Consider the following 72,089-nt stretch of genomic DNA (forward strand, 5'->3'; position numbering starts at 1 on the left):
CCGGGCGTCGCACCGGGAAATGTACCCGGCTTAAGACTTAACACCCAAAATTATCTGATTTTGGGGTGGAATCCGCGTAGCCAGCAATTGCTGGCTAAGCAAGTACACTGTCCAAAGGCCAGTGACCGCGGAAGTACCTTCCCCGGTCATACGCCCAAAAACGGTGTATATAAACACCGAGGTACAGACAACGAGCGGGGTTTGCTACACAGTATACAGCGACGAACGTATGTCGCTCACTCTTTTATATTTGTTACGGGTATCAAGGAATTACGTCAACTCAGTGTAACCAAAATATTATATATATATATATATATATATATATATATATATATATATATATATTGATATACAACACAGGGCTACAATCTCTCAAGAAACCTGACCCGAGGAGTAACGACAACGATCTCAAAAAAAAACCTGTGACCTTTTATCCATATAAGGGCCACAACAATAATTTTACTATAAAATTTTCTCTGTGTAGATTTACGAATATATAAATTTATTAAATGTTTGAAAACTTATAAACAATATTTATTTAATTCAAGAAAATTTGTGTGTGTGTGTGTGTGTGTGTGTGTGTGTGTGTGTGTGTGTGTGTACGTCAGTGCGTACGTACATTTTCATTAAAAGGAAGATCTTTTCAATAGGAAGGAAATCTTTAGTCCCCATACAATTTTTTTGTAAATTTATAAAAACGTTAACACCTTTTATATATTAAACATGCATGTATATTTTCTCGTATTAAATAGAATAATTTGTAAATATCGTATTTGATGAATATTGATAAGATTTTTTGGCGGTTTTCCCTTAGAATTGTGACCAATGTCGGTATTCTGTATGAGTTCCACCAAATAAAATATTTCATTTCAATTTAAATATATGTTTTATTCCAAAAATTAACCTTTTTTTTCGTTTTTAAGGGGATCCTAAAGCTGAGGCCGAACTCTGATGGAGTTGCAGTGCCGCCTGAACGGAATTAAAGAAATCGATAACTTACCGACATTTTTAATTCCGTTCTGTATTACCCTCCAACTCGAGCAATATGCATATAGAGCAGGTTTGTGTCCAAACTCAATCTCGATAAAGTGAGACAGAGAAACACAGAGAGAGAGAGAGAGAGAGAGAGAGAGAGAGAGAGAGAGAGAGAGAGTAAACTAAAAGGATAAACGTTCTCCGTCTCTATAGAGAAGTGAAAATATATTCTGTTCGCTATTTGAATCTGGACAAACCTGATATCGAGCATATACATATACATGTTGTGCTCTATTTATAAACAGTTGATCCGCGGAAATCATAATATGGATCCGCCAAAATTGTCAACTGTAAAAAAAAGTATTTTCTTCGGTGGAAATGTAACAACGAGCCATTACTGTGTCTTTTGATAACTCACAATAATTATTTATATGATATACACAATATACACAATATGTGTAGACATATATAAATATATTGTAAGACTGAGAATAAAAGTCACTAGTTCCTACTCACCCAGTATATGTAAGATGAGAATAAAGTTACTAGTCTATACTCACCCAGTATATGTAAGATGGCAGCGTAGAATAGGTGGCGCGCGATACCAAGCGGATGTAGATGGCGTCATAGATGGCGTTAGTCGTATCTTCCGGTCGCCAGCTCGCGGCTCCGAGGAAGACGCGGAACCGGAGCAAGTCAGTCGGAGTCTGAAACCTGAAAAGTAAACTCGCGTTAAACTTACCTCTTGTGCCTATCCAGTGATATTTGTTAAGGCGACCTCTTGTATAACTCAAGCAAATATACTTATCTTTGTTACTGAATAAATCCGTTGATGATTTCTCGAACCCGGCCTAGATCCTGAAAAAAAAATCCCGTCTCGAACTTCCTGGTGAAAACTGACAACGGTACTCGTACTCCCCGTAAGGGTAACATACTTACGCACATCAAACTTTACATAAATCTATACTGATTTATGTTTTTATGTGTATTGTGTCTTATAAGAATATTAGAATTCATTGTCCACCAGCAATGTTTCTCCTATACTGTGAAGAAGACCGTTCATATCTAATTGTTGAAGAACAAAATGCGATATTCGAAGATGGTGTTAAGAATGGTGATTCTATCCAAATTTTTCACTGCAATAAATTATATACAGGTTCTATTGTCTTACGTTCAGGTAAGTTTGTACAGATTTTTACTTGTTTTTCTTTGAACTATGTGATTGTTAGGTTAGGTTATGGAAATAAAAAATAATATATAAAATAAATTTTTATTTTATGTAAAAAAGCATAACCTAATCTAACTTAATTTTTGATAAACGTTTTATTTTTATTTCATTAAAGTACAACAAATTTTAAAAAAGAAAAGGATTCCTTCAACTTTTAGTTCACAATATTTAGCAAAGTACAAAAATCCAAACTGTAATAAATTATCCTATATGTATATATATATATATATATATATTTATCTGATTTTAGTATTTCGGTATCTATTATTATCACAAAGTTTCTTTTTAGAAGAATGTAACATTTAATATTACTTGTCCAATAAGCAAAATGTAGTAGCAGCCTGTAGGAAAAAAATATACAAAAATTACTGCACAAAAAATTGCACATTTTTGTGCATGAATTTCTGCATAACTTTTTTCTACGGGAGTATATATATATATATATATATATATATATATATATATATTCACAGTCAGCAGTATATTGACAGATAAACATTAAATCAGACAGAATGTGATAGATTTATTAATTAGGGAGCGTCCCGATTAACCACGTTGCAATTGACCACAACCATTTACAGCAATAAATGCTTGGAGTTTTTCTGTTGAACCGCCAATTAGAAAAGTTGTGGTTAATTGGGACGTAGTCAATTGGGGTGTTTCCGATTTATTATCATATTAAGCTCATGTTTTGTCAACAGATTCTACTTGAATAAATTATATTTTTTTTACAGAATTTCTTAATTTAAAGTAATAAATTACAATATGAAACAAATTATACTTTCATTCACTCTTAATTTATTATACAATTAGCAAATTTGGTTAAACTGCACATTAGTGTATACTAAAAGCTTTGTATACTATCCTAATCTGAAAATAAAATACAAATACATTGCAATACTCACTATTTATATATTTATAAGTGGCATTAATTTATAAAAAAATGTATTGAGAATTTTGGTTTATTCTGTTCATTTGACTTATATCATATTTTATATTATTTTTATTTTATTTATATTTATAATGTTAAACACGTATCTTTATATGATTTGTGTAGAATGGATTTAATACAGAGCAGTGAATACTAACAATAAGCAGTGCGACCAAATTCACTTTGTGTACACTAGAAATTAAGAAAAAGTCAAACATATAGTTTAATAGTATCAGACTTACAGTTTGATAGTAGATTTGTTGTAGAAATTGGGAAAGATTTAAAATACATTCTATTTAAAAATATTAAAATAACTTGAAATGACATTCTGTTCTATTTCTGCTATCAATTTGTTATTTTGTTAGTAAATTTGGTTGTATTTTTGTTACAAGCTACTGACAAAATTTGTAACAAACACTTAGCAAAATCTTTGACAGATATTTAACTCTCCAAGTTTAAATTTTGTAAAATATGTTTTTATTATAGATAATGAAAGTGAATTAATAATACGGAGAAAGGTGGAAATAAAAAAAGATAAGATTCCTAGAACTTCTAAAACAACTCGGGAAAAATCATCAATAGAAGAGAAACAACGGAGATGTCCTAATATTATGTATTCACCATCAGCAAAGACTAACAAGAAAATAAAATCAAAAAATACAAAGAAACAAAAGCAAGTAAATAATAATTTAAACAAACAATATTTTAAGATTGTAGTTTGAGAAAATTAATGAAAATCAAAAATTAAAGTTTTATTTTTTGTCTTTATAATTTATATCGTATAATTTATATTAAAAATTGTATGGTGTATGATTCTTCCAAGAAATGTCAAGTAAAATTTAATGTATAATACAGTTTCTACAGACTATTGGTTTAACATTTACTTACAGGAAAAAGACAAAATTACTGCACAGCATTTTAAAACACAACAGCTTATTAATACAATTGAGACAGACTCTTCATCCTCGACAGTGTTATTTGATGTTAATGACGACGATAAAACTAATAATAAAACTTTACGAAGTAAGATTATTAAATTTTATTTCTTTTTGTTTTACATCTAATTGCATAGCTTATGTATGTTTTTTTACTCTTAATTCTATTTTTCAGAAAGAAAATCAAGAAACTGAAGAAACATCAGTTATTAAAAAACTACGTAAGAAGCTACAGGAAGCTAAAGCAAAAAATAGTTATTTTTAAAAACTGTTACAAGATAATAAATCCTCATCATCAATCTTGTCGTCAGGTAAGACACCTGTTGAGTACTTATAAATCTATGAATTTATTATATTTATTGTTACGTCCGGGGGGGGGCCAAGGATCGCATCGTTTATTTCCTTTATTAATTTTTAGTATTTGCTCTACTCCGCCGAGCGGAAACGGGGAGAGAGAGCGCGAATAGAAGCAGCGGATTATGGAAGTGGAGTGTGCGTAAGAAAATTATAGCGGTTTTTATGAATGAGTTTCTTTTATTTTATTTTATTTTGATCCTATTAAGGTCAATTTGCTGGGGAGACGAGTCCCAGGGGCTAATGCCTCCAGGCGCACTACGATCGGTCTGGAGAAGTCGAATGGCTCCTCCGACTGCGACTATTCGGGGCTGCCGGCGCGCAGAATCAGTTCGCAGGCCCCTGATACGTCCGGGGCCTGCAAGTGACTCGAGCGACGACCCTGCCGCGGGTTCTCGGGAAGACGGCCCGCTGCCCTTCGTGCCCCCCTTCAATAATTCAACGAGCCGCCTCAACCGCGCCCGTCGTCCACCCCTGCGGGATCTTCCCATCTGTAGAGGAGAATGCCATATCTTAGTCCTCACGATTTTATTTTATATTGTATAATTGACGATTATATTGTATAATTTCGCGGAGTTTTAATTTATAATTCAGATTTTATCTTCGTAAGAATACGCTGGCGGGCAATCTGGCGCTTTGACCGATTGGTGCTTCGCGCGATGAATTCTAGCACTGAGGTCCTGAGGACGCTGGATCACCCGGAGGCGTGGATAGAAAGAGGATCGAGGGACATATACCTCACACCATGAATTCGGGTGGAGGCGCCTGGTTAGGTAGTGGCACCGTATTCGGCATCCGCTCCGGTGCTGTCGGTTTTGTCGGAGCGCAAACGCGCGCCGACTATCCCGCGCCCACGCTAGAGTCTTTTGACTTTCGCAGGGCCGGTTGACGGGGAAGGGCGTACACTTTCCAGCGCGCACCTTCCCGCACCGTTGGCTGTTCGTCCTCAAATGAATAGGAGGGCGACAGAGAGAGATAGTTGAACGAGGCAGACGATCCTCCCGCGTGCTGCGAGAAAACGCGAACGCGCTCACTCTGCGAGTGACGGGGGCCACTGAGTTCCTTACGGAACTACAGCTCAGCGCCAAGTTCACGACTCTCACTGTCTATGAGAGGAAGTTGTATTTCACAAATGATCGCACGAAAAAAGAAAAAAACTTGCTTGCTATAACTGTAGTGATTTTAATAAAATAAGAAAAAGAAGAGAGAACTCGCACCTTTACAATTCGTTGATTGCACTATTACTGTCGCACTCGCACGCACGCACAATCACGGAGATCGGGAATTGTTAACTATAAAATAATAAAACGAATTATTACTGTGAGGGAGAATTTGCCTTCTCTAATGTTACCGGTTACCATAAATGCTATAACTCGGTACGCTATTGGTTGAAAATATTCTAAGTTCACATTTGCGAGACGCGAAAATATTCTAAGTCTTTACTTGACGATGCGAAAATATTCTAAGTCTTCATTCGACAAACCGAAAATATTCTAAGTCTTTACTTGACGATGCGAAAATATTCTAAGTCTTCATTCGACAAACCGAAAATATTCTAAGTCTTTACGCGACAAACCGAAAACATTCTAAGTCCTTACACGACAATGCGAAAATATTCTAAGTCCTTACACGACGATGCGAAATATGTTAAACGACCTTTCGGCGCGAGACGAGGAGGCAAAATCTCTCCTTTCGCACAAAATTCGCGGCTTTTATACTCCCAACTAAATCATCTAATGCCTGTCACGTAATTCGGCAATTAATGAATTAGCGTGTCCGATTCTATGGTCACCAGATGAAATTCCGCTTCCCCATTTGTAATTTTGGGTCGCGGGGCGTGCGACTATCGCACGCTCCTTGTAATCGCTTGCATTCCTTATTCGGGTTTTTATGAGTGAAATTTAGAATAGCGAAATTCTGGAACACGGAGGCGCAGCGTGCTCCTCCGCGTGTTCAATTTCATTTAGCTCGTTATCGATTAATTAAGGGCGTTGGGCCTCTAATATCCTACTCCGAACGGTCCCACGCGAGCATGGCTGCGTCAACGCTAGCGGGAGCGTTTGCCCGTTTCTTTCTCAATGGATAATTAATTCGTCCTGTTAATTGGATGATTTACGCGCTTGCTATTAAGTCCCCGGTTTTGAGGCGCCTCAGGGGGCAGCCGCCTAGGGGGAGGATTACTCCCCTTTTTGTGTTTTTGCGGTATCTAGTGTGGTTCGCTAAGAACTATCGCTTTTAATTAGCGCGTGCGTGCCGGTAGGGTGGCCCGCACGCTAGCAGCGCATGATCGCTCGGGCCCGGTACCGTGAGCGCGTGAATTCGCCGGCGCACGCGTTGTCGTGGCAACGCATCGTTGCAAGGCGCGATCCTCGCCTGAATCGTGACGGCCGGCTCGAAATCTCGGCCGGACGTAACAGTATAAATATTCTTTCTGTAAGATGGAAATCGCTAACAGATAACGATGATAAAATAAACAAACAAGTGTCTAAAAAAGGAGGTATGTTTTCAGATTTTTTCAAATACATAGGATACTCATATAGATCCCAAGAACGAAATGCCATGCTGAGGTATCGCCCGCTTTCTAGCGCACGCAGCATCGACAGTTTATTTATCTCGTTCAGTAACACATGCGGCATTCGCCATTGAACTTTGAGTAATTCAATCTTCGGCTCCAATTCTGAACTTCCCATCAGACAATTGTTATCGTTACGCGCGCGTATTAAAATCAGCTCATGGCGAGCGTTGATCACCACGCGTCTGTAATCTTCACAAAATCCCAACAGCATGTTGAGCGGTACGCAAAAATTAAAGTATCCGTTCGGAGGATTCCACGGATCCCAGCCGGCGTTTCTCGCGATTACGCTTCTGGCAGCTGACATAGTTACATAGTTCTTGAGGGTGCTGGTTATTCCGATTCGGTTTCTGTTTCGATCAATCTCCACACAGTCGAGCTCGTATCGAATCTCATCGAACATGAACGCGATGCAATTATTTGCCAATGTCACATCAGATCCCGCAACTGGTTTCTTTATTATAAGTTTTCCTTCAATGTATAAAAAACTTTCGTACGGTAACGTGTAAAGATCCTGTTGTTGTATAGGAATTCTTATCTCATCGTTGTATTCAAACGTCGTGTTGGCGATTGGATTGTACGTGTGAGTCTCGATCTTGACGATGCGATCGTCAAAGATCGGCTCGTCCTCGATATTTAAAATATCCGTCATTGTCGCACAGCAAATCCCAGAGATTGTAGATATTCAACGTTCGACGCGGTGAGCCTCTTTTTCTTGGAACAGTCGGATGATCGAATATTATCGAATGTCGTCGCAAAAGTATCGGATGACTGCTGTAACGTTGGTGTTTTCGTCGTAAAGATGTTTATTTTTCTAGCGCGTTCCGACGCGTAGTACGAGCATCTCACGTTCGCGTTATCGTTGCAGCCGTCGTCGCACATGCAATCTGACGGTAATTTCTTCTCCTCGAAAATCGAGCAATCCGTTCTGGTCAACCACGCGTATCGTCAGATTCGTAACGCTCCGCACGATGATCGGCAGGTAAATGATCTGCGACGGCCTTTCCGAGATCTTATATCCAGGTGGCACGTTCGGTGAAAACTCGTGTATCGCGTGCACGCTTTTGTCGTTGCTGTACGCGCCCGCGGTCACGTTGCACTCTACGCGGATAATGTTTACATTCATTATGTTGATCGACACGTCTGACTCATGCCATATTTGCGGTTCTAGTATACGCTTCGATGTGAATCCCAGGAGCGAGCCGATGTTGTTTGGTTTGCCAAAATTTATTTTGTGTGCGCATCTGATCTCGCATCTCATCGTATTATAGTTTGCGCGGATCGTTATCGGATCTTTATCCCCGCCATTACTGCCTTCAGTCGTGACATCACGTCGCGGACGTATTTGCGAAATCTCACGTTTCAAAAACTCATTAATGGCATGCAACTCGTACGATCCCTCGGGAATCGTAATCTCCGCATTGTTTTTGCCAAAGTAAAATTTATTGTTGGAAGCATTCACGTTCGGTATCGTGTTATATGTTTCAAAGATCGCTAAACCGAGCTCGTAATTGTCGTCGCTCAAATCTATAGCCGGAGAGTAGCTTGCCGCGAGAATGCTGCTTTTGTCGCTCAGCGTAAATGTCAGCGACATGTTTGAACGAATACTCAGATTAAACAGCGCAACGTCGGTCTTTAAATCGAGTGTAAAAATAGCAGACAAAGTTGTCCGCAATTCCTTTGATCGTAAGTTTGATACGACGTTCGATTGTACTCTATCTTTGTCACATCGTCCCCAAAATATCGTACGAGTTCTCTGGATGGCCGCAGATTGCCGAAACTGTCGAAATACGCTACGTGATTTCTCCTCTTTACGTACGCTACCCAGTGAGTACCGGGACCCTCCGCATCGTCCAGATTTACAATACTGCTCTCGTTTTGACGCGCACCGCTCGTCGGTAGCGCGTTACGCATAAACACTCCTCTGAAATACGGGATACACAATCGTTTTGCCAATTGAAGTAGTTGCATGTTCGTCGTCACACCCGCGGGTATTCTTAACGCCTCTTTGACATATTTTTTCGTTTCGCTTTTACACCTTTTCCGTACTTGTACGGGGCGAGGTACAGCCCTCGTCCGCCTCTGTACGGGGCAAGATACACTCCGCGCCCTTCCATCGCGCGATTGTGACGTTGCAGCTCCTCGAGCTGACGTCGTGTAGCTTTGCTGTCGTTTACCTTTGTCCACCTTTGTCACACCGGCCGCGCCGCCGATCAATGATCCGAGCGCGCCCAATATCGGTAAAATTGGTAACATGCCACCTCGTCTGGCTGTCGGAAGTATACGTTTTTTTTTCGTTACCTTTTTTTTCTTCTTCATACCCATACCTATCTTTGTCTTGGCTTTCATGGCTGCCCAGACGGCAGCAGCGGCTGCTCTTTCTCCGAGAGCCGAGTCTTTCGCGATTACGCGTTTTCGTGCTTTCGCAGCGAGTATCTCGTCCGCCGCGTGTCTGTCGGCGAGCTCGTTGCTCCGAGAATACGCAATGTCGTGTTCGCGGCACGTTGCGTCCAGCGGATTTATACCTCTATCGCCTTTAGCTAATCGTTTTTCCAAGTGGGTTCCCGGTCCGCAAAATTGATAACCGGGGATATGTAGCTCGAAGGGAAGCGCGTTTATCACGCGATTCAAAAGATGACCGCAGCCGCTTTTTACCTTTGCGACAGCTGGCATTCGCTACAATTCTTGATCAACGGTGCGGGTCCGTCGATGTGCGTTTGCTGCCACGGCTGATTATAATGTTCGTTGCAGCGACGATATTGCTGAACTTCGAAATCAACCTTTATATGTTCCGGAAGCTTGTCCCACACGTGTTCGATATAATTGGCGCACTCGCGTAACAGAACGATCTTTGGTACGAATTGTAATTGTTCAGCGCTCAATTTTATAATATCAGAGGCATGTGACAGTATGAGATACATGTTTGCTACTGAGAGATGTGCGATTTTGCATGCATATAAATAGTTTGGCGAGGTTTTTGTTGCCTAGTAATTTTTTATTACTTGCTCTAAAAAACAGTGCGAGTACTATTATGAAAAATAGTTTTCAAGCCACGAGTGAATCGTCAAAGGGCGATAGTTTACTCGAGCATCGACGATAGGCTCAAGTGGCATCTCCACAGCGTGGGGATAAGTACCAAAATCATAAATAATGCCTTTGAAGTCGGACTGCACCATCAGTTTGAGTTTCAACTGTGAAGCATTCACTTGTAGACACTGGTTAGAAAATTAAAAATGTGGTCGTAAAATAAAACTGCACGGATTGTAAGTATTTTTATATCATTTTGATTTTTATATTATATATATAATTTTGTACTAATTTATATTAATATATTTTTTACAGTGTTTATCTAAACCGGAAACAAGGCTAAGGCTGCCCAACATGCCAGCGTTGGGCTTTATTCATATAAGAAGCCGGCAGGCGCTGCGCACAGCGCAGCGCTACCCCGATACATTTCCACGCCTCAACAGAAATGCCTACGTGCCCTTACCAGCGAACATCGTAAGTATCCCTTTTTCTACAAATACATTGTGTTTTTTTTTATAATTGATAATTTTATATTTATACATGCATTTTTCAGTGTTATTATATGTTATTATATATGTAATTTTTTTGAATCATTATTTGTTTCAGTGTTACCGTTGCGGAATCATAACCACACGCACGATCGTCCACGTCCGCGGTTACGTGGACGTGGCATACAATAAATTTAAAATACAAAGCAAGCGAGGCATGAATCAACTTTATAATAATTGGTTATGGCGCGAAAATGGAAAAGATGAGAACGAAGAGGAGGACGATTTGTTCGATCTGTTCGATTTGCGATATCTCTTTGGAGAAGAGAGAGTTGAAGAAATAGAGATGGAATGCGACTGGAAATACGACATGTTCGCGAAAAATTTAGTAAAATGGATTGATATGATTTACGATAGAAATTAAGAATTATATTTTTATAGATTAGCTTCATATTTTATATTTTATATTTTATATTTTATATTTTATATTTAACTACTTCTTTTATTTTGGATATATATCATTGTATAATTTTATTAATATTTTAAAATATATAAAATAGATATATCACATATATTTTTATTTATTCATCCCTCAATCATTTTATTTATCCTGCATGCTATCCTCTTTGGTCTCACTCGCGCGACCGTCGATATATTCCTTTTCTCACTGCATTCACACACACACACACACACACACACTTTCTCTAGCACGCGTCTTCTTTCTCTACACACTGCGTTTACACACACTCGCGCATGCACACACGCACGTACACACACCTTCTCTAGCACGCGATCGTCGATATGCTTTTTTCTCTATACGCTGTGTTCACACATACATGCACATACTCACGCCTTCTCTAGCACTCATACACGTCTAACCGTCTTCTCTATTACGTATACACATGCGCAAGCGCCTTCTCTAGCACGCACGCACAGGGGGCACGCATACGTTTCTTTCTCCGTACGCTGCGTTCCCACATACACACGTCCTTCTCTAGCAAGCGCCTTCTGTAGCATGCACAGGGGGCACGCATACGTTTCTTTCACATGTACAAAGGCGCATTCCCATAGAGCGTACGCTGCACTCACACCTATAAATAGGACGTTCGATTCAGATATATAATCAGATTCAGAAAACATGAGATTCGTGCGACAACCTTTGACGATTTGCGTAACGAATTACGACGATAAATTACAATCGATGGGAGACGGCGGGGTGAGGCGTAAGCATGGTGCGATGCTGCCGAATACTATACGCGCCATTATTTGTGGTCCGTCAAATTGCGGTAAAACCAACGTTCTGATAAATTTGTTGGAATGTCCGCACGGTGTACATTTCGAGAACGTGTACGTGTACTCGAAATCGGTACAACAGCCGAAATATCGGTATCTGGAGAATTTGTTGTCGTCGATGGACGAGATCGGTTACTTTACGTTCTCCAATAACAGTGACGTCATTCCACCGAGCGAGGCGCGTCCAAACTCAATTTTCGTCTTCGATGACGTTGCGTGCAATAAGCAGGACGTCGTGAGAGAATATTTTTCAATGGGTAGACACTCGAACGTCGACTGCTTTTATCTGTGTCAGTCGTACGCGAGAATACCTAAACATCTTATACGCGACAACACCAACCTGCTGATCCTGTTTAAGCAGGACAGTACCAACTTGAAACACGTGTACAACGATCACGTAAACACCGACATGTCGTATGATGATTTTAGTGAATTATGTCGCGATTGTTGGCAGCGTGATTATGGATTTTTGATGATAGACAAGGACAGTGCACTTGCTAACGGACGATACAGAAGAGGATTTAACGAGTTTGCAGTACCGCGGAACGGTTAGTCGATATTGATACCTTGTCGGGGTGAAACGTGCGATCAACACTCTCTGTTAACATGGCTGAAAACAAAGATATGCGTGAGCGTGAGAAAATCGCGAAGGAGATTGAAAAAACGAGCGAATCGATTCGAAAGAAACATCGTGCTCTAAAAACCGGCAGGATCGAAGAGGATATCGCGACTAAGAGACACTTTGAACCGTTGATCGAACCGTTGCAAAAGATTACACAGGCACACACAAAAAAAAGTGGTTGGTTCGGCGGACTAGACTAGTCAATCCTTATGTATTTCGACCCGCTGAATCCGAATCTGAAGTCAGAATTGCAAAGTTAGCTCGCATTTTCTAACCTCAAAAAAAAATTTTTTTTAAATGTTGGTCCGGCGGACCAGACTAGTCTATTCTTATGTATTTCGAACCGCTGAATCCGAATCCAATGTCAGAATTGCAAAGTTAGCTCGCATTTCCTAACCTCAAAAAAAAATTTATTTTTAAATGTTGGTCCGGCGAACCAGACTAGTCTATCCTTATGTATTTTGACCCGCTGAATCCAAATTCAAGGTCAGAATTGCTAAATTAGCTCATTTTTTCCTAACCTCAAAAAAACATCTTATAAAAACAGTTTAGGTCACAAATGTATAATCCGGAGCGTGCAGGCTTGCGTAACCACATTATCCGGGGAAAATTCCATACGTATGACAAGTTTGAGCTTCTGTGAATAAATTGCGTAGAAAATTCACTCCCTTTTTCTATTATATCTAACTCTTTTATTCTGGAAGGTTCTGTGCAATGGCTTTCTCTTACGTTTCTTCCCTTTCACAGAGACATCACGTTTGAGCGTCCAGCAGAAATCAGCCATCATATTCACATCCCATTTGCCTTGATATCGAAACTCCATCTCCTTGATGTCCTGATGAAATCTTTTTCCCTGTTCTTCACTATAATCACCTAGATTTTCTGGGAAGTAGTCGATATGAGAATCTAAGAAATGCAACTTAAGATTCATTAGGCAACCTAGTTTTTTATAGTTCTCCATCATTTCCGCCACCTTTTGTCCGTAATCTTGACTTTTGTGGTTTCCTAAAAAATTTTCTGTGACACCTTTGAAACTCAGCCATGCTGCTCTCTTATCTTCATTCATTTTGGTAACAAAATTGTCGTCTCTCAACATTTTACGTATTTGAGGTCCATCAAAAATTCCTTCTCGCAATTTTGCATCAGAGATGTTGGGAAATTTTTCTTGTAAATACTGGTAGCATTCACCATTTTTATTCAGAGCTTTCACCCATTGTTTCATGAGTCCTAATTTGATATGAAGAGGTGGAAGAAGAACTTTTGAAGGCTCAACTAACGGTTTATTTATGATATTTTTAGACCCAGGTTGCAGAGACGTTCTTGTCGGCCATTCTTTTCTAATGTAATGGTTTGTTCGATCTCTACTATCCCATTCACATAGAAAGCATGGATTTTTTGTGTAACCTGATTGTTGACCCAATAATATGGTGAGAATTTTTAGATCCCCACAAATTTGCCACCTATGTTCTGTATATTTAATTTTTTCAAGAACTGTTTTCAAGTTTGTGTACTCTTCTTTTATCACTACCGAGTGCGCTACAGGAATGGAGGCATATACCTTAGTATTGTGCAGCAACACTGCTTTCAAGCTTCTCTTAGAAGAATCGATAAATAGTCTCCACTCATCAGACTTGTAACATCCAGGTTTCAATTTGTTCATTAATCCGATAACATCGTGACAATAGACTAATGAATGTTCCTCATCTACAAAGAAATATTGCCGATATTCTCTTTCTCTGTCACGATAATAGGAGGTTTTCACATTTTTCGCCTCCTTAACATTGTGTTTCAACCAGGACGCCAAAAACTCTACTCCATCTTTGGGCAAACCCAAATCTCGAACAAGATCGTTCACCTTCTCTTGTGTTATTTTTGCTGGTTTTTTTGATATATTATACGGAACATAGTCATCACCATCAGTTGATTTACTTAAACTTTTAGTAAACAATGGGTGAAAGCTCTGAATAAAAATGGTGAATGCTACCAGTATTTACAAGAAAAACTTCCCAACATCTCTGACGCAAAATTGCGAGAAGGAATTTTTGATCGACCTCAAATACGTAAAATGTTGAGAGACGACAATTTTGTTACCAAAATGAATGAAGATGAGAGAGCAGCATGGCTGAGTTTCAAAGGTGTCACAGAAAATTTTTTAGGAAACCACAAAAGTCAAGATTACGGACAAAAGGTGGCGGAAATGATGGAGAAATATAAAAAACTAGGTTGCCTAATGAATCTTAAGTTGCATTTCTTAGATTCTCATATCGACTACTTCCCAGAAAATCTAGGTGATTATAGAGAAGAACAGGGAGAAAGATTTCATCAGGACATCAAGGAGATGGAGTTTCGATATCAAGGCAAATGGGATGTGAATATGATGGCTGATTTCTGCTGGACGCTCAAACGTGATGTCTCTGTGAAAGGGAAGAAACGTAAGAGAAAGCCATTGCACAGAACCTTCCAGAATAAAAGAGTTAGATATAATAGAAAAAGGGAGTGAATTTTCTACGCTATTTATTCACAGAAGCTCAAACTTGTCATACGTATGGAATTTTCCCCGGATAATGTGGTTACACAAGCCTGCACGCTCCGGATTATACATTTGTGACCTAAACTGCTTTTATAAGATGTTTTTTTGAGGTTAGGAAAAAATGAGCCAATTTAGCAATTCTGACCTTGAATTTGGATTCAGCGGGTCAAAATACATAAGGATAGACTAGTCTGGTTCGCCGGACCAACATTTAAAAATAAATTTTTTTTTGAGGTTAGGAAATGCGAGCTAACTTTGCAATTCTGACATTGGATTCGGATTCAGCGGGTCGAAATACATAAGAATAGACTAGTCTGGTCCGCCGGACCAACATTTAAAAAAAATTTTTTTTTGAGGTTAGAAAATGCGAGCTAACTTTGCAATTCTGACTTCAGATTCGGATTCAGCGGGTCGAAATACATAAGGATTGACTAGTCTAGTCCGCCGGACCAACCACTTTTTTTTTGTGTGCCTGTGTTATTGACAATTCTGGCGTACGCGCGATAAAAGAGGAGCCGATCGATAACGTTTCGTTCACCCGTAAACGTGAGAAGAAAGAGGTGGAAGAATATGCCAGTAAGAGAAAACGGTCGAACGTCTCGTTCGATATCTCTGCGACACCGCAAAAATCTAATCATTTACAAATTTCAAACGACGTACCAATGATAACCTCAACACCGCGTCCCACAACCGTACAACCGATAGAATCGCTTGAGAATGTTTTCGAAACGACGGATGACTCGCTTGCGACGATTGTTCGAAATCAGTTACAGACGTCGCAAGGACGAAAAGCGTTGCAAGCTCAATTTGGTCCACTGGGTCAAAAATATGTCGTGACTGTCCTGAGCGGTAACCGAGAGAGCGATGTAAACATAGACAATATATACGGTGTTCGTCTCGAGACTATTGGAATGATGCTCGGTAATAAACATTTCGATGTGGACAACGAGGATAATATAATTATCGACAATGTACGTTACGCTGGTACACCTGGTCTTTACGAATTGATCTTCAAGAAAATCCCCGCCGATGACATCTACACAGATGATGATTTACAAAAGTACAAAAGCATATTGTTTGCCACAAACGTGCATAGACGCAATTACGCCAAGGACAGTCAACTACGGAGCAACAGAGGATACAAGTACAAACACCTGATCGCACCGTTGATGTCGATCGAATCTACGCCGAAAAAGAAGAAATCTGGAAAGGGATTACCTCATGCTATGACGTTAAATGATAACGCGATCGATTACGTGCACTGGGACAATCCCAATGAACTAGTAGATCGTCTGCGATTACTCGAAGCATCGCGTCGAGCCGGTCACAACGCACACGACAACGAGATTCTGTCCATCATCGAGGAACTTCGCGAAGCGGGTCTTATTATAAATTAACCTGCGTAATCGCGAAACGTGTCAGTCGATTGATTGATGTCACCCATATCGTAGATTAAAAACAATGAGTAATAACGAACGGCGAAAAGACGGTTACGAACGTTTAACGAACAATTTTGATCGGTTCCTGAATCAACAGCGGACGGTTCAGGAACGGTTGTCGGATAGCTATCGAACGGTGCAGGATCGCTATCAAACGACTCGGAACGATTGTCGGACGGTTATCGAACGGTTGTAAATCAAGTCAGGAATAGTTACGAACGATTGTCTGATCGATCGGTACCGGAAGACAAAGAACCACTGCTGAAAGACGATAGAAAGCAGTGATAAAAGATAATTCAAACGTGAAACGAACGCGAAAGAACGGGTACAGAACAGAAACCAATCAGAAAAAAACAGGAAAAGAACAGAAAGAAACAGAAAAAGAACAGAAAGAAACAGAAAAAGAACAGAAAAAAACAGGAATGGAACAGGGAAAGAACAGAAACGAAATAGAGAAAACAGGAACAGAACGGGTACAGAACGGAAACGGAACGGAAAAAAACAGGATTAGAACGGAAAAAGAACAGAAATGGAACAGAATGGAACAGAAAAAAACAAGAACGGAACGGGTACAGAACGGAAACGGAACGGAAAAAAACGGGATTAGAACGGGAAAAGAACAGAAACGGAACAGAACTGAACAGAAGAAAACGGGAACGGCACGGATACAGAACGGAAACGGAACAGAAAAAAACAGGAACGGAACGGGTACGGAACAGAAAAGAACGGGAACAGAACAGGGAAAGAACAGAAACGAAACAGAAAAACCAGCGAAAGAACAGAAATGGAACAGAAACAGAACAGAAAAAAACGGGAACAGAACAGACAAAGAACGGAAACGGAATAAAAAAAACAGGAACGATTGGTATGCGATCCATGAAACCGTTAAAATCCAATATTAGTTCCGAAAAGCGACGGCTCGTCGAGGAACTGCATGCTCCGGTGAGAAGAAATTTTCAACGAAGACACGTCATAGTTCGAGGCTACGACGATCTATGGCAGGCTGATATCGTCGAGATGATTCCGTACTCACGTATTAACAGAGGCTACCACTACATACTCACCGTCATCGATGTGTTGAGCAAACACGCGTGGGCCATTCCGCTCAAGAGCAAGGGTGGAAGCGAGACAGCTGATGCTATCGTCGAGATAATTTGAGAGAGCGCAAGATGTCCGAAAAATTTACAGACTGATAAGGGAAAAGAGATTTACAATGCCGATGTGCAGAAAATATTGAAAAAACATGATATTAATCATTATTCCACGTACTCGGTAATGAAGGCATCGGTCGTCGAACGGTTTAACCGTACGCTGAAAAACGACATGTGGAAGAAGTTTACACTCAACGGCAATTACAAGTGGATTGACCTGTTACCGGATCTCGTGTCAAATTACAACTCTCGGAAACACCGAACTATCGGTATGCGACCCGTCGACGTAACCCCTGCTGTGGCTGAAAGACTCTTGAATACGGTGTACAGCTCGATAAAGATTGCTGGTCGAACGAAATTTAAAGTCGGTGACTCTGTACGCGTGAGCAAATTTAAGACAGTCTTTGAAAAGGGTTACACACCGAATTGGACAACCGAGGTGTTTAAAATTATTAAAGTACAGCATACCAATCCCGTAACTTATTTACTAGAGGATTATCGCGGAACATCTCTATTTTTAATTCTTCAATTTATTCAAACCTGCAATGCCATCAAATAAATATAAACATACGTAATTAATCAAACGTTAGTGAAAATAATATTAATTATTATATTATATTAAGACATCTTACAACAAATACTGCGTTCAGCAAAGAAGTGCTCAAAGTGCTCTCTTAATGATATAAGAAGATTGTCTCCTGTATCTGGTGTTAGTGTAACATCCAATATGAAATTTTGTCTGTAAATATGTATCATGCAATATTTATTTAATTTTTTTACAATATCAAATCGTTTCTAAATGGACATATTTCTTAGAATATTATTCTAAAAAAATGTTATAAAGATCTTATTTCTGTACCTTTACTTGACGTTAAAATATTGGTCTGATCTGCAAATGACTTGTGGTTCCTTAACTTCGACTCGTCGATAAGTAGTATTCACAAAATTCTTGCCTACTATATATTTATGTAAACTTGTGTGAAACTGAAGTGCGTAGCATCCTGGAAAGACATATCCATACTCGAGCTCAATCTTATCCTAGAATATAAATAATTAAAAAAGGGAAGCATTACTTACATAAAGAAAAAGAGAGAAAGAAAAAGAGATAACTTACGCATACACATTCATATATATGTATATACATAATATATTATACATAATATATGTATATACGTGTATAGATACTACCATGCCTCTTGATTACTTATTAGTATACACATATTATAAATTATTATACAATGTTATTAGAAAAGAGAGACTTTCTTACTTTTGATTATTCTGCGATTTTTCAGTATATACATATAATAATAATAAATTATTACACAATTGTTCCAAGACGAAGCAATGTGCAATAATTTCTTGTAGCTCATTGCGAGAACTTACTGTCACGATAAAGCATTATCAATCAATCTTTCATGGTTCACTTATTACTTTTTCTGTGTCTTCCCTTCTTTTCTTTGACTCTCTCACTCTGTCTCTCTTCCTTCTTCGTCTCACTCTTTCTCTCTCTCTCTCTCTCTTTGTCTCTTTCACTCTCTTTCTCACACTTTCATTCATAAATACGTAGCGTACGACACGCACACATACACTTTCTCTCTTTCCCTCTCTTTGAAAAAAATGTTTAATATCCTTCCCTCTCTGTTTCTTTCACTCTTTCTGTGTCTTAGCCCTTCTCCCTCCGTTTTCTGTCTCCTACTCTCTCTATCCCTTTTACCCTGTTGTCTGTTTGTCTCTCTCTTTCCTTCCTTCACTCTCTTTCTTTTACACATTCTCTTTTTTCTCGTCTCTCTCTCTCTCTCTCTCTCTCTCGTCTCTCTCTCTCTCTCTCTTTCTCTCATTCTGTCTTTTTCACTCTCTTTTTCTCACTTTCACAAATGCACATGCACACACACATGCATTCTCTCTCTCAAAGAATATCATTTTTCATATGAATTTTATTTTATATTTTATTTTCTTTTTACATTTATTAAGTTTTTTTTACAATATATTAAGTTTTTATTTATTTTCCGACGGAGTTGGGGTTGGTGCCGGAGCTGGAGGCGGCGGTTGAATCCTCTGTAAACAAATATACAACTTAATGTTAAATATTTTTAAATATTTCATTGTTTAATTTTTGTTTATTTAATATTTTACTTACTTCTTATGAACAGGTAAAGTAAAAAACATTTCTTAGATCGCGCCCACCGCCTCCACGGCCTCCACGGCCTCCACGGCCTTTTTGTCCTCCGCGGCCTTTGCGATTTCGACCTCCTCGTTGCCACCGACGAGCTGTAATAAAAAATACAATATATTTTATTAATATACTATACTAGGTTAGGGTTAGAGGTTAATAAGTATTATTAATCATGTGAAAGAAAATTATATTTCTGTTGTACTTACGTTTTTCGTTTTTCTCGTCTTTTAATGGCGGTAGGGCCGGGTCCGGGTTCGGGGGCGGGACCGGTTCCGGTGTTGGAATTGGGGTCGAAGACGAGGCCGGAGCCGGGACCGTAGTCGGGGCCGAAGCCGGGGCCGTAGTCGGAGCCGGGGCCGTAGTCGGAGCCGGGGCCGTAGTCATAGCCGGGGTCGTAGTCGGAGCCGGAGCTGGAGGCGGGTGTTGAATTGTTCCTGATGTTTTCGGCACCGCCATCGCCGGTTGAACTTTTTTGGTTTTTTTTTGTACATGTAGCTGATCGAAACGATCAGCTGCATGTGCTAAAATCTGGTCGTCTTGTTCATCGATTTCCATATTTATTCTGTAACATAAATTTTATTATTTATTTATTCTATATATTTTATATTTTAATATTGTGTTTCATTAATACTTACGTTTTATCTTTCCTTGTAGCCATTTTGTTGATAACTGTTTATTTCTTTAGCAACCAAGTGTCTTTACGGAAGACCAGCCTCAATTGTTTATTAAATTCATTTTTATGAATAGATACATGGGGACACTTCATTGATATGTTTGCTGACCCTGCTCAAAAAATCCGATAGAATCAGATAAGAAAAAGTTCTGTCTAATTGAATCGTGTTTTTGGTTCGTAAATATTAGATCGGTTATCTGAAATATACGATAGGCTTTCTATATTTCTGTATCGTATTTTTCATATAGTTACCTATCGTTTTTAATCAATTTCTATCGTCATTTTTTATATAAATTAATCGTGTTCTATCGTGTTTTTGGTTCGTAAATATTAGATGGGTTATCTGAAATATACGATAGGCTTTCTATATTTCTGTATCGTATTTTTCATATAGTTACCTATCGGTTTTAATCAATTTCTATCATCATGTTTTATATAAATTAATCGTATTCTATCGTGTTTTTGGTTCGCAAATATTAGATTGCTTATCTGAAACTTATGATAGACTTTTTATCTTTCTGTATCATATTTTTCGTATAGATTACCTTTCGTAAATCTAGTTCAAAAAATGTAAACGTTTTACTTTTCTTGTACAGAATCGTTTACTCAATTAAAATGAGTAAATTATAAAAGTAATGTGGCAGTCGTCTTCCACATCGTCCTCTCGTAACGAAAGAAACTGATTATTGCTTGTCTTAATCGTGTTGCGGGTGGTCTTTATATAGCGGGTCGGCTGCATTTGACTCACGAGAGAGTAATCGTCTACCAGCCTATCGGCGGCGCCGCGTACTAACTAAAAAGTTGGATAGAAAATGATAGAAACATATAGAAATTTGGTAGAAAATTTATAAAATTCTATCGTTCTTTATCGTATCTCAATTAAACGATTAAAACTTTATCTGAATATGGATACTTTCCTATATGATCTTACCTAATTATCTTACTGAATAGAAAAATTACGATTTAAAGTCTATACAAATTAATCTGAAATTGTCCCTATATGTTTCTATCAAATATATGTTATGGAACAATAATCGTTTTCTATCGTTGTCTTTATAATAGTAGATATTTCAAGGAGGAACAATTATCACAGGCACACAAAAAAAGTGATTCGGCGGACCAGACTAGTCAATCCTTATGTATTTTGACTCACTGAATCCGAATTCAAGGTCAGAATTGTAAAGTTAGCATTTTCTAACCTCAAAAAAATTTTTTTTTAAATGTTGGTCTGGCGGACCAGACTATATCAGTCAATCCTTATGTATTTTGACCCGCTGAATCCAAATCCAAGATCAGAATTACTAAATTTGCTCATTTTTTCTAACCTCAAAAAAACTTTTTTTTAATGTTGGTCCGGCGGACCAAAGTAGTCTTTTCTTATGTATTTTGACCCGCTGAATCCAAATCCAAGGTTAGAATTATTAAATTTGCTCATTTTTTCTAACCTCAAAAAAACACCATGTAAAAGCAGCTTGGATCTTAAATGTATAATTCGGAGAGTGCAAGCTTGCGTAAGCACATTATCCGGGGAAAATTCAATACTTATAACAAGTCTGAGCTTCTGTGAATGAATAGCGTAGAAAATTTACTCCCTTTTCCTATTATATTTAACTCTTTCATTCTGGACCTTGGATTTGGATTCAGCGGGTGAATATACATAAGGATTGACTGATTATATAGTCTGGTCCGCCAGACCAACAAATTTTATATTCAGAACGATAAGTAGATAGGATTATATATAAAAGTAGTCGTATTCAGATAAAGTTTTAATCGTTTATTTCAGATACGATAAGAAAAGATAGAACTTTATGTCCGCCGAAATTGGAATACATCTGATAGAAACGTATAGGAACAATTTCAGATTAATTCATATAGAGTCTTATAGACCTTGAATCGTAAATTTCATATTCAGAACGATAAGTAGATAGGATCATATATAAAAGTAGTCGTATTCAGATAAAGTTTTAATCGTTTATTTCAGATACGATAAGAAACGATAGTACTTTATGTCTGCCGAAATTGGAATACATCTGATAGAAACGTATAGGAACAATTTCAGATTAATTCATATAGAGTCTTATAGACCTTGAATCGTAAATTTCATATTCAGAACGATAAGTAGATAGGATCATATATAAAAGTAGTCGTATTCAGATAAAGTTTTAATCGTTTATTTCAGATACGATAAGAAACGATAGAACTTTATGTCCGCCGAAATTGAAATACATTTGATAGAAACGTATAGGAACAATTTTAGATTAATTCATATAGAGTCTTGTAGACCTTGAATCGTAAATTTTATATTCAGAACGATAAGTAGATAGGATCATATATAAAAGTAGTCGTATTCAGATAAAGTTTTAATCGTTTATTTCAGATACGATAAGAAACGATAGAATTTTATAACTTTTCTATCTGGCTGGAAATCTAGTGTCCGATAGAAACGATAGATTCAGATAAAATTATATTAAATTTCTATCGAATTTCTATATGTTTCTATCAGTTTCTATCGTACTTTTTGAACAGGGAATGCATCTTTATAAAGTTTATGGCCGTTCAAATGGTGATTAGTGGTGATTATTCTTCGAATTTGGTTATTAAAGTGAGAGGAGGATATTCAAAATTGTATTTTTGTAAGTTTAAAGAATGTCTCATTTTTATTTTTTTATGTACCCTCATGCACGCTGGTATTATAAGAGAAAGATGCAAGATTTAAGTATTCATCCCAATCATTTTTATTTACAAATTGTTTTAGGTACTCCCATAATACATGATGAGATCTTTCGACCGATCCGTTCGATTGTGGTCGATAAGCGGTAGTTTTACATTGCTTAATTCGGAATTTCTTAGCAACGTTTCTCATTAGTGAGCTAACAAAATTTGTGCCTTGATCCGTAAGGATTACCTTGGGGGCACCGAATGTACATATAAAGTTATTTATGAATGCATCTGCGATATGCACGGCTGTTGTTTGTTTTAACGGAATAGCAAGGGAGTATTTGGTCAAGAGGTCTTGAATGGTCAGGATGTGCGTGTGTAAGTTTTTTGTCGTGGGGAGGGGTCCCATTACATCCATCGAGACCTTTTCGAAAGCTGACCCCGGCGTGTCAGTTAAAACCATCGGCTGACGCGTTTTCAGGCGCACTAATTTCTTCAATTGACATTCCCGGCATTCCCGTATATATGCTAGTACATCTTCCTTCATTCGGGGCCACTGATACTTGTACCGTATTCGATGTAAGGTTTTAGTGACTCCCTTATGACCTCCTATTGCTGTAGCATGGTTCTCTTCTATAATTTTAATTCGATCTTGTGTCGGGGGTGTGATTATTTCGTTAGAGCAAATAATGAGTCGCGTAGGAGAGTCGCTGAATCCACGAATAAGAAATCCGCGCACCATTCTCCACGGTACGTCGCCCACGCAACTACTTGACAAGGATACCGATCTTAGCCCGAGTTTGCGTGTGACATCATAGAGGGAAGCTATTGTTTCCTTTAACGTATTAACTTGCGTGAGTGTGGAAATTCGATCCTGCACAACGAGTGCTATTATATATTTTCCTTTTCTTTTAACGACTTTAGCGCGTCCCACGACACCGTCAGCAAGGGTCGGCAATTTATCATGCTGTTGTAGTAAACGCGATCCTGCGTCGCAGGGTTCCCCTCGTTCGTTTATGAAAACGACAATATTATCGTTTCGGGATAATATGTTATGACGTGTTTCACTGACTCTGGCGCGTCTGACTGGGTCCTCGTCGTCTGTCATGCCAGAAGAGGGTTCGTCCGTTTCATCCGTTTCATCTGTTTCAGTCGTAAAGTCGTTATTGTGGTCGTAAAGAATAGGATCGTTTATCGGTTCAGGCATGTGGTCAGGGTTTACGGGCACTTGAGTGGTTTCCTTCGGAAAAGAAACGGGAGATTTTGTGAGTTCTGGAAAATCTCTTGACGCCTCAGGCATGGGAACAGCTTGAATTTCTGTCCCTGATGGCGAGCGGAAAATTAACACACTTGGTTTTTTAGAAGTAAGAGGATATATTTTTTAATAATTTTATAAGAGGGTGGATTCCGTGACAGCGCGTCTGCATTAGCATTTATCTTTCCGGCTTTATATATGACTTCGTAGTCATATTCCGCTAGTTTTAACCGCCATCGAACGAGACGTGATGTCGGATCTTTAACAGAATGAAGCCATACAAGAGGCTTATGGTCAGTGACAAGGAGAAATCGGTGTCCATATAAATAAGGACGAAAATAGTTCACGCAATGCACGATCGCCAAGAGTTCTCTTTCTATCGTCGAGTAGTTTTGCTCCGCGGAATTTAACAATCTAGATGTATACGCGATCGGTAAATCCTTCCCAATTTCTCCTTGGCTTAGTATACAGCCTATGGCGACATCTGACGCGTCTGTAGTAACCACGAATGGTTTCGTGAAGTCGGGATATTGAAGCAGCGGTCGGTTACAGAGCGCGTCTCTTAATTGAATAAAAGCGCATTCTTGATTATTAGTCCACGTAAATGCGATTTCCTTTTTTAGAAGATTTGTTAGAGGCTTAGCTATCTTCGAAAAGTTTGGAATAAACCGACGATAATATCCAGCCAGACCGAGGAATTGTTTTACATTTTTGGCGTTGGCCGGCCGAGGGAAGTTGTTTACGGCCTCTATTTTATGAGGATCGGGTTTCACACCGTCCTCCCCGATAACATGTCCTAAATAATTTACTTCTTTTCGAAGGAACTCGCATTTATCGGGCTGGAGACGGAGATTTGCTTGTCGAAGCCGCGCGGCAAGTTTTTCGAATTTGATCTCGTGTTCGCGCAAGGAACTGGCATATATGACTATGTCGTCTAGATACACAAATAATTCGGTCCCTTGGAGACCTACGAGGACAAGATCCATCAACCTCTGGAATGTCGCCGGTGCGTTCTTTAGACCGAAGGGCATGCGTTTGAACTCATAGTGGCCGTATGGCGTCGAGAAGGCTGTTTTTTGTGCGTCTTTTTCGTCCATTTGAATCTGATGGAATCCGGACGCGAGGTCAAATACGCTAAAATATTTCGCGCTTCCAAGTTGGTCCAATATTTCGGTAATATTGGGTAAAGGATACGCGTCGCCAATTGTTTTTTCGTTTAACGCACGGTAATCGATTACCATACGCCAACGCTTATTGCCCTTTGAGTCTGGTTTTTTGGGGACGATCCACAAGGGCGAATTGTAAGGGAAAGTAGAAGGTGTTATCACCTCGTTATCTAAAAGTGTTTTTACTTGTTTATCTATCTCTCTCTTGTGAATTGCCGGAAACCGATACTGTTTGGTATGTATCGGCTGCTCATCGGTGAGCTTTATCGTATGCTTTAAAGTGTTAGTAAATTCTAATCGATCTCGAGGGAGATGGAAAATGTCGCTGTATTTAGCAATCATTTGATTTACATGCTTGTGCTCCTCATGATTTAAGTGTCCTAAACGTAAAAGAGATTTTATTTCTTCGGCTCGATTCTCAACAGACTCGGAGATAGAATAAATTTTTTGACTTTGAAAGATTTGTTTAGGATTCAGTGATTTTGTCACATCTGGTGACCCTAAGGTCGATTTTGATGTGCGAGGAGGCTCGTGTAAGGTTTCGAATTCTTCGAGCCTTATAGTGGGGACAGTAAAGAGAAAATCTTCACTCCCCGTATTGAAAATTCGCAGATACGCTTTACCATTACGATTTGTGACGACAGCGTCTCCTAAGTAGACGTCGTCGTTTATGTTTAAGCGCGGTACATAACCCGTTGAAGGATCGTCATTCGCGACTTTTACATAACACACAGAATTTGAACGTGTGGTTACCCGTATTATTTCCCGATCGGCAAACGGAAATACCGCCTCATGCCACTCAACTGTCTGCTCCACGAAATTTATTTTTCCGGCGTCGCATAGAAATTCGGATCCTAGGATCCCGTCGAACGATATAGGAAAGTCTGCCGGTACCACGTGGAAAACTAATGAGCGTTCAAGCACGTTTACAGTGATGGCTCCTAACGTTTTTACTTGACCGTCTGTAATTCCGGATAAATTGAGAATTTCCCTCGAATCTATAGCGATTCCCCGCTTAAGTTTGCTTATTTTAATTAAATTAGGAGCCGCGCCCGTATCTACCATAAGGATTACTCCCGGCAAAAACTCGTTGCTGGGGAGCATTATAGAAGGGGCGTGACTAAAATCTCTTACTCGGAGGATTCCGATTCGGGCGGTTCTATCTCCTCCGGCGTCGTTTCTATGCATCTTACCAGACGCGTCGATGACGGCCCTGCTCGAGCTGGGTCCGGACCGCTCGAGAGGCCGCGTCGGTTTCCCTGTGAGTTGTTGTACTGACGTTTACGGCATTCGTGGATCTCATGTCCAGGGTATTTGCAATAACGGCACCATACAGCGCGGTTATCGCGATTGTTCGCGGGAGAGGTATTGTTTGAATCTCGCGTTTGTCGCTCCCTTACTCGCTGGTCGTCCGTTCTTCTAAAATTTTCTCGCCGCTCCGCGTCACGGGGCGCGTCTCGCGGAAATGTGTCAATGACCGGTCGCCGGTATGCATTGACATTTGGGCGCTCGTGGGTGTGTCTAGGGCCGTCGGAAGACCACCCTGAGGGTCCCCGCTCTGATCGTCGCATAGCGTCATATCTCTGTCGTTCCAATTCGTCTCGCTTGGCGAGCATTTTTACGACAGAGAACGCCTCGAAAGGTCTAGTGTAATGTTCGGGTCGTAATTGCAACCGAAATTTAAGAGGGAGTCCGTCGCAGAAGGAACGAGCCGTTAACTCATCGGTTTCCGCCACAACCGCGTGTTCGAGCGCACCTCGGGATCGCCGTTCGGCGTCCAAAATGGCGGACCGCAGTTCCTTCACCCTACTAATGTAATCTAGAACATGCTCGTTGTTTCTCAGATAGTTATTGCTGAGTTCCCCGCGATACTGAGCTATGGTATTCGCGGAACCGAAAGCTCCATTCAAAAGATCGAGTAATTGCGTGACTGTATCGCAAGGTTCGTCTTCGACAGCAGAATATGCCCGCTGACTTAGCCGACTTATCAATAATTTCGTTAACTGTCTTTCATGACGGGCGGGAACTATATCGCGTGCTCTCCTACAAGCCTTCGTCAATTGCGACAATGAGATGTTATAACCATCAAAGCGCGGCACGACATCAATGGCTTCGCGTAGCGAGATTTTGGGTACGAATTGAGGGTCGTCGTTAACATTATTAATATCGTTTGAAGCTGGCGGGGGAGATGGTGAACCGAGAAATCGTTGACCTGGTGGGGGACTTGGAGTTCCGGAGGGCTCTCTCCGAAGAATGTCAACGTCCCGGCGCAGCAAATTCATTTCCCGCATTAAATCGTCTCTCATATTAATGAACAAATTACTGCACTCACGCATGCTTCTGAATGCAGTCTCCATATTATTCTCCGACTCCGCGCGTTCTCTATTAAATCTCTCGCGTTCTTTTGCAAGTTCGGCGCTTTCCTGGTTTGTTCTCTCGCGTTCCGCGGCTAAATTTGACGCCATTTCGCGTAACCGTTTGTCTTCAGCGGTTTGTTCCTCACCCGTGATTTCTAACTCCTCTTCCGAGAGGGGTTTCTTAGATTTGGCGCTGCGGGTGGCCATCGGACCTTTCGCAATCCCACCGCTGTCACCAGTTTTGTTACGTGCAGGACGAGCACGCGGCCAAATTATAAAATCGCGGCTACTGCCCTGCACTCTGAGGTGATTATGACTCGTGAAACTGGACAAATTTACAAAATTAACAGACCGGATCTTCAGAGATCGCGACGATAGTAGCTTCGGTAAAGTCAGTTGGAAGATCGTTGCTCTGTTCAAGATAACGCAGGAATCCCTCAAATATGCTAATATAGGCGCGACACTCGTGTAAGATACTGCGGGTGGCTAATAATACATTACAAACCGAGCAGTATTCTTGGCAGTCACCGAACCCGATATGTATGTAGTGGCGCAGTTTGTATGTGTAAAGCAAGTGGGTCTCGGGGGGAGCTTGGAGGTAGCAATTATCGCACAAGTAATAAGTTTTATCAATACAATGTTGATAGAACAATGACGCGGTGCAGCATGCAGTGCTTATCCAAACAAAATAGTCGCGCGTGATAGGCATCGGCTCGACCAATCCGGGAGACGAATAGTTAATAGAATTAGTAGGGTACATTTTCACGGAACATTGCGAACGCGAATGGGAATTTATTATTATTAGAAATGTGTGAGTTGTTATCCTACCTTTAGGTGACTCTCTTGATTGGCTGTCAGCTTGGTCGGCTCAGGAGGCGTCGTGTTGTGGCTACCCCTCGGTGTAGACCCTTCTGTGATTGGACGGTCGCAGGAAACGGTCTTCACAGTTATGGTAAACTCGCGTGATATACGTTGAACGTGATTTAAGGAATGTTGAAATTGAATAACGAATTCGAGTCACTGAATCTATCAGTTTATTATAAAAGTAAAATTATTGGTTACAATTACACTTAAGGTTAAATTAGAATATAAAGTTAAGTAGCTAAACAATTATACTAAATTAATTATTTAAGACTTGAATTAGAATTAGAACTAGAATGAGATTTGGAATGGAATTGGAACTTGAACTAGAAAAGTGAACCGCTCGCGAGAACTGATTACTTCTGACTGCGCGCCTTATTCTAAGACATGGCGTGGGGACGCCGCTTAAGATATCCCCACTTCCATACGCGGGGTCGCGTTACATTGGCCTATCCGAGGGTGGCGTCTGGTGTCATTGTGCGCGTCATGCCTGGCGCTATTAAGTGATTTTACTTGTTAATGGGAGGAAAAAGAAATGTCCATAAATTTGGACAAATGGTTAGGACGTGACAAGGAACAGTATTCGCGGTAACAATCGACTCGATTATAACTAAATATAACTGTCGGTGCCGGCTTTGTCCGAGAGAAACGTACTTGACTAACTACTATTCGGGGCCGGTCGGTCCGAGCTCTCGTGCGGCCACGAAACTCTTTTCTCAAAATAACAGCAATAGCGGTAACGGATTTCGGATGACCGGTAGCGCAACAAGAAACGGTATCCTTTATCCGGACCCGCACGAGAGTCGACCGCCTTATCCGAATCTTACGTAGATCGGTGGCTGCCGAGTGATGGCCTTACAGTACGAAAGATCCTGGTTCGCCAGAGCACAAAACGGTAACAAGCTGGTCCTCTAGACTCGGTAACTATAGGGCTGATCCTCGCCGATATGCCTCAGTACGTAGCCCACCGAACAGTGAGAAGCCCCGGCTCGAGGCGCCGCGCAGGCGCGTGCGCGCTTCGATTTTCGATAGGTGGATCCGCACGTGTCGCAGGATCCTCGGCCTATCGTTGCGCCGCCTCACCCCTCAAGATCTCCGTGATCCGCGCGTGATGACTTCCGTCGACGAAATCTTTCTTGCCCTGCCGTTTTCGGCTGGTCCGGCTGGCCAGGCCGCGACCGAACCGACCTTGATGGCGGGCGGTTGGCGTTGGTCGTTCCCCCGGTCTGCAGCCCGGTGGCGTGCCCTCGGCGTGATTCCTCCAGAGAATCGTCTTGTAGTTATGCGGTATCCTTGCGGGGTCGGTATCCTCGTAGCTCAGGGGCGGCCACGCGCAGCGGGGCCCGATGCACAGCTCGGCGAGGAAATTCCTTGCGAAGCACCTCGTCCACTGTTGATAGCTCGCTACAAAGTTCCCACGACGGCTGCTCTTCCTCCGTCTTTGATACAAGTTTAGATTGAGCCCATACTCGGCGCCTTAATTCTAAATAATCTAATAACTGAAATGGAAAAAAACGGTAGCGCGAAATAATAAAAGATAACAAAACAATGAAGCCGTTTCCCCCTCGGTTCGGCGAGGAGCAGCCCCAGACCGACCCCCTCGGTCGGACTGACGCCCTTGTGATGAGCGCGGCCGGACGCGGCACGTCACACGTTTTACATGGACGATTTGATTATACCGTTTCATGATGTCGAAGAGGAGCTTCAGAATTTAGAAAAGGTATTACATAAGGCGAGTACACACGGTGTAGAAATAAACTGGGAAAAATATCAGTTTTTAAAAACGAGGGTAAATTACTTAGGCTTTATTATAGAGAACGATGACGTCACTCCGTCCGACGAAAAAATGAGTACGAAATTTCCCAACGCCAATAGACAAAAAAGCGGTAGAGAGTTTTTTGGCCTGACCGGTTATTTTCGAAAGTTCGTGCAGGGATACGCTTTCCTTGCATACCTGTTGATGAATCTATTGAAAGACAACGTTGCGTTTAACTTCGATGATAAAGAAAGATTAAACGTGTGCGTTCAATCATTTGAAAGAGGCTCTTAGTCGAAGACCGATTTTACGAATCTATTGTCTGAAAGCCGAAATTGAGTTACACACGGACGTGTCACGAGGCTATGGAGCAATATTGTTACAGCGAGATAGCGAGGATCGTTTGTTCCATCCGGCATATTATGCGAGCGGCAACAAACCCGACAGCGAATCGGGATTTCATAGTTACGAGTTGGAGGTCCTTGCGAATGTTAAAGCGTTGCGAAAATTTAGAGTATATCTGATAGGTATACCATTTAAGATAGTGACGGACTGTCAAGCGTTTATACAAACGATGAAGAAGACGGATATCAGTCCACGGATCGCGAGATGGGCACTCTTTCTTCAAAACTTCCAGTTCGAGGTTAAATATCGCCCAGGAAGAAGTATGAAGCATGTCGACGCCATGAATAGAAATAGAATGCATTGCCCATGATCATGGTAATAACCGAATGTGAAGATGGCATACTTGCAAAATTACGTAGGAGCCAAGAAGACGACGCTGAGATATCGAATATTCGAGAGCAGTTAAGAGATAGTCCAAACGACAACTACGTCATGAAGAACAGACTCGTGTGTCGAAATTTAAACGGAAACACGTTAATTGTTGTCCCATTATTGATGCAAAACAGCATTATCCGACAGGAGCACGAACAAGGTCATTTTGGTCTTGACAAAATCGAAAAGCTTTTGAAAGAGAATTATTGGTTTAGCAGAAGGTTGAAGACGTCGTCGAAAATTGTATTAATTGCATTCTAGCTAAAAAAAAAATCTGGAAGGAAGGAAGACTGGCAACATTCAATTACAAAAGGAGAAACGCCGCTTGATACATATCACGTCGACCAGAAAAACTATTTTTGGTGGAAGACAAGGGACCTAAGTGGTCGACGTGATATGTATCAAGTCATCATTCGTCACTTGTTCGTAGTTGTTGATACTTTTACGAAGTTTTTGTGGTTGTACCCTACGAAATCAACCGATACAATAGAGGTGTTAGACAGGCTAATGCAGCAGAGCGCGATTTTCGGGAATCCCTGAAGAATTATTTCAGACCGAGGAACAGCTTTTACATCACATAACTTTCAGACATATTGCAAGGACGAAGATATTGAACATTCGACCATTATCACAGAAATGTCGCGAGAAAACGGAGAAGTTGAGCGCGTAAATCGCATTTTAATCCTTTTGTTGACAAAGCTATCAACGCCGAATTCGGCCCATTGGCATAAATATGTCAAGCCCAGCAGTGTCTAAACAATGTATCCTCACAAAGCACAGGTATGTCGCCGGTATATTCCGGTTATTGTTTGGAATTGTTCGGGATTCAGTATGTATTGAGCTCGCGCTGTCGCGTCAGATGGCAGCATCTATCGGGCTAGGCTAACCCAGATGGTAGAGCGCTGCGCTAGCGTACCTCGCGCATGCGTTGGGCTCGTCTCCCGTTTTACTTCGGTACGTGTGCTCTATAGCGGCGGTTCACGTTGTCTATCGTGCGATCGTTTCGACGTATTTGTGCTCGATTCTACTCGTGGGATCTTCGAACACTACTTCAAGGAATGTTCAACGGAAGGACTCATCCAGTGATAAAGAGAGACTCATAACCATCACTCAAGACATCACCAACGAGAGACTTACGCTCACCACGCCGACGCTGCGTGATACCGAGCTCACAGGCATCATCATCACCACCGGTAACAGATTAATATAATATCTCCCGCGTAAGTGATCAAGGACAGTGTTATCATACAGAGACTCATTTTTGTGCTCATTAAATAGTAAACGCGTGTAATATGTATCAACTAATATCTATAATAAATATACGATACGACTCGGACATCACGATGAGTCCACGTGACACGTAATTGTAGTGCATTTTGTTATTTAACACCTGTTCCACAAATGTCCTCTCACCCTGCTTACCATTCTCAGGGCTAACTAGCGAATTCTTCGCCAAGTCGCGAACAGAAACACATATGAAAACAAAAGAAGACCCGCTGATTCGAGATTTACTGCAGGCTTTCGTAGAGAAAAGAGATGAATTCCGGCAATGTGCGAAGAAGAATATCGCTAGAATACAAGAGGAGAATAAGCAGAGTTATAATAAAAACAGAAAGGTTCCAGCTACATACAAGTAGGGTGATCTGATTGCTATCAGGCGTACGCAGAGCAGACCAGGATTAAAATTAGCAACAAAGTATTTCAGACCGTACCGAGTACGCCGGATACTCCGAAACGATCAGTTCATCATACGGAAGGTCAACCAAGGGGAAGGACCCCTTGAAACATCTACTGCAGCGGAGTACATGAAGCTGTGGAGTACTTCCAACGAAGGTTTTTCGACGAGTGAAGCTAACATCTGAGGACAGATGTCGTCGGATGGCCAAGTGTAAAATAAATGTATTAAATTTTCTTTTCTAAGTTAGGCATTAACTCGATTCGTGGAAATGTGCATTAATTGATGGAAAATACTAGTCATAAGATCAGGTACTAGCGTGCGTGGTGGTAAAAAGAGAATAGGACGCGTAGGACGGTTAGTCGAACTCTCGAGGCGTAGGATTTTCGCTTTTAGTCACAGTTAAAACGCGCCGGACATGTGATCAAGTTTCTTTTTTGATCTCTCTAATAATAGTGAATTTTTATTGTAACATGAAATATCTTTTTCTAGAGTTATATTTTCTAGAAAAATAGAGAGTTATCTATTTTTAAAACAAGTGGTGATTTTATATTCCTATTTTATATTCCCACAATATCGGTGTAAAGATGATAAATAAACTTCTTCTTCCATACGAAACCACGGTGTACAAGGTAACACTTGTACCTCGACTCAACATTTGGTGCCTCCTATGAAGTGCGACATTCCGCAAGGTTACACTCAACTATACGGATAATCCACTGCAAATGGAACCAGCCGAGGTAGCTGCGCTCACGAGCTCGGCTCTACAACCACATAAAGGGGAGTATTTATAAATTTTATTATCCAGACTGTCGCTAAAGCATGAACAATGTTCTATCGAGTTAAATTACTAATTCAGAAACAAACCTCGTTGAAAGCACAGCTTACTAGCTTAACAAACTTCCTTCACAAAGATGATTTAGATCATACCACGTTGAAGATGTACATGGCGCGTGTAACAGAATTATATCGCGCGTTTGAAGACCATAACGATGAACTCGCGATCTTAGATTATAATGAGACGCATAAAGAGGAGTTCGCTAACATACAGGAACGATTCTACACTCTAGCGAGTTAGGTCGAGAGTATCGTGAACACACCAGATAATTCGAATGCGAACGGAGAAAAAGATCGAAATGATAATACGAAGGACAAAGGGGTGGGGGAGAGAATTCTTCTAAAATTTTGATACTGACGTCGGAGGGTGCAGGGGAGAGTGGTGGTGAATCATTTTCGGCTTCTGCTGAACTAACAAGGGAATAGGTTGAGGAGGGGGAAAGAATCCTTGACGGTTCTTCCAGATGTAAATTTTGAGAACGAGAGCAAAGAACTCTTAATGTTTCTTCGCACAGTAAGTCAGGAATAGGAGGATGAGGAACTCCTAATGATTCTTCGCGCAGTAGATCAAAAGGAGGGCGAGGAACTTTTGACGGTTCTTCGCGTAATGTAGTAGTAATAATCCGGAGTTCAGCGAGGTATGCCCGACAAGCGACGTCCAAATTTTCTCGAGCTCGTCAATTTTGACGCTGACGAAACCGTCTATAAGCCCAGCGTTTGCGTTTTGGTCGATCGATTTTTCGAGATGAATTAGTGAATGGAGAGAATAAATAAAAAGGAGAAGGTGCTTAAAATTGAAGAAAAAGAGACTTACTAGTATGTTGAGCCAAGGACAGTGTATGTAAATTTTTGGACGGCCTTTAGAATTGGAAGTGGATTCCTTAATGGCGGTTTAATTCCTATGTATTGCTCTGGGGTAGATTGATCCACTGGACTCGTCTTTTCGGATGGTGCACTTAACTTTCGAGCTTGACTCACTCGCGGAAACTGTTCAAAAACGTCACAAGAACAAGAAAATAGAAAAGACAAATACTTGATAATGATGATCGGGTCGCGGCTATATATTAACTTCCCAGGAACATGGGTGTGGGGGAAATTCGAAGACTTCAATTGGTTGACCTTTTTCGGGATTTTCTGGGAGGTGGTGCTTAATTGGATGGGACCTTATTTGTATTAGGAATAAACTCTTGTTAGAGTCTCTAATCATTGGTTTATTCTTTTTTGTCTCCGCCCACGATAATTCAAGTTCTGGTTGGAGAGGGGGATTAATATTCTTGGATGTTCTTATCTAAAGGCAGTAAAAATGAAAATTTTATGTTTCCTATTACTCTGTCGTCAATACTTTTTTAGGATTGAGAGTCGTGTCTTGCTTCGAAAGTAAGGTGAATTTATTGCTTCCCGCGTTCAAAACGATCAGGTTTTCATTTATTTTACGCTCGAAGCTCTACGCGATCTCACGCCTTTCTCAACGATTTAGATTACATCCGGCTCCTCATTGATGATCATAAAAAGAAGGACCTGTAAACAACTAGGGTACAGAGAGACTTCATCAGCATTTCGATGTTTAACTCGGAAAGCGTGGGCTCTCTGAAATTTCTATGACTGTACCCTCTCTTTCCCACGATGCGCGGCGCGGTGTTTAATTCTGTATTCTTTTTGATTCCCGATAAGTGCCAGATGCATTTTTCTTAATTTATCTACTTCCTAAAGGTCAGCCGGCAATAAAAACGTGAAGTCCCCCGGAAGTAACAACATAAATAGTTTTATATTCATTTGGCTTATCTCTTGTATGTAACATTACTTACATATTTTATTGGTACATTAATTTTTTTAGTGATATCGGTATCTGTAATTTTCCATACATTTATACGCTTTGATGATAAATGAGTACATATACATAGGTTGTTTTTTCCTCATTTCTTTACCTGTTATCATAATGTTTAACGTGTAACAGTTCGCCTTTCCCGAATGCCTCGGACAGGCTCGCCAGGTGCCAGAATTCGGGAGAAGGGGGAAGCCAACTTGCGCACGCCGATATCAATTTAAAAACTCTTTATTAGAGCCCTCGCTTTACATTTGGATCTTATTCTACGGGTAATCTTATTCTACGTATAATTCTATCGAGGTATAATCTTATCCTAGGCGCGTGATTTAACCTACGGGAATATTTACACTATGTACAGCGTTTAAGCTAGCGGCGTCGGACGGAAGCACGCAAATGTGCAGCTCGCGGTTGCGGCACGGAGTCGAGTGGTAATCGTGATGCTGAATGCCGGCGCGAGCCAGAAGGCAGAGCGGTCGGGTGACTTGCCCCGTCGGCGGAAGCGAGGAACGTCGAAAGCCGGTGTCAACCAGGCAGCACAGCAGTCGGATGACCTGCCCTGTCGACAGGACGGGACTAGTCTCTGATTGTGATCGCGCCCGGCTTTTATACTCGCCAGGGCGATCCCCACGCGCTCTCAGTAGCGTAAGAGCGGTTTCCCGTGGGGGAAAGCACACTCTCGGAAAGGGCGTCTAAAGACGCCAAGTTCCTTATAGTGGGGCGGTTGGTCGGCCCAGGACGTAGTGACATTTGTCACAAACGAATTAATCGGTCTTAACAAAAGTTCTACCATTACGCATGCTCAATCTTCCAAAAATAATACATTATCAGTGTAGTGGAACCTCGCTCGTTCCGGTGTGTTCGTACTTTTCTTGTCGGTAGGATGAGTCTTTCGCCAGTGAACTAGGCCTTAGTTTTAGTAACAGAAATGTATTTTAGCTCTTCTTATATACAATATGTACATTATATACAGTAGTTTATGTTTTCTTATATTCGGGTGGCCCTGACAAGGGCCGTTGTTTCAAAAAGACTTTAGGCCTTAGGCCTCCACCGTATTGGTGGTTTAGCTACTGTAACCCGGTATGCTAGTTCCTCGTTGTTGTTGAAGTCTATGCTGCTTTTTGACTGCGTAGGTGGTGTTTCCTGGCCAAGCCTGGTACGACGTCTCTTTTCCCAGGATCGTCTCTCCATAGATGTTTCCCGTTGCTTAGCCTTCTCCTTCCGTTTTGGTTTTATTGTCCTACTGCGGCTGTCCGTCTGCGTTCCGCACGAGGCGGTTGCTCCAGTGAACGTCTGCGTCGCCCTGTCTCGTCGGCAGCAGTCCGGGGTGTCGGGCGTGGCTGTACTGCAACTGTCCCTGGCGAGGTTCTCCAGCAGGTCAGGTAGTTGGTACCGCGGGGAGGTGTACCTCCAAATCCTCCGATCCCCTTCAGCCTAATACTCGAGGCGGACTCGTGTTCCGGACAGGTGACAACATGAGCGCCCGGAGTCTCCACTGCAGCGTCGTAGCTTCCTCCAGAGTGGTCGCCGTAGCATGTACAGGATTCGTGGTAGAGCTTCGATCCTCGAAAAAAAAAGACTGAATGCGGAGAATGCAAAGAGTAACTATCCAGTTCGCCGTTGCTCCTATAAAGGCTGGAAGCTGTCACTTTACTCCTGAGTAAAGAGGGCCTCTGGTGGCGAACGCGCGTATCGCGTTTTTCAATAGTAGGATCTTAAATCTCATACAGCGTCTCTATGGTAGCCTACTGCCAAGGGGCTCGTGGTCCTGTTTCGGTAACATTGTATTGAGGTGGCGTACTGTCAGGGGCGCTTAGCCCTGACTCGCCACAATCAGGATAAACATTTTTTATTGTAAATTTTTTATATTTTAATGAGCTAATACTAAAAGTATTATCTAACAGTTTTTCTTTAATTATTTGTATTTTAGATGGAATAATAGGTATTTCTTTGTTTACAAGATATTGTTTGTGAAGTCTACGATATATTTGAGCTAGAACATGGTTTCCTGAACGAACAAGTTTTTTATATTACTCAGAGCATTTTCAAAAGGAAAACAAGTTAGTTTGCTTAAATTATATTTTAAGTTTGTAACATCATTAACCAAATGTGTTAAATGATGCATATTTGTTCATTGTGATTTTTTTCCATAATATTTTTGGGATAATTTAACAAATGTATTAAGATATATTTTGGCTTTTTCAGAATGTCTTGAAGCATATTCATCACATGATAACAGACGACATGCAGCATGAAATAATAAAAAATGTTTGTAAGATTTGGCTTTAATAGTTTCTTAAAAAGAACAGGTCTAGAATACAAAAGAATAAATCTGAGTTCAGTCGCTTTTAACTTAGCAAAATATTTTATTAATAATCTCGTTTTGCGCTGATATTTACAAGGTATTTGTTGTGACATTTTTATAGATCTGTCTAAGAAAATAATAAGAAAAGAATGGTAGATATACGAATTATTTGTATTATTTGAATTTAAAATAATAGCACTCAATTCTATGGGAAAAATTGCATAAGGAACGCATGATGCATGTCAATATAAGAAATTATTTAAAAAACTGTTTAAACATTTTTTTACAAACTGTTTTTAAATAAAAATTGATAGCTCCTTAGCTACAAAAAAAATCACTATAATTATTGACACATGCTAAAATAATTCTTAAAAAAATTGTTTAAACAAATTGTTTACTAACAATTTATTTTAATACTTTTTATCAACAATCTTTTTTATACCTTTGTATAACACTCTCCGTAGTTAATTTTGCCTATTGCTGCTAAGTCAACTATGAGAATTAAGTAATTGAATCAAATAAATGTTTTAAATAATTAAATAAATACGAGTACACAAATAAATAATTAACAACTAAAAATAAAAAATAATAAGGAATTGAAATAATTTCTAATTGTATTTATTTTTATTTATTTACTTATTAGTTTATTTAGTTATTCATTTCTCTATTTATTTATTAATTAAAATTTATTTACTTTTTTAATTATTCATTAATATCAAACATAAAACTAAAGTTTTAAGTAAGGGAATGTGTGATAAGCGCGTGGAGAGTTCGTGGAGCCACATGGCACGTTCTGCTTCTGCATACACTGGCTGCGCGCCGTCTGATTGATCAACTTCATTTATTAATAATTCAGTAAATAATAATCTAAGCCAAAATGGTAAAGGAATTTTTAATTTAAAATTTTACTCTTTTTCACTCTGTAAAATAAGAATTATTCTTTCTGTGACACCGTGTATACTTAAAACAAATAATATCCCAGTTTTACTTTTAACTAAAAATAGAGATGTAAGATGATGTAAATCTTTACCTATTCTGCGCTTATCTTTATCTTCCAATATTTTTGACCATTTTCTTTTTATTCTGTATTTACGGACACAAAGTCTTGTTAATTTTTTTTTATACATTTTTCACGCAGGTTAATTGTAGTAGATAAATTAAATGGTTGTCGTTATCCGTTTTTACCTTTTTTAAGTGGAGACTTGTAAATGTATTGAATAGAGATTAAATAATAAATTAGTAAATATACCGACTCAGGAGGGTGACCTTGACAACATATGTCAAGGCCAAGGTTATCAGGGCGGGCTCTCCTAATCGGTATATCCAATAAATTTATAAAATCTAGAAAATTATTCGGATAATTTTTTTCTTACTTTTAGTATTCCACTATAACGAATATAAGTTTTATAAAATGTTGAAAAATTTCTTCACACTATGCCTGACGCTTATCGATTTAAGAGACAGTAGATTTTCCGCCGCTTGCGCAACCCGCTAGCCTGAGCATTTGTTGCATCTTTCACCAACGCGTGCTCAAGAAAGACAGAGTTATGATGAGTGAGAAGACGTGATACCGATTCGTTGGTGTTCAATATCCGTTTCACTCTCACTTAAGCGAGAGACGTTTTTAATATTGAGTACGAGTGAAACAGATATTAAACAACGGCAAATCGGTATCACGTCTTCTTACTCATCATAACTCTGTCTTTCTTGAGCACGCGGTGTTGGTGAAAGATGCAACACCGATGCACGATCTTCAATTTTTTCTCTCCTCCTTGTCTCCTTCGCGCGCCCAGTAACACATACGGCGCATCTAAACTGGTGTGTGAATGATCGCTGGACACTGAGGGACGGTGCATATCGCTACACGAATAGATCGAGAGCGGCTATGTGCGGAAATCGAAAGTGTAGTGAATGAACGATCGTAATCACTAGCAGTTATTTTTTGACTGGCATTGCGTCACAGTTTACAAACGTGTGTGATAAACTACATAAAATAGAGATTTTTCGTTAAAATACATAACAGTATATCGATTAATTTATACACAGGATTGAAACCACACAAGCGTCCATAAAAGATCAAATTTTCTTTGAGCAAGGCATGTTAAAGCAATTATTCTAACGTTACCGAAAAACGTAGTTTATGTACCAAAATTATAAATTAATATTCTGATCTTAAAAATAAGTACTGGATCATCGTTTATTATCAATAATATTGTTGTAGAAATTTGTCATAAAAGAAGATTTTTCGTCATGTAGCGGTTTTTATCTATGAGATCAAAATAATTACTTCGTTAAAGATAGATACAGGCTGTATTTATACAAGAATGTAAAGATAATTTTTAAATAGCTCTAAATACTATAAAAATAACGATTTTAATATAATTTTACATTACATTTACAAATAAATTGTACAAAGTTTTTATAGATTATTGATCTCTCTTGAAAAAATTTTATAAATATACTTATATTTAGAATGGAAAGACCGAAGATTCGTGAATATGTTTTGATAAAATTCATCGAAGATATAAAAGAGACGGATGAATTAGTAGTCATAGATATTATCCCTAAAACGTGGCTAAGGTATAATAAGAAAATCGAGAAAATAAAAACTCCCTTTCCTTCTTCTCCGTATACCTTTCAAAAGGTAAAAAAATTGCACAAGAAGGTTACAAATCTTGAACAACCGGAGGAAAAGTGGATACTGTTTCCGGTAGTTGTTAGCCATGCAAGTAAGTAAATGTAATAATAAAAATAATGAAAGTTTTTCAATATATCTGTCGCTAGTATATGATAAACCGAGCAAAAAACAACCAAATAACCAAGGCGGTTAAATAACCAAAGGCGGTTTTTAGACTACCTGACTGGCATTTATTGAGCGTAAATAATTCAACGTTTCGACCAACAATCGTGGTCTTCCTCAGAAATACAATAATTTATATAACAGTCGTGTATCTACAGTCATATATCGCATTTAAATTTTCGGTGTCTTGATTTAATGTATTATCAAACTTTTTTATAAAGAACATTTTAGCGACTTCTCTCTTTCTCGTATACCTCTCCTTATATAGAATTTGGGGTTCCGACCAGTTAAAATTATGGTTTTCAGATAAACGGTGTTTGCTAACAACCAACTGGTTACATGTTTGTTTTTTAATATCTTTTTTACGTACCTATGTAAACTTGGCACCCGACTTTCATAAAAAAATTTTTTTTAATACACATTCGATTGTACCTGGTTTGTACCCGTTTGTATCACTTTTTGTTTCGTTTGTACCTCAAAGGGATAAAAGTTATAGGGATTTAAAAAATCGTCAGCACCCCACTTTGAGATACAGTAATCTACCAAGTGCCATTTGATTAAGGATTGTTTGTACCTGTTTGTACTACCACCGATTTCGTTTGCACCCCTAAGGGGGTGATTGTACCAAATTTTTAAAATAGGGGTTGGCGCTATCTTCGCCAATTTTGAAGATATTTTAAATCCGAAAGCGGGTGCTGTTTCGGAATCGTTTGTGCCATCGTCGGTTTCGTTCGCACCCCTAAGGGGAAGATAGCGTCAACCCCCGTTTAAAAAATTTGGTACAATCACCCCCTTAGGGGTGCGAACGAAACCGACGGTGGTACAAACGGGTACAAACGATTCCGAAACAGCACCCGCTTTCGGATTTGAAATATCTTCAAAATTGGCGAAGATAGCGCCAACCCCTATTTTAAAAATTCGGTACAATCACCCTCTTAGAGGTGCGAACGAAACCGGCGGTGGTACAAACAGGTACAAACGATGCTTAATCGAATGGCACTTGGTAGATTACTGTATCTCAAAGTTGGGTGCTGACGATTTTTTAAATTCCTATAATTTTTACCCCTTTGAGGTACAAACGAAACAAAAAGTGGTACAAACGGGTACAAACCGGGTACAATCAAATGCGTATTTAAAAAAATTTTTTTATGAAAGTCGGGTGCCAAGTTCACATAGATTTTTTATGTTCATTAATTTTAGTCTCCAAATTTCTCTTTGTCCAATGTATGTAGCTTCGCAGTCAAGACAGTTAATTTTATATATGAGTTCGGTTTGTTTGAGTTTATTTAAATTATCTTTCTCTCTTTTTATAACGCAGTTAAGTTTTTGGGGAATTGTATATAATACAGCCAAATGACATTTTCTAAGAACGGTTTATGTTCTCGCTTACATTTTTAATGTACGGGATGGAGATGTATGTTTTATCGTTTTGAGAGTTCACAACGTCCACGCCAGTAATAAGTTCTGTATTATTACGAGATCGTAAGCATTTCAATCGCAGATTATTATGTTTATTAATAACGTGTTCAGGAGAACAGTTGTTGGCGAAGATTCCCCTCAATGTTAATTTTTTGGAAACGAGCGTCAAACAGTAGAATCACGTGGTCGACAAGATTGACAATTGTATTAGTTTTGTATTGGTGTGGATAGCTTGAGAAGTAATTAATATATCTGCCGGAATAAGTCGGTTTACGATACCAGTTGGTGAATCATGTATTCGCCTCTCTAAAAACAGTGGTATTAAAAAAATTAAGCGACAGATTTTGTTCAGTTTCATAAGTGAAAGCTAAACGGGGGTGATAATTATTAAATACCTTAAGAACATGATCTAGTTTAATTTGAGGAATTATTGTAAAAATGTCGTCGACAAATCTGTAGTAGACCCGCAATTCAATGTCTAACTGTTGCAGACAGAATGACTCGAGATCATCTATCACAATATCTACTAGAATTTGTGACCATACCATAGGACGATGTATTATATACAATCCCCAAAAAACTTAATTGCGTTATAAAAAAAGGGAAAGATAATTTAAATAAGCTCAAATAAACCGAACTCATATATAAAATTAACTATCTTGACTGCGTACATTGAACAAACAAAGAGACATTTGGAAAATAGAATTAATGAACATAAAAAAGATATTAAAAAACAAACATATAACCAGTTGGTTGTTAGCAAACACCGTTTATCTGAAAATCATAATTTTAACTGGTTGAACCCCTAAATTCTATATAAGGAAAAGTATACGAGAAAGAGAGAAGCCAAACTTTATACAAAAGTTTGATAATACATTAAATCTACAGAAAGACACCGAAAATTTAAATGCGATATATGACAAAGTTAAAAGAATTACTTAGTTCTCACTTTCTCGATCTGTCCCTCCTCTATATACTAGGTTATTGACACTGTTACATCCGGGGGACTTCACATTTTATCATACGCTGATCTTTTAGACATAAATAAGTTAGAAATATTCTGAGGCTTATCAATAATCAAGGGGTCGGGGAGCCCAAAACCTCTGCGCCACGAGAGTGTCTGGTTCTCATAATCAGAAAGAGTCAGACACTAAAGTCATTAAAATTCGGCGGGGGTCAGGTCCCGTTGAAATAAAAGTTTAAATATTTACGCAGCGCCACACCGGGCTCTTGACAGTTTAAGAGCATTTTCGGGATTTTTAACGACCGCAGATAAGCGCCAGATGGAAGTTAGATTAACCGAAAGGGGCAAGGGCACATTTGGTTTCAAGGGTAATATTTTTTTTTGTATATACGAACGCAATGTTTATCAAAAGAGGACCAGACCACCTCAAAATGTCCGAAAGCCATAAAAGATTTTCTGAAACCAGATGCGTCTATTAACCCTAAATCCGCGCCTGGAAAACATAAATTTTCTTCCCCTTCCTAGATAAAAACGCCCTGACATTTCCAACTTCCCCTCCCTTACTATATCCGAAAATTCCAGGCGGAGACAAAGCAAAGTGGGACCAATAGTCGGGAACCCTAATAAACAGTACCCTGAAACCAAATAACCACTCATCCAATGGAAACTTTAAGAACTAGTTCCCACGCATTCCCGAAAAAGAGTCCTACCAATTAGAATATTCGAACCACCTACATCTGGATCCTCCCCCTGTAAGACTCTATATATATAATACTACGTCAGTTACGTGGATATTCAGTTACGTTTAGAGTTTTTAGAGTTACGTTTTTAGAGTTAGTTAAAGAGTTTTCCCCGTAGTTAGAGAGCAGTGAAATAATCATGTAGAATCAGTGCGCAAATAAACGTTAGTGCCGTTCCATCCGATCAAGAAATTTATTCGATTCCGACAGATTTGTTTGAGAACCGGTAATGAGTAAGTCCCACTATCACAATTCCTTTCTTTTGTTTTGACGTTACACATCTATTCCTTTCTGTTTTAATTCTTTAAGACAAGCTTCTATTATTTATAAATAATTCCCTCTTAAAATTTTTTGTCCCCCTTCTTTCCCTGGTTTGCGGATGCGAGCCCTGCAGCTCGAGAGTCCGACCAGCTGTTCCGGTGCGCAGATTCCGAGAGTGCCGCTCGAGAGTCCGACCGAATGCTCCGGTGCGCGGATTCCGAGACTATCGCTCAAGAGTCCGACCGGTCGTTCCGGTACGCGGATTCCGCCCTTAGTGTTCGAGAGTCCGAACAACAATTCACGGTTTCAATTTTCAAGAGTCTGCATTTCCTTACCTTCCCTCCCCGAATTACTTAAAATATAATGTAACTCACAAGCAAAAAGCTGCCCATTAGTTTTACACTTTGAAAATTTATATTAATAACCTTTGTGTATTCTTAAAATTTTATTAATAACCTTTTGTTAAACTTCAAAACTTTTGTAAACTCAACCGAAAATCTATTTTTATAACCCTTTGCGTATTTTTAAACTTTGTAAACTCTTGCGAAATTAATTTAGAACCATTCTTGTAATTTAAACTTTATAAATTCATAGCCAACAAATTATGTTAAATCACGACTTCAGCGCCTATTTATATTTTTATAACATTTTGGAAAATTTAGAATAAATACTTTGTTATTTTTTGTTGTTACATAAATTTCATTATTTATTTTAATCTATAACGATCTCTTCTCATCTCGAACAAAGACTGCACCTGGTCCGATCTCGAGTTAAAGCGATTTAATTCGTTGACTCGAAACTTGGACCGACGGACGTACGACTTGAAACGGATTATAGCGGGCCTATCGGCACGTCGACCTATATTTTTGAGTCATAAAAAATGCGTTCGATCCGAGGCACCTACCCTCTCTTAATCTGTGTGCCTACGGGAATTCTACACGTTTTGTTACGTTCTTCCCTGCCTTACCTGTTCTCCCCGAAATATTCTTCCTACTAAATAAAGAGTTAAATCTTATAAAGCTGGACGTAACAACACACCGAAATGTATTATATATTTTTACCCACTAACTTATCATTATGTATTTGACTACGACCTTCTCATTTCGACTATAACATTTCAACGCTAACCGTTCTGTGATACAGATGTTTCCATCACTCTTACAAACGAAGTATTATATTTTGTTAGTTACATCTGACTCACATGTAAGTCTTGTCTTATTGCTTGTAAATTTATGTACTACATATAATTTATTCATATTAGTTACTCCGCCCCTTTCTTCGTAGATACACGACTGCTATATAAATTATTGTATTCTTGAGGAGGACCATGTTGATCAAAACGTCAAATTATTTACGCTCAATAAATGCCAGTCAGGTCGTCTAAAACCGCCTTTGGTTATTTAACTTGTAACAACAGCCCTGTATTAATCGCGTTCGGCCGTCCAGTCGCTAGAATCGTCGTCCGGGAGACGACCAGGGCGCTCCGCGCCCGCCTAAGACTCCCCACTACTGCGAACGTTCGCTCCAACGAACGACAGCACTCCGACCGCGCACCGGCTGACAGCTCGCGCAGGCGCCCCGCGTCGACGACGAACCGCGCGTAGCAGAGCTGGCTAACGACCTCCGCGGAAGAAAACAATACCGTTAAAAATTTTCGAATTTCGCACCCACGAATAATGAGACGATCTTCTCCGGTACAGCACCCCCCACGACGAAACAACGAGCCTCCACCGGAGGTATAAAAGAGCGGCAGAGACGGAGGAGCAGTCAGATTTTCTTGGCGAGAGGAAGCTCGCCTCCTCCGACCAGGTTCGAGATACCCGAGGTCTGCGCATAGCGTGGGGCAAGGGCTATTCCGCCTCCGCCGGACATTACCAGCCCGTCGAACCTTTCATCTCCTTTTGATTTCCTGGCAACAGGCTACCGAAGTAAGGAGGCATCCTGCCCCGGCCGGACATCCCTGGCTAGCCGTCCCCGACAAAACGACTCGTCCTAAACCACGGAAAAAACACGCGCGTCGCTCACCGATCGACGCACACGTGCACAAAGACGTTCGCTGTCAAACGCGAGATTTACCAAACGCCCCGCGCACGCCGAGTTCAGCCAACCGAGGCATAAAACCGCGCCGAACATCAAACACCCATTGACAGCACGACACCACGTTCTCAGTATTCTCAGGATTCACGGCATTCGCGACAAACAAAACCACGAGCGACTTGATATCAAATCAATATGGTGAACCTTTACATTTGAATCAATTTATATTACACTATACCATCTCTTATTATACGTTCCGTTTTTATGTTGTATTATATTTTCTACAACTACAATAAAGCATATCAGTAAATCGATAAAAAGTATCTCTGGACTTGTCTTCCCTGAACCCGACCTCAACGCACGACCGCAGGAAAAAGACCGGTCGTTACAAACTTAATAAAAATTGTTTTTTACTCAATAAAAATAATAATTGTTTATTACTTTATAGTAAAAATATAGCCAATTTTCTTATTTATTTTACATATGTGCAGGATTATATAAAAAAGCTTCAATCAAGCTGGGACAATTACAAGAGAAATCGTATATATTTACAGACGAAGAAAATCTAAAGGTAGTTTCACACGCAATAATGAAGGAAATAAAAGATTTACATAACTCTAGCGATTCAGAATACGTACCTTCATTGAGTGAGGAAGAGGAAGGTATCGTATAAATAACATTTTATATTGGTAAAATATATTTGAAGCATGTAACTAATCTCTGTAAATATTTAAATTAACAATTTTGCAGATACAAATAAAGAGGTTCATCAAAGAAAAACAATGCCGGAGAAAAATATAAAAAGTATTGAATAATACGTGTACATATTATTGTACATTTGTAAATTTGTTTGTAAAACCGTGCTCACAAGCGACGGCCAACTTCACCTCCGTCCCTGGTCGCGGCCCTTAGCCGCCCGGGTGTCGGGGCGACCGTTTCTCATAAGGTTTTCTACAAACATATTCGATTGAGCGCCAGGTACGTTAAGCGTACCACTCTTCTCGCAATCCACGGGAGATTGCGCTCAAATTACCTAAGTCGCGAAAAGAATAAGCCTCGTAGGCGACCGGGGCGTTAGCGGCTCCGATAGCCAGCTACTCAGCCCTAAAATGGCAGAGGGGGAGGTTCGACGTGGGCGGATGAAATCGGGAAAGCGAGAGAATTATTGAGACCACGTAAATTTAACAAGTTTAACAAATATATTTAGCAATGGACGATACAAGATTATACGGCTCTGTTGAGCGGCGATGGTGATTTGCGCGCGGCACAAGCGGCTGACGACCGCTTGGAATTAAATTCCACGAATACGGTGTTACGTCCAGGGGACTTCACTTTTATTGCCCGCTGGCCTTTTCAGAGATAAGTAAACCAAACAAAATTCTGAGACTTATCTGCGGTCAAGTGTCGCGGGAAAGAAGATTAAATAAATATCTCTGCACCGCGAGGGCGTCTGGTTCCCATAATCAGAGGGACCCAAGACATTAAAAGCCCATAAAATTCGATGGAGGTTAGGCCCCGGCGAAGTTAAAATTCAAATATTTACCCTTAACGGACTAAGGGCACTTACAGAATTCTTTTACGATCACAGATAAGTGCCAGATGGAAAGTTAGATTACTCGAAAAGGGGCAAGGGCACATTTGGTTTTAAGGGTAAAAACACTTTTTATTTACGGGCGAAATGTTATCGAAAGAGAGCCAGACCACCTCAAAATGTCAAAAGAGCTATAAAATTTTCCTTTGGAAGCCAAATGCGCCTGCCACCCCTGGGAAATGCGCGGGCCGGGAAACATAAAATTTCCTCTCCCTATTTAAGATAAGAACATCTGAAAACCTCCTCCCATCTATCAGATTTGAAAAGGTTAAGCGGAGGGAACCAACGAACCAATAGCCAAAAGACCTAATGAACACCACCCCAAGATCAAACAACCACCCATCCAATGAAAACCTTAAAACTTAATTCCCATGCATTCCCGCCAATTAACATCCCCGAAACACCCACACTCAAAATTTTATCTTTTGGGGAGAGTGCTATATAAATCTTTTACCAAAAAACCATAATGTATAAAAAAATCTTTAGAACAAATATGTCATCGATGGAACAAATTGTTAATATAAAACAATCTAAAATACTATTTACAATACAAATATTGAGACAATTACGTCTTGATAATGTCGGTAATATGTCTATAGCAAAAGTACAATTTGTTATGAGTGACACACTTATAACGATAAGGTGTCAGTAACACGATGACGTAAGTCGGTCAGCTGCAGTCAGCATCGAGCGCATCGCGCGAGGTTTCGCGCAATCCGCTCGACAATTAGCGCAATGCTCCTTAGACAGCACTTGCTGTCTAAGCAATAATTTGGAATACTAACCGATTTACGCCCTCACGCAATCTTCCCCTTCTTTCGATCCAACTACCGAATTATCGGATATATAAACCGGCGAAAGAAGGTGAGGAGCGGGTCAATCCAAAGTAGACAAACTAAGACTATACACGACACTCTGCTTTGCGGGGTCGTGTATCGCCGAGATAACTTATTGTAAACACACAACCACGACGCTCTGCCTTGCGGGGTCGTGGACAACGAGCTAATAGACGCGACACTCTGCCTTGCGGGGTCGCGATCTACCCATTGTAACTGAATACAAGAATAAAAGTGTTTAAGACAAATAACGGTGTACGTGACGAAATACCTTCCTCGCGAGATCTCTGGCAGCGATCCCAAATCGTACTCACAACGAGGGGTACAACAAATTTTAACAAATAAACTGCCAAGCAGTATTATGTAATGATTAAATACTAAAAATTTATATATATATATTATTGTCGCAGTAAAAGTAATTTGCTTACTGAGAAATATAAGCTATTAATTTTTAATATTATGTAATATTAATAATAATATACATGATTATTAAAGAGTTATTTATGTAAAAATATTATGTATGAAGTAAAGGCATTACATAATTTTTTTCTTCTGTTTTACTATTAATATTAAATTGTACCATTTTTTGTTGAATATAATCTATAAGTTCCAATACTGTTACATCTTAAGAATACGCCATATTTTCATAATTTCAACATTGCATGGATTTGTATAAAGAGGTTCATTCTTTTTCAAAATTATTCCTGTTATTTTTATCGATTGTTATATTTTCATTTACTGAGATATATATGCTGTTAAATTAATAGCTTATATATCTTAGTAAGCAAATTACTTTTACCACGATAGTAGAATGTCCAAGTTTTTTTTACAAAGACCAAGTAAACTAAAGCTTGCTTTCTCGATGTTAATAATTTTTACATAGTTTTTTCTATTTTTCTAAATATTTTGTTACTATCCAGAAAAAATTTTTTATATAAGTTTTTGCTTAAGATAAGATGCAAAATTTTAATTTCAAAGATTAAATTTTGAATTGGATGGTCGGATAATTAATATTTTACTTCAATTAAAAAAACGTTTTTTCTATAAAAGTCTAAATCTAATGTTCTTACTTAAACGTACTTGTTTAGATAAATAATTATTTAAATTAAATATTTTTTTAATAAAATACTATTTCTTTAAATTAATTTTTTTAAAATCTGTAAAAGTGGGTAAAGAAAAAAGAAGACAGAGAGAGAGAGAGAGAGAGAGAGAGAGAGAGAGAGAGAGACAGAGAGAGAAGAGGAAGAGGGAAAGAGGGAGAGAAAGAGGAGAGTGATAGAAAGAGAGCGACAGATAAAGGGGAAGAGAGAAAGAGAGCGGAGGGATGGAGTGGGAGAGGGATATAGGAAACGGGAGAGGAAGAGGGAAAGAGGAAGAGAGCGGGAGAGGAACAGAGAAAGGAGGGAGCGGGAGAGGAAGAGGGAAAGGAGGGAGCGGGAGAGGAAGAGGGAAAGGAGGGAGCGGTAGAGAGAAAAGAGGGAAGGAGCGGGAGAGGAGAGAGCAAGTGATAGAAAGAGCGAATAAGACAGACAGAGAGAGAGGGGGGGAGGGGAGACGGAAAGAGAAAGGAAAAAAGCGAGAGTTAATTTAAAATATTATTAAATTTAAATATTTATGGAAATATTAAGTAAAATAATTTTGGTAATTATTTAATTTTTAACAGCATTCTTTTCCAATTTAAGAAAATTAAACGTAGGAAAAATATTTATAGGAAAAATATTATTTTTAAATGAAAATAAGATATTAATTATCCAATCATGCAATCCAAAAATCATTTTTTTTTTAATTAAAGTTAAAAAATTTATATTTAGAAAAAAAGAAAAACTATGTATAAAAATTACTGTGTAGCATTTTTTTTACGAATATGTCCATGCCCATGCCAATCTTTGGCATTATTCAATATTGCTTGCACTGATTTTTGAAGGAACGCTATGTTAAGGCACTGCCGTCTTTTTCGGTAAATATTTTTGTCATTATATCTGGGAAAAAATAATGAAAATTCCTAGACTATTATAAGTAATTATTTAAAATAACAAATATCTTATTGAAACATTTTTAAAAATTTAGAAAATTTTTTCTTTAAAATACCTTGTATGCACCAATACATCTTAGTATTCCGAAAAACATATTTTCCATTAACAGGTTTAACAGTTGTAAATTTTTTGGCAAGATCTTGACTTAAAAAGGCACGTAATATGTATCCGACATTTCTGGTTACTGTACCTTTTTTATGTGTTAAATTCAACAATTTGCGCATCAGAAAAATATTTAAAATATTTAAAACACAAAAGAGAAAAGTAAAACTTATTTTATAAAATTAGAAATTATGAAATAAGAAAAATATTAAAAACAATTTCATAAAAATAAAAGAAATGACATAAAATTATTTTATATACTTACAATTTTCTGTTGAAAATCGTCATTTGTCGTTAATTGTCCGTCTAATTCCTCGAATTGCTCGTATGTTTGGCATGGAAGAGGGAATTCGTCATCTTTTTCACCATCAGGAAAAAGAAATAAATTATTATTTTCTCTTGATTCTTCAAAACTTTGCTGTAATTCTTTTACTGATAGTGACAATTTCACTATCTCTTTGTAAATTTGCAATTTTTTTTGACAAACTTCTGTAATATTCTTTGGCTTTCTTACACATACGATCTGTAATAGAAATATACGGATTATATTAAATATAGGAGCGGAATGTTCAATTTATAGATAAAAATATAAATTTAAAAAGTAATAAATATGTTATTGCTAAAATATATACCTTCGTAATTATTCTCATTCAAATGCTCTTTTTGTGGAAGAAAAGATTTATTTGATATTTCTTTCTTTTGTAATTCTTTAATTTCTTTTCTCATATATTTTTTGTTGCTTTGATGTACCGTCATTTCCATATCAGTTTCAGTATTACCATCAGAGTCAAATAATCTTATATTTTTCTTGTTTTTCTTTAATGCTTCATTATGTAATAAAGTCTCGTCTCTTGAAGATTTGTGTTTTTTTATCCTTTCTTTTAAATTTTCATTTGAAGAATCGGAGAACTTTTCAACTTCACTTTGGAATGGCATATTCAGACCTAAACATTAGAAAAAATCAATCCCATTATTATTTAAATAAAAAAATATTAACTTTACAAATACGCACTTATTTTTTATACTTGAAAGAATTAAATGATACTTACATTGATTATCCATACTTGTATTTAAGTCAACATTTATTTTCTCCATTTCTAGACACATATTTGAGACTGATTTAAATTTAAAATTTCTTTTATCCTCGTGTGCTTTATTTTTTGCTCTGATTTCATTATCAGTCGAATATGCATAAGGTTTATTTTCTAACCTTATAACTTTATCTTCACCTTCTTCGTAAGTGCCTGTAAAAAGCCATAGAAAGAAATACAGTAATGTTACAACTTTTGAGAGACGTAGTTGATGGCAAGTTACGTGATACTAGGCAAGTTACTGATTTGCCAGATCTTGTACCTGAGAAAGTATAAGTACATAAAAATTTTAATACAGAGAAAACTTATTAGATATAAGATATATTTACATAAATAAGTATATTCTTGAAACTACTCATCAGTTTTAAACATCTGAAAGAAAAAAAAATATCTGGAGAAAAAAAGAAAATTAAAAAGAAACAAGAATATCTGGCAATCCTATATTATCGAGTATCACGTATTAATCATAAAATATATATGTAATACATAAAAAGTACTTACATGCTCTTCCTACTAGATCCACAGGATAATTTGGCCATTCTTCCTCGGGTAATTCACATGTTTTTGTCATGTGTATTAATTTTTTTCTTCTCTCTGCATTGTAAGGCGGCGGCATGAATTTACAGAGTAAAGTTTCAGTTTTTTGGTCGCAGTGAAGCCACGTTGCAGGCACTATATCAATTTCTTTCTTTTTCTTCGCGTTAATAAACACCACTAATCTGTACTTATACTCCATGCTTATGATTCACAGTGCACAAATAAAGTCGATAAGTATTTGATTTAAAATCTATAATGTACAGTAAAAGCTGGCAAGCGAAAAGTGTCGCATATACACACACACACGTACGTACGTACACGCACCAGAAATAATGTCTCTCAGCGTACGGCACGTGGCGATCACTCACACATACGAAGCGTCGTACACGCACCAGCAGAAATGGTGTCTCCGGCGTCCAGGATGGCGATCACTCACACATAGGAAGCGTCGTACACGCACCGGTAGAAATGATGTCCCTCGGCGTTCAACGTGGCGATCACCCACACACGCGAAGCGTCGTACTGTTACTGGGCGCGTGAAGAAGACGCGGAACGGCGGAAGAGCGAAAAAATTGGGGATCGCGCCGTCAGCCCGTCACTTGTACCCGTATAGGCTTGTGCGGAACAACATATGCGCGTCGCGACGTAGCTACATGACGCACGTAAATCGTCGTTTCGCGCCAAAGTCAAATGTTTGTAATTATATTTAATGTTATAAAAGTTTTTTTTATACACTTTTTTAACAATGTTTAATTTTTTTTATATATGTAGAATAATACTATACTATATTTGCGTTAAGCATTAATGCAATATTAATTATGATATACATGATTATGAAATAGTTATTTATGTATGAAGTAAAGGCATTACATAAATTATTTCTTCTGTTTCACTACTAATATTAAATTGTATCATTTTTTGTTGAATGTCATTTAACATATAATTTCCAACATTGTTACGTCTTTTCGAAACACGCCACATTTCATAATTTCAGCATTGCATGGATTTGTATAGAGGTTCATTCTTTTTCAAAATTATTCCTGTTATTTTTATCGATTGTATATTTTCATTTACTGAGATATATATGCTGTTAATTTCTAATATTTTATTATTATTTAATAATACTGTATTATTTGGAGATTTGTTCGTTAAAATTGTATTTTTTAATTGTATTTTTACCACAGGTATATTACCAACATGATCAGAACGTAATTTTCTCAATATTTGTATTGTAGGTGGTATTGTGGGTTGTTTTATATTAATAGCTAATTCGTTCCATCGTCGACATATTTGTTCCAAAGGTTTTTTACCATGATGCAAAAGTTTCTTTAGTTTTCCAAGCATATTTTCGAATGAATAAGTTGTTATATAGGAGATAGGACAATTCATATACTCTATGTCATCAGCAAGGTGGATAAGACTGTACATATTTCCTATTAAACATTGTTCTCCATATAATGAAGGAGCAATTTCAACAAATTTTGTCAATAAGTACTTAGCGTGTTTATTTTTTTGTACTGCGAATTCTCTGGATGATAATAATCTGCAGCCAATGTGAAGAAGTAAAAAATGTTTGTAAATGTTTTTAGGCAATACTTTTTTGAAAATAATTGGGCCGGCATATAATAAAATAAATTGAAATTCTGTAGACTTAAATTTATTAATTTCTGATAATGATCTTGTCGTCCGTTGTAATTCACACGGTATTTGTCGTTGAAGCTGGATTAATAATACAGATAATTGTTTCTTCGCATTATTACTTATTCTTACAGTCTTCACATTACCATTCAGCCAATACTCAAACAATTTCTTCATAACACCCAGATAAACTGAATGCATTGGATCCAACAGAAACTGACGTATCAAATCCAGAGGAGGGTTGATATATGTGGCGACTGTGAGTATTAACAAGTCGGCTATGATCACCGACAATGGACAGTCGCACATAAATTCTGAATTCAACTTCAAATAGATACAGTTATTAAAAATTATTTTTGCCGATAGACTTCGTATTACGAATTAACTCGTAATTAATATGACAAATCAAACTATATATATAAAGGGGCAAAATGACGTGTCTTCGCTCTCTCCGGGCAAATGTAGTACTTGCTTCTTCTCAAGCGAAGACTTTCCTGATGACGGAGCGATATACAGAATACTTTCTTTGGAAGCTCATCCCGATTGACTTCCCAAGACCGAGATTCTTCGTCGATGCCTTCACCCAGACGACACATCAGGAAATATCGACACAAACAGATCTTCTAGAACCTCCAGCTGAGAAGAAGACTAGGCTAGAGACTTCTTCACGAACAGATCCATCCGAATCTTCAACAGAAGAGGAAGACCTTCCAGAAGAGAAATACGGACCAATTTTGGTCACCCTAACGAAGCCATATATCTCCTACAGGGAGAGAAGAATATAAGGAAACACATTTTTTCCGCGCCGAAAGGCGCACTAAAATAATTAAAAATAATTGTAGAGAAATAAATATTCTTTAAAAACGAAGTCAACACTAACTAATCTTTGGCGAGGAGGTACTCCTCAATATGAATTAACGGAGAAACTCCAATGTGATGTTGTTTATTGCTCTGAGCACGAAAAGATGTATCTGTTCGTAATTCATTATTTGTAATGGGATAAATAGTACGACCATCCTTTCGTTTTCCCTTTACTGTGCACCGCTCACATGCAAAATAACCTCCATGACCTATAATACATTTTAAAAAGGCACGTGCAGATCTGTCGCAAATAAACGCTTTAATTGACAAATTAAATAATCGGCCACCTATAGTAATTCCTCTTTCCTGCAATATATTTATTTCTTCTATAAATTTTTCTAAATATTTCTCCACATTGTCAGGTTTTTGATTTCCACAATAAAATGCAACTGGAAATGGTTTATACAGATCTAAATCATGAAATATTTTGCATAAAATAGGCCACAATTGCTTAGAACTTGATTTGAATAGCGGTAATCCATCTACATTTACAAGCAACTCGATAGTACTTCATGTAAATTAGGATTAAAATATTTTAAAAGATTGTTATAAATTCCTAAGTAAATAATTTTACTGTTACTATTTTCATTAAAAATCTCTATGATGTTTTCGTTTTTGGTGTTTAAAAATGTTTTCGCACTTTTAGGTAACGTTGGATAGTCTCGTCTTAAAATATTTAACAATGATTCTAGACGTGTTTGAGATATTGGTGGATCAACTAAAGCCCATTAACGAATTGCTTCTATAGTATCAAAATGATCATCATTTTCTTCGTTTATTTGCATGTCTTCCATGTCATGATTGTTATCTAAATTATCTAAATCTAAATTATCTGAATTGTCTGAATTATCTGAATTATCTAAATTATCTGAATTATCTGAATTATCTGAATTACCTGAATAATTATTCTCTACTACTCCTTCTTCATTGTTTAATATCTCATCGTTATTTGATTCTTCGTCAATCTGTTCGAATTCCTCACATTCTAAGTAGATATCTTCTCCTTTCTCAATATATTCACAATGTGAATGAGCTAGTTCTTCTGTTTGCTGATGGGAAAACGAAGTATTTGGTATATTTACATTTTTTTTTCGCGGAATCTTTTCACTCTTAACCGTGTCAACTCACGAGTTACTTTTCTTTGATTATCAGACATGTCTATACTTATTTAAAAAATTAATGCGATTTTAACAAAATTATTTAACACGAGTTATACGCAACTAAATACACACTAGTACACAAGTGCACGCAACTAAATACACACACTAAATACTAACCACTTCTAAAACGCGAAGTTTATTAAAAGGATTGTTTCAGATTATAACGAATGTCTTACTGCTCGGAAAGCCATATAAAGACTGGAGTAAATTATGATATAAGAAAAAAATGACAGTCAAAAAGAGTAAACAACCGAAAAAAGTGCAAGCAACCTAAAAGATAATTGCTGAGCATACATGTACGTGACTTCTCTGTATGTGCGTATCAGTTGTATAACTTAATTTACAAATAAAATATTAAATATATTTGATGATTAATACTGTAATTATATTGGTAATCTGATTTAAGTAAATTACATGGGTTTTTAATTTAATATAAATAAAGCTTCTCAAAATTAACTTTTATTTTAACTTGAGTTTTGAAATTGGGCCGATAAATATATTTATTTTACAATTTCGAAATTCAAATTAAAATAAAAGTTAATTTTGAAAAGCTTTATTTATATTAAATTAAAAACCCATGTATTTATTTAAATCAGATTACCATCAATATAATTACAATATTGATTATCATAATATATTTAATATTTTTATACTTATAAATTAAAAAATAATATTAATTATATGAATTATAAAATAACAAGAAAAATTGTTTTAATGCAAGAATATATTTTTATTTTATCAATTTTTTTTTTCGTCCAGATAAAATTTTTATTTTAAGAAAAGTTAATAAGTTAAAGTTCATACGTTTCAAAAATAACTAGTTAAAAATTAAATCATTTAAAATTAACTAAATTAATTTAAAAGTTATTAACTTTTTACCTTTATTATTAACTTTCAGCTTTTTAACTAGTTACTATCCAACTCTGATTATGAATAATAAAATTTAAAAGGATGACATAATAAAAGATGACATAATAATTAAATCAATGTAAATAATGTATAATTATGCATATTATTTACGTAAAGTTAACTATAAGTGGTCCTTGTTACAACCCTATAATGCAAGCCATAAATAGATAGAGTGAATAATAATCCCGACAAGAATCTGATCAACCAAACCTTATTAAAAAATATACTAGGTTGGTACATTAAGGTTCTAATGTGGACCTAATCATGATAACCTTACAAAGGTTTTCCTTAATTGATTCTCATCAGGATTTTATTAGGTATACCTTAGTAAGGATAACCTTAAGTTTACCTGATTATGTCCTGATGCTATATCAGCTAACCGGGTAAAAATTTCTAGTCGGGTAGATTTACTAAGTAAGATTTTGTTACGGAAAGCGAAAAAAGGCCTTACAAGGTACTATTAAGGATGTCTTAGATTCATTAAATAAGATTTTGTTACGAAAAGCTAATAAGGACCTTACAAGGTACTATTAAGGATGCCTTAGATTTACTAACAAGGGAACGGACAGAACTGTCCCTCACCGATTTTAATGAGCTTCGGATATGTTGTAGAACATAAGAAAATATTAGACCCATATTTTTTTTATCTGCGTATCTCGACGTTTAGGGGTTGAAACCACCCATCGAAAATAACGCATTTTTTCGTTTTTTTGCGAATATCTTTGAAAATATAAGGTTTATGAAAAAATGTTCTATACGAAAGTTTTATGGTATTTTATACTCTTTACAATAGTATATTTATATTTTTTTAAATTTCAAATTTTTTAATTTATCTCACCCCCACCCCTTTTTTTCAACATTTTAAAAATTTTGTAAGGACAAAAATTAAAGAGCATTAAAAGCCGAATCCACCCATATATAATAACATATGGGTTCCATCATTCTCAATTATTAGCAAAACGAGATAGTAATCTCGCGCTATAGGTGCCGCGCTAGAAGTAGTGTTGCGTTATTTCTTTAGTCGCGTCACACTCAATAACTGCCGCTTCTGCGTATATTTTTATATTAAAACATAAAAATAGATTAATTTTAATTATATAATACGCAACGTATTACACGATATAAAGCATAAATGCATATATATAACAATTAAAAGTAGCATATATAAACGTATGTGCCTACGTACATTTTCATTGTTACAAATGCGAATATAAATTAATATGAAGCAAAATATTTTTTAATATTTAAAACTGCAAATATAACGAAATATATAATATCAAAAGAAAAATATAAAACATAAATTGCAATAACTATTTGCATAATTATATTATTTACATTATATGCACGTAGCACGCTCTAATAATAAAGATAATATAAGTATATAAGTATATAATTTAATTTAATTTGAAGTTTGAAAATACATTTATACGGATGTATATATACATTTTGCATACGACACGGACAAATAACTTTAATATCAGTGTTGATATAGGGACCGGTTGTTTTCGCGCAAGCGCATCACGTGAGGCTTCAATAAAATATCCATTAGTAATAGGAAGGAGATCTTTGATCGTACATCTTGCACACGACAACGTATAAATATAGTAACAGTGATAGACGGATCGGTTGTTCTCGCGCAGGCGTGAGGCTTCAATAAAGCATCTATTAGTAATAGGAAGGAGATATTTGATCCCCATACAATTTTTTTGCAAATTTATAAAAACGTGAACACATTTCACATATTAAACACGCATGTATATTTTCTCGTATTAAATAGAATAATTTATAAATTGTATTTTATTTGATAAATACTGGTAAGATTTTTTGCAAAATTGTATGGGGACCAAACATCTCCTTCCTATTACTAATAGATACTTTATTGAAGCCTCTTGCCTGCGCGAGAACAACCGATCCGTCTATCACTGTTACTATATTTATACGTCGTGTGCAAGATGTACGATCAAAGATCTCCTTCCTATTACTAATGAATATTTTATTGAAGCCTCACGTGATGCGTTTGCGCAAAAACAACCGGTCCCTCTATCAATACTGATATTAAAGTTATTTGTCCGTGTCGTATGCAAAATGTATATATACATCCGTATAAATGTATTTTCAAACTTCAATTTAAATTAAATTATATACTTATATACTTATATTATCTTTATTATCAGAGCGTGCTACGTGCATATAGTGTAAATAATATAATTATGCAAATAGTTATTGCAGTTTATGTTTTATATTTTTCTCTTGATATTATATATTTCGTTATGTTGTATTTGCAGTTTTAAATGTTAAAAAATATTTTGCTTCATATTAATTTATATTCGCATTTGTAACAATGAAAATGTACGTAGGCACATACGTATATATATGCTACTTTTAATTGTTATATATATGCATTTATGCTTTATATCGTGTAATACGTTGCGTTTTATATAATTAAGATTAATCCATGTTTATGTTTTAATATAAAAATATACGCAGAAGAGGCAGTTATTGAGTGTGACGCGACTAAAGAAATAACGCAACACTACTTCTAGCGCGGCACCTATAGCGCGAGATTACTATCTCGTTTTGCTAATAATTGAGAATGATGGAACCCATATGTTATTATATATGGGTGGATTCGGCTTTTAATGCTCTTTAATTTTTGTCCTTACAAAATTTTTAAAATGTTGAAAAAAAGGGGTGCGGGTGGGATAAATTAAAAAATTTGAAATTTTTAAAAAATATAAATATACTGTTGTAAAGAGTATAAAATACCATAAAACTTTCGTATAGAACATTTTTTCATAAACCTTATATTTTTAAAGATATTCGCAAAAAACGAAAAAATGCGTTATTTTCGAGGGGTGGTTTCCACCCCTAAACGTCGAGATACGCAGATAAAAAAAATTATGGGTCTAATATTTTCTTATGTTCTACAACATATCCGAAGCTCATTAAAGTCGGTGAGGGACAGTTCTGTCCGTTCCCTTGTAAGTAAGATTTGGTTACGAAAAACTAATAAGAACAAGTCGCGATATCGAAAAAATGTTAATGCAGTTTTTGGCAATAATTTTTGTAACAGTTAGTTGCAAAAAAATTTTTTTTACAATTTGTTGTAAACAAATTAACAAATAATTATCCTAGCCTGAAATAAACCACGACGGAAACATGTATAATATGTCCATGTTTATAACAAATAATATAATGTTTATAATATATATGTTTCTTGTTTATAACAAATTATTAAAAAAATATTTTGCAATTAATTTTTGTTGCAAAAATTCGTTTTTTTTTTTTAATCAAAACGATCGTTTTTTAAGTTATTCCACATGCTATTTCTTGTATGTGAAAATTAAAAAAATCTGTTAATTAACATTTATTTATAAAAATATAATTTAACTAAACATGTTTCATCTTTTTAACATCTATTGAACTGATCTACAACCCGTATGTATAACATATAAGTATTCACAAACATCAAGGGTTCATGGATCGACTCGAGGTGTCAGTTCCTGTACGATCTTAAAAGTCAAGCAGCGTTCAAGGTGGTTCGCAGATGGATGGGTGACCGTTTTTTCGATTGCAGAAAATGCTGTAATAATGACCGAATCAGGCATGCCGGTTTTGACGTTAGTAGTATAGGGGCAGCCATGGGGCGTCAAAACAAACCCCCACTCCTCGCCCTCACAGCGGGGGGTGTCTGCCCCCCTTCCCCCCCCCTGGGGCAGCCATGGTGCATCAAAACAAACCCGAACTTTTTTCTCGGCCTGATGACAAACCTAACCCCACTCTTCCTCCGAGTGGTGTCAAACCTAACCCCCTTCCCCCGGGGCCTGGTGGGGAAGACTAGACGCTGTGACGTCACGAGTTTGAACGACGCGTTTTGATTGGCACCCCATGGCTGCCCCGAGCCTTGAATGGGTAGCCTGAGTTTGTGTCGTCACGATTTTGAACGGAGGGTTCTGATTGGATACCCCATGGCTGCCCCGAGTCTTGATTGGCACTCCATGGCTGCCCCGAGCCTTGATTGGCTGCCTGAGTATACTACTGGATTTTGAACAGGAAAAAGCAGATCTTAGTGCCGAGCGTTTTCATCCAGCAGGGGTGCGGCTCGGTCAGGTACGAGTTTTTGTAAAATGGGTCAATAGGTTTATAGGTCAAGTATGCTTTGTAAGCGAGAGAGAGAGAACTTTTTGCTATTATGTAGTGATAGCTAAGGTAAAAAAAAACGTGTATGTTTTGACTCGGATATAGGAAAGAGTTATATATTATAAAATGGGAGTGAGAAAGAAATAGACATTACTTAAAATTACAAATAAAATATTTATTAGTATAGCTTACTTTCCAGGAATACAAAATTGTACATGGCAGCACGCTTGCGGTTTTACACATTTTTTTATTTCTTTTATTTCTTCTAGACGAAAAAATTTTAGTGAATATTTTTACTATTCGTCTGTCGTTGAGCTCACAATCGGAAGAAAATAAATTGAGAAACCGATTAAGATTATAACCACGAGACATAAAATATAGAAAAACATAGCAGTATTGTCCGCAAGTTTGTGAGAGTAATCCTTGTAGAGGCACGGTGTTCCATCGGTACTTCGCTGAGTTTCGTCGCAGTCGTAGGAGGAATCTGGAGTCCAAGGGTGGTAATCCGTAGCTATCGAAATATGTTCCGGTTCCACGTTCATCGACGTAAAATGCGACCCAGTGTTCGCCAGGTTGATTGTGATTGTCTGTGTTAGCGACGATTGCTGTCGATCTCGTCCACACCCTCGGTAGTCTGTCTGCAGGATAGACGCCGACATACTTGGCATTCAGTTGTCGCAACGCACGTAAAATTTCCAGTGAATTCATACGAAGGCGACGACCGGGAAAGTGGAATCGTTTGCGTAATTTCTGGGTTCTCTTTAGCCGTGCGTTCGTTTTCTTTCTCTTCGTCTGTTGTCGGATCTTCGACTTTTACTTCTACGTTTTGTACGATTTCTCCTTCTTCTCCCTTTTTTTCTTCGTCGACGACGTCGTCGTTAGTCGAGAGACTGGCGTGACTCGAGTTTCGGCTGGATGGCTCGTTTAACCAGTGTTTTAATTTGTGAGCGTTATGTAACGCACAATGAAATTTTGCGTTAGCTCGAAGTCCGTGATGAGTACAGCGGTGACTGTACTCGTCGACATCGGGTAAATATTTGTATGCCGGAGAATCTGCTTCCAGATTATATATGTTTCTGGAGAGAAGATCACGCAAGTAACTTGCTTTTTCATGGCCTCTGGTAAAGATGCAGCGAGCCCAGCGGGTAATGTCACGTAGTTGGCTTACAAAAAACTTGGGATTAGCTTCACCGTCGAACCACTCGATACCGTGGTAATTCTGTGAAAGCCAATTGTTTTCACGTCTTGAACTTTCGGGTAATTCTTCAAACGAGCAAGGAGGCAGTGTAATCCAATGGCCGATGATTGCTGCGTCGAGTGCGACAACTGCGATCTCTTTAGGAATAAATTTTCCCTCGCTATCCCGAAAGCCTTGGATGTCAATAACTATGTCCATGGTTATAATCAACAGCTTGCTTGCTTCACTCTTTTAAATCGATGTGACTGTCTTCGTGTCTCGTAGAAAACTGATTTCTCTTCGTATGATTTTAAAAATATCAGCGAAAAAGTGCGTTGTTAGCGTTGGTGACGGTGGTGGGGTTAATTGATGATAGTACTGCTGAAGGTAGTGGTGGTGGTTATAATTTTTTTCACACGATTTTATCGTCTATCAGACATAAAGTCTAGCCGGAAAAGTCGACGATAATTTGACGAGAAGAGTCGATTTCTAGAATATTATCAAATTCTGCATAAACGATACAGTTAACAGACGTCGATAATGCCCTTGCGAATCGTACTTCTAATCGTAGACTGCCATGTTTCACGAGATTCCAATGTCCGGCACAATTTGCGGATAAATCGGGAGTGAGATCGAAAGCGAAAAGTGTATATCCATCGGCATAATCGTTTCTACTTACAGAATTACCCTCGTTCAAAAAGTGAATGCCAGTTCCGGAAAAGAGCGTATGATAGGCTTCGACGTAGAGCGGTTCGTCTTTCGAGAAATTCGGCTGTAGCGGTCTACTAGGAATTTGTATACCGTCGACGTATAGCGAAAAGAAATTTATATCGTAGTTTTTGAAATTAAACGGATTTAATTTTCTATCTCCGTTAAACGCTCTGTTATCAACAAAACCGACAATTACGCGTTTCGGTAGTTGACCGAGGATCACGTTATCTATCGATTCTCCTACGAGCCCGGAGTGTATCGTGAACGTTTTAACCTCTACTCTTGTTAAAGGATACTTGGCAGTTGTCTTACTCAACATTTTAGCGTGAGCGAGTAATACACCGGGGCTTATTTTTGCTCTTCTTACGAGTAGACTAGCGTCTAAAATACGAATTTTTGACGTAGAACTAGATTCCATTAGACAGAAAGAATCTTTCGAGCGTACGAGCCTCATTCTAACTTCTACTCCGTTAATTAAAAATTTATCCTGATTAAAAACGTCGCAGTGAAGATGACCTAAGAGATCTAACTCCTGTCCTGCCTGAATATAACGCGCTCGTCTCACGAGAGCGTTATTTGGTGCCGAGGAATCTACGTGAGTGTCCATGAGACCGGGTGTATCCATGTCCCATAGACACGCTGTCAGATGAGAGGATTTTGCGGGAGAAGCATAGTTTAATAATGCTTCGATGTATGCACGATATGCGTAAGCGTTGTTTGGAGGTGACACGAGTTTCTGATTAAAATATACGTCAATTTGATTGAACATGGAATGTAACAAATGATTTACAGGGCCTACTTTGAGTATAAAGTCACTGGGCGTCGTATCTTTCTCCCCACCGGCGAGAGGAGTGGTTTCTACGCGTAGCCGAATACTTAACATGGTATGCGTGAGATCTAAGTAATCTTCCCCGTGACCGGGTATGACAAATTCTATAGGTGCATCGTCGGCGAGTGATGTCACAGGCTTGTAATAAATCCATTGCGAACTCTCTATGCTGGTTTGAGTGGGAGGTAACGAGAAGAGATCGAGTTCACTCTTTAAGCACTCACTGGAATGAGTGTGAAGAAAAGACATGCTTATTTCTCGCACAGAGACTTTTGACGTGAATTAAGAGAATATATCGGATACTCCACGCTTCTTACTAACACGACGACGACGATTCGTAGTGGAAGTCTTTTTATTTTTGCCTCTTACCGAACGAGACTTTTTCTTCGTCAATCTTTTAACCGTTTTTTTCTTCCGCCTATTGTTTTTTGATGTTTTCTTTTTGCTTGTCCGACGTTTACGCGATGCCGACTTTGTTGCCGCGAAGCGACCAGTGTGACTAACGAAGGGGAACTGAAGCGGCAACTTTTTCGTCGATATTTTATATCCCGATCCCTTCATTAGGTTTTTAATTTTCTCTTCTGCTTTTCTTTTGAGATTTCCTCGAGATTCTTTGAATCGATTTCTGAGTGCCTCCTTCAAAGGAGTATTATTTTCAACGTCGTCTATCACGTTAATACCTGCACGTAAAGCTTCTTTACCGATCGCACGTACACCTCTACTCAAGTAAGGAAGTGCCTTTCTGAATAATCCACCGAGAAAACTCCCGATTTCGTGTCCGCGCTGATATGGCGAACCGACGAAAACTCGTGGTATCCCTCCCCCACGAGCGTCTGCTGAATTATAATATTCTTCCTCCTCTGGTATCATATTAATGACTTATTAATTTTTACTTTTAACGTTCAAGTTACTGATAACGTCTAAAGTGTAACGTCACCGTTAACGTTCCGAATTGAAATGGTATACTTTTACCAAGTGCGTCTTTTATATCTATTTCGATCGTACGGAAATTCGTTTTTCGTAAAGGTATGTAATGAGAAGGAGAAAAATATGACGTCTGATTCGCACCGTACGTGTAATTAAACGCGTTCAATGGTATCGGAACTATTCGAAGAAGAGGAGACTTGACATCACCGGTTATGTAAGGTTCGCAAATATCACAATAAACGAACATTTTATCGGGGATTCCTCGTATCAGACTATGAGGTTCTTTACCCCAGAAAGCCAAATCAGGTTTATTAATGATAAGAAATTTTGCTGTATAGAAATCTTTTGTGGAATTAGGTTTCAATGCCGTGAGCTCTGTGTAAAAATATCCTTTCTTGAAAAGCAGCATGTGACCGCAACCGATTATTTTCAAAAGATTATCGGAAACGTTTAAATAATGATTTTTTCCACATTTGTTTGCACATGTGAGACTGATAAAAGTTTTAAATCCTTCCTCTGTACGAGCTTCAAAATGAAAATGCGAGCCGGCCTTTTTACACGCGGAATTAATTGTGGAATAAAGTTCGTTGATATCTTTGTAAATACCATTTGGTATTACAGCTTCAGTCGATGTTAACTTAATGTCTTTCTTGTCTTTGTCCTTTGGATCGATATCGACGAATTTGAGAGTGTTTTCCCCGTGATTTATGTGGAGGAAAGTATTAGGAAATTGAATCTCACTAAGCCCGACTTCCCATTCGCCGTGCAAAGATAAAGTCTGTGGTGATTGCGTGGTGAAAGATGACGTCTTATTATGCGGAAAATGACGCGTGCTGCTATTGCTCGGAAGAACGATGTAAAATTGGTCCTCACGCATCTTGAAGAGTGATTAAATTCGAAGCGGGTATCCAACTGTCGAACTTACTGGGATAACCACGCCAGTGGACCAGTACCTGTTTATTTTTCCCGTAGCCTTTACTTTTTATTACTCGATCGACGATAAACTCGTCCTCCCGCAAATTCTTCTCGACTCGAGCTAATTCCTGTTCATAAAAAATACCGTCTATGATTTCACCCGCTAAATCACTCAGTTCGTATACGCGAGGTTTTCGCCACTCGAGAACACGGTGAATACGAAATATCTCTTCGCTCCAACCTGCCTCGTATCCTTTCTCGAAGGTAGCTTTTGCTCTACTGACGCGAACGAGATCACCAACGTGGTATTTAGCTTTACGACTTTGATTTTTAACGTTCCATCGACGAAATATATTTTCACGTGCGATTCGTGCGTTTTCTCTCGTCACGATCGTCGGTTGCATTTTGGTGGAAGAGTGACGGGTATGGTTGTACGCACGAACGATATCTTGCAAAACGTCAATGTAACGTCGTGTATTTTTATGCGTAAAGTACCGCCACATTCTCTCCTTCAACGTCCTATTAAAACGTTCAACGATCGCGGACTTGATATCGGGATTACGCGTTACTCGAAAACGGATATCGTTTTCTTTCAAAAACTTTTGCACTGTTTGTGCGACAAATTCTTTGCCTTTGTCCGTTTGCAGGTACACGGGTGAGCGTCCGTCGCTTCTCGAGAGTACACGTTGAAAAGCTTTTATTACGCTATTGCTCGTTTTGTCCCGCAACGACTCTACCCAGACAAATTTACTGAGCACATCGATAATCACGAGTAGATAAGAATATCCGTCATTGTAACGTTTAAGATTCCGCAGTTCGATCAAATCGGCTTCCCACACGTCGCCGATATTTGTTACATTGTAATGCAAGCGTGGAAACTTTCGCCGTAAAGGTCTGTGTAGCGTGTACGCGTCTTGTGATTGGAGCCAGCGCGTGACTTTGTTACGCGAAAAATCTGGTTTAACAGCATGTGTTAGATTATCTACGGCGGAATATCCCGCGTAATGCGTCGGATCGTAATAGATTTTTTCAAGTTCTGACATTATTGTTTCTTCACCGTACTCTAATTGAGTAAGCGCCTTTTTGGAGGCGAACGCGTTATATTAGGCGTGGAACTCGCCAAAGACTGAGGTCTCGTGTTTATTGAAGATCCGTAGACTGCCTTTAATAATTCTTTATTTCCCACCAGTGCCGTACGTGTATTTAAGCTACGCAGTAATCGGGCGAACTGATCTCTTCCCGTTGCTTTCACGGTTTTTCTTTCACGCACCGCGTCGTTTATCAGTTCGGTTATATCGGAATCTTTCACGACGTTGCCGTCTATAGTCACGATACCCTGCTCGTCCCAATTTAATCTGTCGGGTACCGCTTTGTCTTGCAAATGACGCATTAGCATACGAGCTTGTGAGCGATAAGTTTTCGGAACCGTTTCCAATATTTTTTCGACACTTTTTAACTCATGAATATTACGAATTACTTTTCGGGTTTTTTCCTTTACAGTATCTATGTTACTAGTCCGAGGGTGTTTGCCGGAAATTGGCGAAGTTTCGTGAAATACGATCGTTGAATCGTCGTCGTCGTCGTAGTCATTGTCGTCGTCGTTTTCGTCAGCGTCTCCTTCTTCAGCTCGCGTATCGTTGCTAGTGGTTTCGTCCGCACTCCGAACGGCTTTTCGCCTGCGCGCTACTCGGATAAGATGAAGATACCGCCAAAGTGCTTCCTTGTACATTTTCCATCTTTCATCCATGTTGCGTGGCCATGACGAATTAAGCACGCGACTCATCTCCGCATCGAGCCGAGTCAACGGAGTTCCTGGAGTTCGTACAGAATTATTATCTCCGGTGATGTTTCCTGAACTTTGTGGCAGCGAATTCTCTATTGGTTCCACTGTCAGTTGCTGTTGCTGTTGTCGTTGCATTCTCTCGAGATTTTCCGTAGAAATCAAGACCATTTTTTTGGCTCTTTCCATCGCTCTGTGATTTTACCCTCCGATAAAATGAGATAATAAAGCTGATAATATGGGGACTGTAATATAGGGTAAAAATCCTCCTCGTTGTAACAATAGCTTTCTTTTAGACTTCCAGTTACCGTGTTTTTTTGCGATACGTCGTAAGGTCGTTTTATATTTCGACAGTCGTTCTTTTTCGCGTTGTTCGAGTGGGACGTTACCGTTGAGAGTATTAAAAACGCATTCGTGGATACAGCGAATAAATTTTTCGTCCGCGGTTCGAAGAAAAGCTGCCCGTTGGTTTTTGTTCAGATGACACACGGCCTCGAGAAGACAGACGTTTCTCTTTCCGATCGAACGTCTGGCAATTTTCGCTGCACTATCTGTACAAACGTTACGCTTCTCCTTCATCGCGTGCGTGCGTGCGAGTTACACGACTGACTCGCGCCAGCACCGTTACGCGGTTTTTATACGCTTCCGTTGGAAAATGTTCTACGCGATACGTATACGTATTGTCGCGTATCGTTGGGAAAGATACACGTCCGGAATCGATAACTGTCAGGAGTCGATTGTTTCAAGTCGAACAATAAATATCCATGCAGTTTTGACGTGGCGTCGTAGTATGCCTCTTCAACAAATTTCGGGTCGTCGGGATAAACCTGTCGTGCTAAATGTCGAATTTGTGCGCGATCGCGAGGGTTTTAGAAAACCACGATGTAATTAGCGTTGAGAGATATGTCGCGTTTTCCGCGTCCCTGATGGAAGAGATTTTGCGAGATAAGAATGACGCTGAGATTTTTGTGATGACTGCGTTTGGTAAAAAGATCTACGATCACGTCACTCGACGACGATTCTCTCATAAGATCGTCGATTATGATCAGTTTCGGGATAAGCGGATCGTTCGAGTAATCCTCCGGGCGTGGTAATCCCTCGCGAAATTCAATTACATTTTTCTTCCTTGCTGCAACCTTGTTTAGCGTGTTCTCTTCTTTTACACTCGCATCGTATTGTAATTGACGATAAGCCTCTTGTCACTCCGCGTAATAAAACAAAACTCGTTCGAAACGTACGTCGGACATGTGCGACAAATACCGGAGAAAAGTTTTCACAAAAATCGTTTTCCCACAGCCAATGGGTCCACAAACGATCGATGTCCAAGGATGTTTCCAGCGCACGTCCATTTCGCGTAATGAGCGGTTTGATTTTTTTACGTGACTTTAAAAAGAAAAATGAAATGTAGGAATAATAATTTTCGCTTTTTTTTGAAGCAAGTAAATTAAATTAAATTTTTTTAAAGTTAGAGATAATTTTATCAGCGCAGGGGCGGCGGCGGCGGCGGCGGCGGCGACGGCGACACGCTCGTGTCAGCGTACCCCCGCGTATGCTAGCCGAAACAAAGGCACCGCGGCCGAAATTAGCTGATTCGGGCCACGGTGCAGCGCGTACGTACATAAGCTTATTCGCTTATGTACGTACGCGCTGTGTTCGCTTTTACGTGTGCGCGACATCGCTGCTAACTAATCGATTGGCGATGACGCTAAAAAGGATAAAGGTAGGGAAAAATTTTATTTATTTATTTATTTATGAGTAAAACTTTTATTTTGTAAACTTACTTAAATGAAAATTAAAAATTTTTAATTTTAATTTTTTTATTTTATAATTTAATTAACATTTTTATGTATAAATATCAAATTATTATAATACAAAAATATTTTAAATTTTACACTGTACACTTTTTACAAAAAACTTATTTACAATATTTTTACAGATTTACATAATTTTATATAATTTTTACAAAAGTTTATAAAATATTTTTATTTACACTAATTACATTTTTTACACAATTTTACAAAATATATTTATTTACACTGTACATTTTTTACAAAATTTACAAGATTTCTTATACACTAATGAGCGGAAAATTCTCGGAATATCTTACATTTTAAAAACTAAAACAGAAAATAGAAGAAGAAAAAAAAGAAGAAAGAAATTATATTTACAGTTAACAAAATCCATACGTGAAAGAATAGCGATTATCGATAAATCTGCGTTTTAGCAATACCGGCGCACAGGTTTTTTTTTCGCTACGTGTCACGATGTCATGAAACGCTGTACGCCGAATTGCAGTAAAACGCAGTTTTATCACACTATCCCTTCCCGGTTCTTCTTCTTCCTCTTCTTCTACCCCAGATATTAGATGTCTTATACTGTGAAAGTTCAGGAGCTTTGAATTAACGTAATTCAATGTTATCCCCTTCACTTTGCAGATCTCGTGGGTGTTTCCTTCCGGCGTACGAACCACATAAGCGTAAAATTTCGGCCCTCCCGATACGAACGACTCGATATAGCTACCGCTGCCATAGCAATCGAGTTCGTCCGTCATGTCGCCTAAAAAGTTACCCGTATGTGGTTCGTACTCGTTCGGAGTACCAGAGCTTAGATAAATGCACGAGTCTGTGTCACAGTATAAGACTCTTGTTCCTAATTTTTCTAAATAACTATACAATATTAACCTCGCCTGTGCCGTCGTATAGGCAGCGATAACGACGTTAGTTATCGGCGAGGCTACGACCGCTTCCTCGCGTAGCCGCCACGAAACGTACATTACCTCGTCGTTGACGGGTAATATACCGGTTATTTCGTGCTAAGGACTGGTGAGCAAAGTCACGAAATGCTGGAATGATTTTACAATCTCGGTTTTAGGCAGATTGGCTTGTTGGCCGAATTTCCCCCAGAAAGAATTTAAGCAAAGCTTAGCAACCGAACGAAAACCAGGATTTCGAGCGATGTTATTTTTTTTGAGAACGATACCCTCGGTTTTTTCATACTCCCTCAGGTATCGTTCCTTAGTCACGTCGTCGTTCTGGCATTCGCTCGGCCACCCGCTCGCTTCTTGCTTTAATTGTAAAAAACAATTTAAATATTCGGCAAACAAGCCACCCTGCCGGTTACCGGGATCGTATTTCGTGACTTTGTATTGCCAAATCTCGCTCACCTTCGTCACGAAATAACCCTTCTCGACAGCCTTGCGCAATTCGCAGGATACCCATGCACCCGCGAATTCACGTTCGGAGGGAGAATCGTGAGTGCAGTGCGTTTTCGAAAAGGTTTCGCAGCAGCTACGGCATAAACCGAATAACAATTTACCGTTAACGCGGAACGGGAGCACCGGATGATAAAGATTGCGCGGTGGGAGTATTTTACAGCGGACAAGACCTTCTACATTGTCGAAATTAAAATTCGGTACTGTCCCGATTAATCTGTCACATTCTTCTCCGATATAAATATCGGGATGACCAATCGGGAAAGCACCGGTTTTTAATACGAAAGGGTACAAAGAACATACGTCAACGTAACGCATTTTCTCTGTACCCTTAACTTCGTAAAGGGTCGCGATGTTCTCCGTACGTCCGCCGTAAAACGCGTCACGTGGATTGAGAGGTGCGTGTTTCAATATAGCGTGATTTTCTAAAAATGTGTTAATTTCCGAATTTTCTCAAACCTCTCGATCAAAGCCGCACTCCCACTTTTCGGTTACGCGGTACCCTAACCTTTGAAGACGCCACGTCCTCGCGAGAGTACGTTCGTAACGCGTGTCGATGGTGTCTTCGGGATTCGTGGATAAAAGCGGACGATCGCGATTAACGCGAAAGCAAGTTGGACATCCGTGCCAAAAACAGCCGTGAAACTGTAATACGTAACGTCGCGTCTCGTTATCAGTCACTGTTTCGTAATATCCGTCAACTTTTGCGCCTGCAATTTGTTGTTCCCGTCCTCGCCCCGCGTGGATAATCTGTTGTCCTAATTTGCGTTCCATCCACACGAGCCATCTCAGAGCTTTCTGCGATGACTTGTCTGCGTTCCTGTATCCCTTTGTTGGAATCACGCCTATTTCACCCTCGCGTAAAAAGTTTTTCCGGAAAACTTTCATGCACGTGGATGCCATAGTCGTGCATTCCTCGAAAGGACACACGTCGCCACGTTCTAAAAAGATTTTACGGAATTCCATGCAGGCGCGACGAAGAATGATTACGTCGTTACGGCAGTAGCGAACAATTTCGCGTTGGAAATCAAAGATGTAACTTTCGTTAATCATCTTTGTGTGCCAAGCTAAAAATTGTTCGCGTTCTTCCGGTTTCATTTGGTCGGGACAAAAATATCGAATGTCGGGTAACGGACCGACATATGTCTGGTTTTCGACTCTATTGAAAAGGTGTGGAAATATGCCTTTATCCGACGTATCCTTCAACCCGAAAGCCTTGGGTAAATCAATTAAGCGCATGGGCATGTAATTTACACTGTCTATAAATTTAACACGCCCAAGTGTTATCGCGATTATTTTTGTCCCGTTCAAAATCAACTCGGGTTTTTCAGTCATTTCAATTCTTTCTATTATGTGCTTTAATATAAACTGAGCGTCGAATGCTTTCGCGTTATGCGCGATACAGATGATCTTTTTGAAACATTTTGTCGGGCGTGTTACGAAATCGACAAATTGTTTCACAGGATCATCCCGAAACACAAATTCACGTATCCCGCACCAACGACACCGCGCCGCGTCTTCCTCTACCGCGGAGCATGCTTCGCAGACTTGGTGAACGAT

At 38.7% G+C, this 72,089-nt stretch overlaps 5 protein-coding genes across 6 annotated transcripts; 1 reads left to right on the forward strand and 4 right to left on the reverse strand.

Moving 5' to 3' along the window:
* Positions 1–10,347: 10,347 nt before the first annotated feature.
* Positions 10,348–10,958, forward strand: LOC118647376. Its single transcript, XM_036292183.1, has 2 exons — positions 10,348–10,496; positions 10,629–10,958. Exons 1-2 carry the CDS (start codon positions 10,377–10,379, stop codon positions 10,932–10,934), a joined length of 426 nt encoding a protein of 141 aa, XP_036148076.1. The 5' UTR covers positions 10,348–10,376; the 3' UTR covers positions 10,935–10,958.
* Positions 10,959–19,535: 8,577 nt separating this feature from the next.
* LOC118647802 (histone acetyltransferase KAT2A-like) lies at positions 19,536–20,593 on the reverse strand. Its single transcript, XM_036293346.1, has 2 exons — positions 19,925–20,593; positions 19,536–19,813 (listed from the first exon to the last, which is right to left on the reverse strand). The coding sequence occupies exons 1-2, from the start codon at positions 20,271–20,273 to the stop codon at positions 19,686–19,688; spliced, it is 477 nt and encodes a 158-aa protein (XP_036149239.1). The 5' UTR covers positions 20,274–20,593; the 3' UTR covers positions 19,536–19,685.
* A 5,909-nt stretch (positions 20,594–26,502) lies between these two features.
* On the reverse strand, positions 26,503–50,999 carry LOC118645921. Of its 2 annotated transcripts, none has more exons than XM_036287864.1 (2): positions 50,909–50,999; positions 26,503–37,119 (listed from the first exon to the last, which is right to left on the reverse strand). In XM_036287864.1, the coding sequence occupies exon 2, from the start codon at positions 28,032–28,034 to the stop codon at positions 26,601–26,603; it is 1,434 nt and encodes a 477-aa protein (XP_036143757.1). In that variant the 5' UTR covers positions 28,035–37,119; positions 50,909–50,999; the 3' UTR covers positions 26,503–26,600. The 2 variants fall into 2 exon arrangements, with proteins under 2 accessions (XP_036143757.1, XP_036143763.1); XM_036287870.1 differs by having other exon boundaries at positions 26,503–34,720; positions 50,909–50,993.
* Positions 50,932–52,938, reverse strand: LOC105833407. The gene is made up of 4 exons (XM_036287876.1): positions 52,236–52,938; positions 51,693–51,887; positions 51,276–51,587; positions 50,932–51,166 (listed from the first exon to the last, which is right to left on the reverse strand). The coding sequence occupies exons 1-4, from the start codon at positions 52,468–52,470 to the stop codon at positions 51,051–51,053; spliced, it is 858 nt and encodes a 285-aa protein (XP_036143769.1). The 5' UTR covers positions 52,471–52,938; the 3' UTR covers positions 50,932–51,050.
* Positions 52,939–53,043: 105 nt separating this feature from the next.
* On the reverse strand, positions 53,044–54,230 carry LOC118647441. The gene has a single exon (XM_036292379.1). The coding sequence runs from the start codon at positions 54,216–54,218 to the stop codon at positions 53,262–53,264; it is 957 nt and encodes a 318-aa protein (XP_036148272.1). The 5' UTR covers positions 54,219–54,230; the 3' UTR covers positions 53,044–53,261.
* Positions 54,231–72,089: the final 17,859 nt, after the last annotated feature.

This window comes from Monomorium pharaonis, chromosome 1 (assembly GCF_013373865.1).
Source record: "Monomorium pharaonis isolate MP-MQ-018 chromosome 1, ASM1337386v2, whole genome shotgun sequence".
NCBI classification, from domain to species: domain Eukaryota; kingdom Metazoa; phylum Arthropoda; class Insecta; order Hymenoptera; family Formicidae; genus Monomorium; species Monomorium pharaonis.

Coding starts and splice junctions, on each gene's coding strand:
- LOC118647376 (XM_036292183.1), top strand. CDS start 10,377: ATGCCAGCGTTGGGCTTTATTCATATAAGAAGCCGGCAGGCGCTGCGC. Junction 10,497..10,628: donor TGCCCTTACCAGCGAACATC/GTAAGTATCCCT, acceptor TATTTGTTTCAG/TGTTACCGTTGCGGAATCAT.
- LOC118647802 (XM_036293346.1), bottom strand. CDS start 20,273: ATGGAAATCGATGAACAAGACGACCAGATTTTAGCACATGCAGCTGAT. Junction 19,814..19,924: donor AGACGAGAAAAACGAAAAAC/GTAAGTACAACA, acceptor TTTTTATTACAG/CTCGTCGGTGGCAACGAGGA.
- LOC118645921 (XM_036287864.1), bottom strand. CDS start 28,034: ATGGCCACCCGCAGCGCCAAATCTAAGAAACCCCTCTCGGAAGAGGAG.
- LOC105833407 (XM_036287876.1), bottom strand. CDS start 52,470: ATGGAGTATAAGTACAGATTAGTGGTGTTTATTAACGCGAAGAAAAAG. Junction 51,588..51,692: donor TACAAGTATGGATAATCAAT/GTAAGTATCATT, acceptor TCTAATGTTTAG/GTCTGAATATGCCATTCCAA. Junction 51,167..51,275: donor GAATGAGAATAATTACGAAG/GTATATATTTTA, acceptor TTTCTATTACAG/ATCGTATGTGTAAGAAAGCC.
- LOC118647441 (XM_036292379.1), bottom strand. CDS start 54,218: ATGTGCGACTGTCCATTGTCGGTGATCATAGCCGACTTGTTAATACTC.